General features: G+C 50.2%; 1 protein-coding gene across 9 annotated transcripts; it reads right to left on the reverse strand.

Annotated features, from left to right (window-relative positions):
- Positions 1-1,521: 1,521 nt before the first annotated feature.
- Positions 1,522-56,703, reverse strand: RUSC2 (RUN and SH3 domain containing 2). Of its 9 annotated transcripts, none has more exons than XM_075410951.1 (13): positions 56,399-56,703; positions 40,148-40,253; positions 18,155-20,233; positions 14,941-15,729; positions 14,218-14,418; positions 12,860-13,003; positions 11,683-11,759; positions 8,496-8,670; positions 7,431-7,536; positions 6,316-6,362; positions 3,742-4,720; positions 2,910-3,083; positions 1,522-2,596 (listed from the first exon to the last, which is right to left on the reverse strand). In XM_075410951.1, exons 3-13 carry the CDS (start codon positions 20,124-20,126, stop codon positions 2,416-2,418), a joined length of 4,845 nt encoding a protein of 1,614 aa, XP_075267066.1. In that variant the 5' UTR covers positions 20,127-20,233; positions 40,148-40,253; positions 56,399-56,703; the 3' UTR covers positions 1,522-2,415. The 9 variants fall into 9 exon arrangements, with proteins under 9 accessions (XP_075267066.1, XP_075267065.1, XP_075267064.1 ...); XM_075410950.1 differs by lacking the exon at positions 56,399-56,703 and adding an exon at positions 53,753-54,147; XM_075410949.1 differs by lacking the exon at positions 56,399-56,703 and adding an exon at positions 42,096-42,499.
- Positions 56,704-57,529: the final 826 nt, after the last annotated feature.

The following is a 57,529-nucleotide window of genomic DNA, read 5'->3' on the forward strand; positions in this document are numbered from 1 at the left end:
GGAAACCCCCTCTCCTGCTCGGGGGCTGACGCAGCACCCCGTGGGGCTGTTTGCCTGCACAGGGTCCCCTTCCTCATTTCGGCCACCCGGTGCACGTGGGGAGAACAGCCTGGATCCCTGCAATCTGTAAACAGCCCCAACCACTGCCCCCTCTAAGAGGTTAATTAAAGCAGCCTGTGTGCAAGCCCTGGCTGCTCTGTGCCTTTCCAAGCCAGGACAGGGTCTTACGCTGCTTCATTTCTGGATTTTTTTTGACTCACTCCACCACTGCATAGGGTTTGTCCATGTGGTTGCAGCAAACTCCAGCATTGTGTCCTTGCGGCAAAGGCTGAAGCCTCAGGCAGAGATTTTCCCTTCTCCTGGGAGCTAAGGAGGTGTAAGAGGAAGGGATAGGCTCTTGGGGCTCGTTCCTGCTGGGCCTGGGGGTCCGACGTTTGTGTGAGTCTAAGTTTGAAAGCCACAGACTCCGCCCTCGTGAGTGACTCGAGCCACCAAGCCTCACGGCCAGCTGTTAGGCTCCGAGTCCCAGCCCCACAACCCATCTTTCACTGCCTCCTTCCCATGCTGCTCAGCACTTCCTCCCACTGCCTGCAGGTTAGAAGTCCCAGTTTGGCTGCAGCTGTGGACATCTTACTGACAACACTGGAGCACCCTGGGGAAGCAGATGGCAGACTGGAATGACGTGAGGTCCTGTCTGGAACTTGTTTGGTCCCCCCTCCAGAATGCACAAGGAATAAAGACAAGGAGCCTCAAACTCCACTGCCTGTCGGAGACATACCATCATCTGATGATGTGATCTAGTCACCCCAGCCTGAACTGACAGGTCCAATAGTTGGGGGAAACCTACGTCCTTCTGCAGATCTTGTGGTGGAGGAAGGATGAAGCCTGCAGTGCAGCGTCCAAGCACAGGTACCCATCAGACCCTTCCCAGAGGTGGGCTGAAATCACGAAGCTGGGTAGCAGGGAGCTCAATCAGCACCTTTTTTATTAATATGCATCATAAATAAAGAAATAAATAAAGGCGAGACACCTCATTCTAACAGGGAAATACAAATTAAATACGGTGCAACGTCTGCTAAGCGATGTACAAGCAGGAGGTAACCTGGCAAGACCAGGACCCTCGCCATGTGGAAGCCAGCCCAGGCATGATGCTGTGAGCAGTGTCAACCTGGCCAAGGCACCAAATACTGTCATGGCCTTTCGTTAACACTGTTCCCCACCTCACAGGCAGGTGCAGATCCCCAATCCATCGGGCGGCATGAACATGGCGAGGAAGGGATTGACTGGCGTTGCCTCTACCGTGGGCCCCAGGATCCCCAGCAGCCCCTTGTGCTCGTGCACAACACATGTCCCCCCCACCCCATGGCACTGCTCAGCAAGACCAGAAACCCTATGCTAAGGGGAGCACCATCCCTCCCTCCCCCACTCCCCGACTCCCTCTGGGAGCACCCCCTGTTCTACCTGCCGGGAGCACTGCCCCCATCTCCAAAAACCACCCCTAGCCCAGTCAGGGACCCTGCCCTCACCCCCTCCCCTTCAACCCACCTCCACTGAGCAGCCCAGGGCTTCCCAGGCACTGGCTCCCTGCTCAGCACGGAGGGCACGGGGGCACCCCCCAACGCACCCATCTCCACACAGGGTGGCACTACCCATCCCAGACCTACGTAACACTGAACACCCACGCGCCCTCCTCGCGACCCCACGCACCCCTTTGCTCCTCACGCGCACACGTACCCCGTTCCCCTCCCCTGGCCGTGGCCAGGCACACCCCAAGCCCTGCAGCGTGGCAGTGCCAGGCCACTTGCCCTGCTACCACCCACCAGGCGCTGTCATTACACGTCAGGACAGGCTGTTCCGGCGTGCGGGAGCCTACCTTGCAGCCCCGTATCAAGCCACCACGCAACCCGTCGGACCAGCCTTGCAGAGACCTTGCCAACGCACGGTGCTCCCACCCCGGCGGCTGATGAGGACAGGGGTGCTGGAGGCTGCAGACTGCATTGCCAGCCCCGGTGAGGGGACTGCCAGCATCCCGCACCCTCCAGCGCGGAACTGAGCCGGGTAGTGGGGCAGCTCTACCCTGGCAGGGACTGCTTGGGTTCCTGCTATGTACGAGTCCACAGCTTACAGGTGCTGGAGATGGCGTGGGGTGGAGGGGGCTCAGGTGGTCTCTGGTGTGGCTGCATGCATGGCGGTGCCTGGAAACGTGAGGTGCAGCTTGCAGAACACCCTGGGGCTGAGCTGGCCTTTGGCAGCTGCACGAGGAGGAGCAAGAAGGAACCACCTACGGTTACTGTATTCTGTAATGGCAAGAAAGGTAAGAAACTAGCAAGAAGCTGTGCCTGTTCCTCTGGCAGGGTAGGCTTCCCCAGAGGAGCCTCAGCAGCCCACGGCACTGTGCTTGGCCTCCCAGCCACATCAGTAGTCCTCGTCCTCCGGGTGGGTGACGTACATGATGGGCACCAGTCCCTTCTCGGAGCCGAGGCTGCACTGCAGCCAGTCACCATCCACCTTGGAGATGACCTGCAGGATATCCCCTTTGTTGAAGCTCAGCTGTCCTGCCTCGGTGGCAATGTGATGGCAAAGGGCTTTCACCTCACTGCAGGCAGAGGGAGGGGAGGAAGGGTTAGCTCGCCACAGGACGCTTATCCCACTGAAGCCCAGGGACAACCATTGGCACAGAGGAGAGCAGAAAACACTCCCTGCCTCGCTCCGCAGCCCAGCTCCCAGCTGCCCCTTGCCTGCAGATTGCAGAGTTGGGGTGGATGGATGCACAAGCTGTATCACCTCCCCGAACCGTCCCCTGGACCACAAGTATAAAGGGGGCCAGCCGAAACGCAACAGGAAGAGCTGTGTCAACCCCAGTCCACCACACCCCAGCATGTGCAGGACATCCATGTGGTGCCACTCACCAGGAAGGGTGGGGAGACAGCCCCCGGGCTGGCCGTGCCGCAGGGGGCACTTCAGGTGGCTCTGGCCTGGGGGGCTCCGGCTCGGGAGCTGCTTCTCGCCACATGCTTGCCCCGACTGTCTGGGCCACCAGCTGGAACACAGACTTGTCCAAGCTCAGCCAGCCGGAGGGCAACCTGCAAGAAGGAGACAGAAGCAGGTAGTGGCAAGGAAGCGCACCTCGGGGCAAGGAGCAGCTGCTGTCATGGCAAGGTCATGCCTTAGAGGTCTCGCTCTGTGCACAAAGTGCCCTGTGGTCCCCAGGCTGTCTCCTGGCAGGGAGAGCTCAGCATTCTCCAGACACAACATGGCCTAGACTGGGAAGGACATTTCCAGTGGCCATAGAGGCAAGAAGCGTGCTGATGGAGAGGCAATGTGGGGAGGTCTCAGCTACGTGGGGCAACTTTACCCCTCTTCCTCACCCATGGTGTGCCACAAGAATGGCTCTATGTTCTATTCTTAGCTACTACGCCCTTTTGGGAGGGATGAGGTGATGATGAGGGTAGTGCAGCTGGAGTCCTTCCCCAGAGAGGAGGCTTAAGAGCCAAGGCAGTGGTACAGCTCAGGCAGGAGAAGAAAGTCAGGGAGGTGGACTGAACAAGGGTAGGAGACAAAGAGGGGAACAGTGGTGTGGCAGGAGTTAAGGCCAGCAGGCAGGGCTGGGCAGGGGTGACAGACCTCTGGTGTACCACCTTTGTGTAGCCCAGTGGCTGGCTATTGGCCTGACTTCCATTTGCACTGCCACAGTCCCAGGTTAGCCAGCCCTTTCCAGCCCCACACCACCCCTGTTCCTACCTGTAAGGCTGCCTGGGCTCTTTCTGCACCTTCCTGGACCCAAACAAGTGTCCCCACTTGATAGGCTGGCTGCCCTCTGATGCGCTGGTGCTGGTCTCCTCTTGAGGGGCTGCTGCTGCTGCTTCTGCTCTTTGCTGAGCCCCAGTCTCCTTCTCCTTGCTGCGCTTCAGCTCTGTAAGCACCGAATCTGGGGGGCTGCCCATCCAGAAGGGCCAGCTCCGTTCCTTCACCTCTTCACTGACCAGTACCTGCTGGGGCTTTTCCAAGGGCTCTTCCACAGCTTCAGGACTTGGCTTGCTGGCAGCCTTGGGCTTCTCCTCCAAGGTACCCTCGGCAATGGGGCAAGCCTCTGCACCCTCCACCACCCCTTCGCGGGGGGGTGGTGCCTTGCGGGTCTCCACTGATCTGGGCACAGCATTCAAAGCCTGCTTCTTCTTCTCATAGCGGATGAACTTTGAGCCTTCAGCTGAGCCCTCGATGTAAATCTGAGAGCTCTGCATGAGCTGATACCACCAGCCTGCCTGCTTGTCCTTCTTCCCCTCCCAAGTGCTCTCTCGCATCTTCCTCCGCTCTTCCTCCCTGTTGCCATCTCCACAGGAGGCCCCCACACCCTTGACCCTCTCACTTGCAGCTTGCTGGGAGCTGTAGCCTGGTGAGATGCCACCATCTCTGGCACCCACTTTGCACGTTTCAGGGCCGGTGCTGCAGCCATCGGGATGTTCACTGCTGCCCCGCGTCCGCATCAGCTGCAGGGTGGAGTGTGCGGAAAGCAGCAGGTCCTGCTTCACACGCAGCAGCTCCTTTTGCTGCTGCTGCTCTCTGCCCATCTGCATCAGGTGGTGCTCGAAAAGGAGGTCTAGGTTGAAGGGCAGCAGGGAGAGAGGCTGGAGCAGGAGCAGCAGCTCCTCAAAAAGAGGCTGGCACACGCTGTGAGACAGGCACAAGAAGCCCACCGGCTGGTAGTGTGCCAGGATGATATCTGCAAGGCAAGAGACATTAACTATAGGCAAGGCCCTTACCTCCTTTGTCAAGCCAAGATGAAGCTGCTGAAGCTACAGGGAAAGGAGTTTGAAACTAGCTTTTGGTCACAGCTGTGGCTGCAGCATGAGGCTCAGCACTGGGTCAGGGAGCACCAGATGCTGTGGGCAAACTGGCCCAGGTCCTGCTTCCAGTCACACCTGCAGGCAGGACCTGCCTGTCAGTCTGTCCACCAGGATGACCTCTAACCACAAAACATCATGGAAGTAGGGTGCAAATAAAGAGCATCAAAGGGTTTGGCACATGTTATAATTCTCTTCCCCACCTCCCAGACATGAGCAAGGAGCTGCAGTTCTGGCCAGTACCATTTCCCTGCAGAGAAGTGTCAGGGACAGCTGAATGCAGTCTTTCCAGGGACCTGGCTGGGCTGAACATTGGACTAGATGACCCACAGAGGTCCCTTCCAACCCCGAACATTCTGTGATACTGTGATCCTAACAGAGCGTTTCTACCTGCAGCATTCATCCTTGACTTCATTTGACCACATCTGCAGTGTCCCCCACCCCAGCTTTGCTGTCAGGTCTCACTCCCAGGGACAGTCAGAAACAGGATTTGTGGCCATTTGGCCCCAGTGAGATAACAAACTTACACCGCAGACAGGACTCGCACTGTATCTGCAACCCCTGCGCCTAGCCTTCATTATCCTGACAGCCCTAGCTATTGCTCACACTTCCATTTCTTAATGCAGGCTTGAAACAGTCGTCTTCTGCTTCAGAAAACCAGGGTGTTTTCTCTTGACACTCTGCTCCATACAAAGGCAAGTCTGCTCTCCTGTCTGCTCCAGAGAGAAGTGCTAACCACACATGCAGACCTGGCAAATGTCTGCTGTCAGCCCCCAAACCTGCCAGAAGATCCTGAGCTGGACTTGTTGCAGTGCATGGGGCCCTGGGCTGGGCACAGGCTGAGCCAGCAGCACTCTCAGGGGATCCAGCAGCTCAGTGGTGTCTGCCTCACTGTGCAGTTAGCACTTAGTCATGCTGCTTCCAGGCATCACGCAGCTTGGCTGTGCTGCAGGGTTACCTGCACACTCTAGAGATATTTCTGGTTGAAAAAAACAGATACATCCAGTAAAATCTGCTTTTTGTTTGTCAGAAGTTTTTCCTTTCCATTTCTTGCCATTTCCCATGCCTGAAGGGTTTCAGCTAAGTGTGCACATTTCCAGCCATACGAAGCTCTCAGGCACTGGGCAGGGAAGGCAAAAATTTGGGGAGGGTTAGATCTGGTCTCCTGGGAGCAGACTGAGGGATCTGTATTAGAGTTGATAGCCTTGGGTACTAGCTGCAGCTGGGAAGGGCATGGCTGGCCAGGCGCAGGTGGAGGGAGCTGCAGGGAGATTTGGCTCCTACCTTGCTCTGTTGAGTTGAGCAGCCCTCCAGCAACACGCGTGCTGGGACTGTGTATAGTCTAGTCCTTCAGCTCAGAGCAGAAGGGAGCAGCCTACGCTGAGACCAACAGGAGACACCTGTGCTCCAGAGCTTAGACCTGTGCTCTGCATCGTGTGGAATCTGGTCCCTGCTGCATCCCTCAGGCTCTTACCTTCGTGGTTGTAGAGGTGGTTGAACCAGAATTCCAAGGACCGGATACTGTAGGAAAGGAAAACAAGCAGGGAAAGAAAGAAAAAGTGAGTCAGTTCATCCCCTTCATCCTAGCTGTTCTACAAGATTAAGTGTGGCTGCAAAATGGCATTTACCCAGCCACAGCCCTGTGAACCTCAAGTTCCAGTAAAAGGACAGTGGCTCACTCCCATCAGCATGCATCGACCACAGCCACCCAGCCTCTCATGGAGCCATCTAGTTCGCTTTACATGAGACACTACGCAACCAGAACACCTAACCACCATGTTTCCAGACGCTTCCTCATCGTTTAGTTCCTATGTCTTTGGCAAGGCTTAGCTTTGCTGAGAAGGAGGAGGCAAATCATCTACAAACATGAGACCATTGCTGTAGGCTTGGCCCAAAGTATGCTGACGTCGTGTGCTGGCAGTGGAGAGCTGGGCCACCCTCAGCAGGGAGAGCAGGGCACAGCTTGCTCCTACTTGTAAGGGTCCCTGAAAATCTGGAGATGTTGGGGACTCTCTTGCCGCTGCCAGAGCTCTTGCTGACCACTGGAGAGGAGCAGGGAAATACCATTCTAGCAGCACTCAGCCCTTGACTGGCAAAGAGACATCTCTGCCTTCTTCTGTTCAACACTGAGTCTAGTGTGAACATTCCTTCTCCAGCCTGGAAGGGTCAGCCTTGAGTCCTGGACAGGGGCAATTTCTCCTGCAGAGTCTCATGCATTGGGATTCACTGCAGCTCCAGGAGGCACTGATTTAAGCAGGGATTTTCAGGAGTAATTTACGCAGATGTTGTCTATTCCTGTACGAACCCTGACAGACAGACTCTTCCCACCTAACGCTTTGAGACTAAAACGAGCTGACAATGTTCTTCAGTGAGTTACAGTCAGTGCTTCTCAGTCCTGGCCAGGTAGGGGTAGGTTTTTATCCTTCTGGAGTTTCCTGAGCCTCACAGCTTCTTCCTTCTCTCACCTACAGCAGCTTCCTAGGATTCTTAAGTCTTTTCACTGGCAACTGTGCCTGCCTGCAGTAAAGGACCAGCACCTGCTGCCAGCCCAGGACAGTGACATGGAGCCAGCCCAGGGAGCCTGCTTACTTGAGGAGGCCAAAGATGAATGCGTTGAACCTCATGGTGTGGTTGGTGAGCTCTGTGTACTGGCTGATCTTGCTATAGAGGCTGTGCAGCAACTTGGTAGAGGGGCCTACGAAGAGAAACAAAATGTTAAGATTAGTCATGGTCAGCAAAGCAAAAACTGCACCACGGGAAGGAGCATCAAGGCAAAGACAAACACTGGCTGTGTGCCCATGCCTGTATGTGTGTTGCCCCTCCACCAAACACCAAGAAGAACTCGCTCTGTCCCAACAGTTAGACTCCACAAGGGAGATGAGTTGTGGTCTGCATCAGACTGCCGGTCCAGATCTTTGGGAGAGTTTCAATATCGCAAGGACCTGCCTCCCACACTTCAAAGACTACCACAGCCCTTGGCTCAAAGTCAGCAGGTACAGGATATTGTGGAGGGTGCTTATTACTTGGGGTGTCCGCAGTCACAGAGATAACCCCAGAGTTGGAGATTTGCCACAAACAGGCTAGAAGGATTCCCAGCCCGGGATATAAGCTCTTCACGATGCAGAAATCAGTGGGGCCCTGCCATCTGCAACCTCACAAAGGAGTTCTCCTGGATGGCAGCCACTGCCACAATCCAGGGTGCAGACTGGTACGAGCAGAGGGTGCAGGTGTTGTGGGCATGCTTGAGCCAAGTGAGCTGTGCGTGCAAATTTTCTTACAGACCAGGTGAGAGCACAACTCTGCCTTACAAAGCAGCTGTGCAAGGGCTAAAGACAAAGGTCTAGAAACACCTTGGAAACTTAGAGTGGGGAAGAGGGCATTCTTTTTGTTCGTTTTGTTCTTTTCTTTTATTCATAGCTAGGGCCTGTTACAGGAGAATTTGGAAATTTCAGGGGGAAATGACAATAAATATGTGGGCAGACTAGAACAATGGCTCTCCTGCCTTGCAAGACAAGGTCAAGGTGCACCCTGTTCCATGTGGGAAGCCCAGTATTATTGTGCATCTCCATTCTTATAGTCCACCTTCCCCAGCATCTCCCAGCTACAGCACAGGCATATCACAAAACAATGGGCAGCGGTGCGCACGCTCCGTACCTAGCTGGGTGGATGCTTCTACCACACTCCAGGGGATGTTCCTCCTCTGCCCAATGATCATGTCCAGGACGTAAGCCTTGAGCCCGTCACTCAGGATGTCCCAGACAGCAGGGCACAGGTATTTCAGGATGAGATGTCCCACATTAGGGCTGACGGAGCTGTTCCCAAGTTTGGCCTACAGGAGAACAGACAACAAGGAGAGGGGTGGTAACTGCTGTACATGGTGCAGACGCATGTGAACAGTCTAGCCCTGTTTGCCTGCTACAGACACCCAGCAGGCAATATCCAGGCTACAGTGATGCTCAGCAGCATTTTGAACAGACAGGCTCTTCCCCTTTACCCCTGCTCCCTCATACACCAGTTCTGGGTTGCTGCCTGCAAGGTCTTCCCCAGGCTGGGATGAGGCAACAGCTTGGGAAGAGGATATCCCATCTTGGGAAGAGAATATCCCAGTCAGAAGGGATGCCTAGTTCTGCCTACAGGTATAACAAGGGTGTCCTGCTGGAAGAAGAAAAGAGTAGTGTATTTTTCTGCTGCTATAGATTTTCTTGCTGCTATTTTTGAAGCAGGAAGCAGCAAGTGACATAGGAACTCCCAGCACCGAGGGGTTAAGGAACACTTAACTCAGTGACATGCCGAGCTATAATTCCTGGGGATTACTATAAATAAGCAGGGTGAGGGCAGAATGGATGGACAGAGCTCAGGCTGAGGTGAAGAAGCATGGAAGAGCCCAGCACCAGCAGAGTGGGGACGTATTCTGCTGCATACAGTCCTTGAGTTGCCAAGGGGTCAGTCCAAAGGGGTCAGCCACAGGCCTTGCACATCATGTTGGTGGTCCCAGGCAGTTGTGTTCAGGGCACAGATTTTACCAGCTGAGCTGGAATTACACTGGCCAGTTGGCACAGGTCCACAAAGGCCTTGAACTGAGACTGAACTTCTGGGTCAGGAATAATCCCACCAGATCCATTGAGCGTGGGAGCATCAGGGACGGGTGCTGCCTTTTGACAGGTGAATGCTCAGCCCGTGGCACACTGATGAATAACGAAACCCCGGGTCAAAACCACGGCACTATCTGAAAAGTAAAGTAATGGGGGAATGTTGCAATTATTCCCTAAATCAACATTGCAAGAATAGGAAATTCAAAGTGAAGCTTTCAAAAACTGTGGGAATACAGACAGCTCCGGTTACCTTGCACAGCAATCTCTGCACCACTAAAAATTGTAATTAGGGGCAAATTACCCTCGGCTCTGAGATAAGATTGAATGTGCTTGGAATCTGTCCCAGGAAGTTTTCTCCTTGGGGATGGCACTCCAGGGCCGCTGTCATGTCCAAACAGCGTCACGTTGCTGCCCCAGAGTCCCCTGACTGAAGCAGAACATTTGGCTTTGAGACGAGGCACCACAAACATGCTGGGTGTCACAGGACTGCAAACACTGCCTGGTACAAACAGAATCAAACTTGCTCTGCTTCTGTGCTGTTCCAGAAATGGGAGACGAAGGGAGCACAGGCTGGTAACAAGTGGTGTCCCCCAGGGGTCAGTACTGGGCCCAGCCTTGTTTAACTTCTTCATCAACGACCTGGATGAAGAGTTAGAATGTACCCTCAGCAAGTTTGCTGATGACACCAAACTGGGAGGTGTGGTAGATACACCAGAAGGCTGTGCTGCCATTCAGCGTGACCTGGATAGGCTGGAAAGCTGGGCAGAGAGGAACCTGATGAGGTTCAACAAAGGCAAATGCAGGGTCCTGCACCTGGGGAGGAACAACCTCATGCACCAGTACAGGCTTGAGGTGGACCTGCTGGAGAGCAGCTCTGCGGAGAGGGACCTGGACGTCCTGGTGGACGACAGGTTAACCATGAGCCAGCAGTGTGCCCTGGCTGCCAAGAAAGCCAATGGGATCCTGGGGTGCATCAAGAAGAGTGTGGCCAGCAGGACGAGGGAGGTTCTCCTTCCCCTCTACACTGCCCTAGTGAGGCCTCATCTAGAGTACTGTGTCCAGTTCTGGGCTCCCCAGTTCAAGAAAGATGAAGAGCTACTGGAGAGAGTCCAGCGGAGGGCTACGAGGATGATGAGGGGACTGGAACATCTCCCCTACGAGGAGAGGCTGAGGGAACTGGGCTTGTTCAGCCTGAAGAAGAGAAGGCTGCGAGGGGACCTAATAAATGCTTACAAATATCTGAAGGGTGGGTGTCAGGAGGATGGGGCCAAGCTCTTTTCAGTGGTGCTCAGTGACAGGACAAGGGGCAATGGGCACAAACTGAAGCACAGGAAGTTCCGTCTGAACATGAGGAAGAACTTCTTCCCTCTGAGGGTGACGGAGCCCTGGAACAGGCTGCCCAGGGAGGTTGTGGAGTCTCCTTCTCTGGAGATATTCAAGACCCGCCTGGACAAGGTCCTGTGCAGCTTGCTGTGGGTGACCCTGCTTCGGCAGGGGGGTTGGACTAGATGACCCACAGAGGTCCCTTCCAACCCCTACTATTCTGTGATTCTGTGATTCTGTGAAAGATATCCAGCCCCACAGGAGCTCTGAAGCTAGTGGGTTCATGGTAAGGGCTATAAGGGATGCCCACCTGCCCAGATGGGCAATGACTGATGCACTTTCTTACCATTATGGAGCCCTGTGACACACCGAGGGACTGGGGACACTGCACTGTGTCCTGGCACCAGTGCCAGAAGAGAATCATGGGACATGTAGAGGAGGAAGACACAGCTCTCCACTGTATAATAAAAATGAGCTGGTGTACTGCATCAGACCAGAAGTCCAGCTGGCCTGGTATTCTCTCTGGAGCCGTGAGTAAGTACATAAGAAAGAGTCAAACCAGAGCAAATATGTATAATACCTGTTCTTAATACTCTCGCAGACTACAACTACTTTCAACTCAGTGACTACCTAAGCCGGACATTATTCCTACATGTTTAGTAGACCTCAATGAGTTTCTCTTCCCTTCCATGTGTTTTTGTGATCACGCCTTAAATCCACATACTCTTTCAGCACTCACAGCATCATGCAGCAAGAATTGTCAGTTTTACTATCTGCTGCATGATGTACCATCGCCTTTGTTTTGTTCTTGGTACCACAACCTTCACTGGATACCCCACAGTGTTTGAACTGCAAAATGTTTGAAGGGAGAGATGATCTTTCTTCATCCTCTCTATGTCACTCATGATGTTGAAAGAAAGACTCACCTTCACCCCTGGATCCCTGCTGGTTCCAAAGTGAGCCACAATCAGGTCAACAGCCGTGTTGATTGCCTTCACCAGACCTGGAGGGAAATAACAAGTCAGAGAGCTGCCTGAAGGGCTTCTAGAACAGACCCTAACCAAGCACTTCATGAAGAAATCAAGCAGGGGTTTTTCTAGCCCATGTCAGCACATGTGTCCTCTCTGCCAAAACCACGCAAATCGCCTCCTAACTACTCACCAAATCCATCCCTGCTGGCTCCAACACTCACCTATCAGCCTGACAGCAGGACAACCTTTAGAAGTGGCTGAAGCATAAGACACCCTGTCAATATTCCCAGAGAACACAGACGATCACCTCCATATGCCATCCCTTGAGGGAGCAGAGATGGGATCTGAAGCAATGAGTGTTCTGCTGCTTTGATCCTACAGGGTGGCAGGACAGAAGCCATCCATTTGGCAAGATATGAAATGACTTTCAGTAACAAGACAGTGGTGGGTAATCTGACATCTGCACATCAGTATGATCCAAGAAAAGAAGTGGAATAGAGAGGAAACCTGCCATCTGGTAATCACCAACACATAGTTGGCAAAGGCATGGGAACCTCGCTGCACCTTGCTTGCCTCTGAAACAATATCGAGTCAGCAGTCAACAACCCAGACCCCAACCCTGTCTCTAACATGGGTCTCATCACAGCCATGTTGTGTCCTGCTTCGGTATCCTTTATCCCACCCCTTTACATAAACAATTTACCATGTAGGACCCAACAGATCTTTTACCTAAATTACAAAATCTCAGGCTAGCACATCTGCAATGTCACACAGATTCACTGATCTACCCTTGCATAGAGACAGGGGTGGCAGCATGCCCTGCTTTAGGGTCATACTCCTGTGCCTGTCCACTCTTTCTGCCCTTTCTTGTGGACTTAAGGTCCTTTTTAACCATACTTTCTGGGACAAGCAGCTCAGACACACTCTGGCACGTGTCATGGTGCAGAGAACACAAGAACTTTCTGTGGAAGCACCCATCGGGCCAGGGGGATATGTAGTTATAGTGATACGGTAGAGAAGGGCGGTGGAAGAAACCATTATGTCTACAGCGAAGAGATGATACAGAAAGAGCACTGTTTGCCTTATGCTGTGCTACACCACACTCTCATCCACGAGGGGCACATGGACTCACCCTTCTTCTGCAGCAAGTCGATGGAGATGGACTCAGTGTTGCCATCTGGGGAGAGGCAGAACTCAGCGGGAGGTTTCTCCGCTAGTGAGAAGTAGTCAGGGAAGAAGTCAGTGTAGGTAAGCTGGAGCTGCCTCGTAGACTGTGCTGCAGGGCCAAGAATGGGGGGAAAAGGATCAGTGCTAAGCCCTTATACCAAAGCCTCTCCCACATGCTTTGCTTTACCCAGAAGCCACCTGCACCAGCAGCAGTCTTCACCCTATCCTGTCCAAGAATGGGACAGCAAGGCTACAGGCTTGTTATGCTCCTGGGAATAGTTTATAATGTGAGCCTGTACAGTTCAACCCCACAGCCCACCCAGCATCTAGCTCCAGCTTGCCTGGGGGCCTGTGGGCACTGAAAGGTGGTGTGGGAGGTTCACTTTCACCGGCTGGAGCTAAGGGAAACCTTGCTGCTCCAGGCTTTCAGGGCTGCTGTGCAGATAGCCCCAGCAAGTGGGGTCAAAAGTAGAGCACTCAGAATCCCTACTTGTCACACACAGGTATCCACAGGCAACAAACTGCACATCTTCTACCTGTCCCCAGAAATGGTCTCTATCTTGAAAGGGTGACTTCTGCTCTCGTGCTTGATTTCCATCTGATTGGTTCCTCACCTCGGTTACACTGGGCATCTCCCCATGAAGGAGGGATGGAGCAACATCTTGAGTTGGCAGAGTGAGATGTAGGGCTTTGGGGAATTCCCTCCATGACTTGGGGCTGGCCTGAAGAACACTCTCCCTCCCACAGGAAGACCCCACTGCTCTTCCCAGAGATCTCAAAAGTTCAATCAAAAGCAGTCTTCCCCTCTCAGCCCTTCCTGCACAGGTTTTGGAGGACAGGGAAGACCTTAAGGGCAAAGCATGGAGCAGAAAGAGCCCTGTGGAGCCCTACAGTGTTGCCAGCCGCACCATGAGAGCTACAGCCCACCACCTAGCATGCCGTCAGGGTTGGGGCAGATGGGCTGGCACCATGGGGCACAAACAGGAGACCTTCAAGAACTACAACTCCTGTATGAGACATGAACTACAAGCTAGATGCAGTCTAGAAGTACTTGCTGAAGTCTAAGCCAGCTCTTGGGCCATTCACTTTCTCCTTCAAACCAGCCCAGAGCCAGATCTGACTGCTCTCAGCTTGTGGAGAAGCAGGGGACCTCCACACAGAGCGCACCCATCAGTGAGGCAATTTTCACCTTCCTCTTGTACTCCTTGGCCTCACCGTGAGCAGATACATCACTTGGAGCAGGCAGAGCAATGATGAAGCTAGGCTGAGCCTGAGCCCCAAGGTCACCTCCCAAGACCCCCCGAGCAGAAAGGTGGTGCGCACCATTCAGCTTGCCGTGGAAATGGCTGGTGTTGAGGGTGCCAGGGAGCTCAAAGGTGGGGTTCCCCCGGTTCAGCCGGGGCTCTTGCTGCCTCCTGTCTAGGCTGCCTGCTAAGCTGGGCAGCCCCGAAACGCAGTCCAGACTCAGGGGGTTCCTCCGCCTGTACTCCCGCCACTTCAGCGCTTGAGGGGAGAGGTGGTTCGCTAGGATGCCGCAGGCAGTGAGCACCACACAGGAGGACACGGGTAGATGGGAGGACATGGAGGGGAAACGGGGAGAAAGAGGGTAAGAAAGAGGAAGGACAGAGAAAGAGAGACAGCACATCAGTTAAAAAGTCCAGCAGCGTTTCAGGACATTAGCACACATACATGGAGGAAGGGGGAGGCCACAGCCTAGCAGAGCAGGGCAGGAGCCCATGTGGCCTTGTGACTGTGGGCACAGAAGGAGCAGGTTTAGGGTGCAAGCACCTGGTGTGGGGTGCTGTAAGATCAGCAGCCCCAGTCTGCCCCCTCCAGAGACACAGTGTAGGAGTCAGGACTGGAGGGACATGCGCTTAAGCACAGGACTTTCTTTTGCAGGCAGAGTGATGGTAGGGGCTGTTGGGCACTGCAGCACCCAGACGCAATTTTGCTCCGAGCTGTAGCTATAAGGGAGGGTGGTATTACAGGCAGCAGCCATAGCTGGAGATGTTCCAGACTAGCACGTCCTGGCAGATGGGCACCTACCATTGAGGGGCCGTATTCCTATGCTGCTCAGGGGACCAGAGTTGCTGGTCTCACTCCCACTTCTCCAGTGGGGATCTGCGTGGCCTCCCGCTCTGCTTACGGGCATACCGCCCACCGAGAGGGGCAGGAGCGACCCTCTGTGGAGTCGGTACTCGGAGAGCGGTGGGCTCAGCTCCAGCGGTGCCTCCTTCTTGGGAACTGGCTTGGGGTTCTCCTTCTGCCTCAGGGCATCAGCTTTGGTGGCTTGGGAGGGCTGCACAGCACTGACTGCAGGGGAAGACCTCGTGGGAAGCAAGTTGGCAGAGATGGGGCAGGACCTGCTCCTGGGGGGCTGGGTTTCTCCAGCTCTCTCCGCAGTGGGCGAGGAAGAGGAGTCCATGCTTTGAAAGAAAGGCACGTTACATCGCACAGGAGAGTAACTCCCCAGGGGGGATGGCCGGGTTGTCTCGGGGGCAGGCTTCTTAACGTAGCCATCATTGTGGGAGGCAGCTCCATCCACCGAGCGCTGGGTCAGAAGTGTGCTGTGGGCTTGGCTCCCTGCTGCCGCCGACTGCTCTGCCGAGGTGGCTGAGGCTGAAGACTGGGAATTGGATGAGATATGCTGGCTGGCAGGTCGGTTGCTGGACAAGCTGTAGAGCTGGGAAAGGCTGGAGGCAAAATGGCTGTGCAGGGCACGGGCCTTGGGTGGCTTGCTGAAATGGTGCTGGAAAACAAAGGGCTGGATGGGCAGAGTCGTGGGACGCTGGTCCTTGCTGTAGCGTACCACAGGCTTGCTGTCTGTGCCACCACCTTTGGGGAGAGAAATGGGGACAAAGTGTGAGGACAAGCAGAGGGACAATCATCGTCAGCTCGGCAGATCACAGGCAAAAGGGAATATGCTCTCAGCTGTGGGAGGAAGAGGATGAGATACAGGCCAGTGACATGCAGAGTGGCTCGTCTGGACTGTTACATCACGAGCTGGCAGGGGACATGTTGCTCCAAATGCAGAGTTTCCAGCTGTTGACAGCTCTCTGGAAGAGTAGAGCGCTGCACTAGGAGCTTGTGTCTCCTGGCAGGGTCACCAGCTTCACATCCCTTCCCCAACCCTTGATCCTAGGACAGCACAAAGTCATAGTCGCAGGGGCCTGCCCTTGACCTGCCTTCGTGCAGGCAGCACCACAAAGACATGGCCCAGTGCACTGTGGTACAGCAAGGTTTCTTATCCCAAAGGACTGTCCCCTCCCACATCTGCTGAGAACTCACCCAGCCAAGCACAAGAATTACACGCAATAGCACTGGAGCTCTGCATCCCACATTGCACTCAGTGCTGTCAGAATGGCTACTTGCTTCCCCTTCTCCCTCCCTCTTCTTTTTCCTGTAGCTGTCTTTCCTCTGAACACACAGCTCCCTTCATCCCCTTGCCTGTACCAGACCTATCCACAGCCAAATCAGGACCACTGCAGAGATAGCAGAGCTTCCAACCCTGGAAAGAGTAGGTCTGCTCTGGCAAACGATGGGCGGGGATGTCCTATGGGAGTGTACTGGCCTGATCTCCTACACGTGCATGCCTCCAGCTGCTGGTGGGGCCACAACATCCCAAGGGACACAGCTGAAGTGTGACACACTGTGCACTCAGTGCACAACACACACAACACTGGACGCACACGTGGGGCTACTGGGATCCCTGATCACCAGCCACTGCATCCCAGCACAGTGTGGCACCTTCTCCCTTGCTTCCCCATCACTCCTCCAGCCCACAAAAAATCCTGGGGTGAAGGACTTTCCCAAGCAGAGCCTTGGTCTTACCTGCTACCTGTGGGTTGTGCCAAGCCTTTCTCTCTACAGCTAGCTTTTAGCAGGGCTTTCTTTCCCTCTAGTCCTTTCTCAGACCCTTTATCCCTGCATGCTGCCCTCCTTCAGAGCAAGGCAGCTCTTCCCTATCTCCAGCTGCGGGCAGGAGCTTTCTGCACAGCACTAATGCCTGCCTTGCTATCACAGTGCAGAGGAAGGGACCGCAGCAGGGGGTATGGGAACTGCTGGGATATATTGCCCTGAGAGCTCCTGTTGCCCTCTCCTCCCTGAGCAGCTCTTCTTCCTTCCAAGCACTTTCTCTGAAAACCAAGAGGGCTGCTCCCATCCTGACTTCTCCCAGCAGACACATCCCTTCCCTGCCATCCCACACCGAGCACACGTTCAAGACTCAATAAACAAATGGGATAATACCTAAAAAACTCTTGCTCCAAAGGCCAATATCTCTCCCACACCTGCCACGACAATGAACGACATGTTCTTCCTATCTCCTGCCAGAAGTCTTCAGGGTATTAATGGAGACAGTCTGGTCCTTGGCATGTTAGGGACTATCTACCACAGCAGTTTGGTCAGAGGCATTTTAGACACACTCTTACCTGTGAAGCAGGTACAAGAACTGTCTAGGGCAGAGATTGAGGTCTCCTGCCATGCTGGAGGAATGGCCGTACCTCTGATGGGACTGTCACACATCTACCTCACCAGGACCAGTGACGGCAACATCAAGGTGGAAAGCAACTCATGTATTACAGGCTTTCCTGCAGAGGGAACTGTGCCAATTACCCTCCATACAATACTTTGCTGCAATCCAATGCCCTGTGGAGGACATGACCAGGATATTCCAGCAGACAGACACACAGCTACCCTAATCTCTGCAGGACTCATGCTGTAAGACCTGGCAGCGACTGTGTGAGCTCCCTGATCCTGCGCTAAAAGGAGGCTGTTGGGCACGCCACTTCCCTCTCCACCTCTACCCCACCTAGCTCCACAGAAGAAAGGCTAAAAGCTCCTCAGTGGTTTCCTTCCTTTCGTCTGCTGGGAACACGACTCAGTTGAGCATCTTCACATCTCTGTCTTAGGAGGTAAAGGCAGGTGGTTCTCATGGACTGGGGGAGTACAACGCCTTGGAAGGGAGACAATCCTCCAAGTAGCACAGACCCTAAGTGCTAATGCCACGCCCTCCCTTAGATGATATGAAAGGTTTGCATAAAATCACGTGAGGCTTTAGAAAAAAAAGGACAAGACACTTGCACTGATCTGGGTCTGAAATAAGTACAGCGGGTCTTTGTCCTAGGGAGTGGTAGACCAGGAAACAAACTGCACTGGCACCAGTCTCCCACTGCCATGCAGGTTCCTCTACTGTTCCCCTCAAGTCCCATAGAGCAGCCTTTCTTTCTATTTCTCCATTCTGCCTAGTTTTGCTCCTTACCGTCTGCTCGGGCTCTAACATCTCTTTGTCCGTAGCCACTGCCAGAGCCACCTGAGAAGCTGGCATCTGCCTCCGTCAGCAGGGAGAGAGAGGCTTGCTCACCTGCCCCATGCCCACTGGGGACCTTCTCACTGGAGACTGAGTCTTTGGTGGAACACAAAGCCTGGCTGTCCCCAAAGGTGTGATTCAAACAGAATCCCTCGCAGCTCCGGTTCAGACCATGGACGAAGGGCATGGGTGGAAGACTCTGGCTGCGGCGAGCTCTTTCTTCAAGGAAGGCTGGGCAATCCCGCTGTGTCTCAGGGATAGGGGAGAACTCCAAGGAGGAATCACCACTGGACCGGAGTGGTGGGGAGGTGCCATTCTTTTTCCGGCCTTTAGCCAGTTCAGCAAAAGATGTCACTCGCTTCGGGGGGGAACTCTGGATGGGTATTGCTGGACTTTCACTCAGCTTGACTGGACAGCTCACCATGCGCTCCAAGGAGCCCAGTCTGCTGCTGGGACTCCTGTCCAGGTTCTGATCATAGCTCCTCGAGCGTTGCCGGCTTGTGTTGAGGTTAGGTGGTGACACATTCACATAGACCTGACCCTCAATCGTGTTCTGGGTGGCTTCTCCCTTTGCCTCCTCTTCACTGCAGTCCACATTGTTTTCTTCTTCTCTCAGATCAGGCCTTCTAAACAGATAGTACTCAGTGGCCTGGGCTGGGCTACCTTTGGTATGGTCTTCCGAGCAGCTAGTTATGGAAGATCCTGCCGGGCTGGGGGATGACTGGGAAGACAAGTCACACGTGACTAACTTATAATAATTCTGAGTAGCCACAACGAGCCGTGCTTGGCTCTGGAAGCAGGCAGTGAGGTCTGAGCTCTCTGAAGTGCAAGGCTCACAGTGGAGGTGGTAGGAGTTGCAGTTAGCATCAAGGACAGGTGAGGAGGAGTGTTGACACCCACACACCTTCCCTGAACTCTCTGGGTGATGCGACTCGCAAGACATCTTGGATTCTGTGGGTGATGAATGCAAATCCAGGTAAAAAGCTCCTGTATCTGAGTGGCTGCAGAAGGAAGAGTCACAGGACAGGTTGGCTGAATTCAAGTTTGATCGAGAATGGCCATTCATTTTGTTGTAGAGAGTACTGAAGTTCACCAGCACACCATCGGAGCTGTTGCAGGAAGAGTCACTGATGTAGCCCATCTGTTGGTCAATTGCTTCAGACTGACTTGATGAACTGTAGCAGCGACAGTGCTGGAGCTCCGAGCTGGAACAGCTGCATGTCCGGCTGTGCAGGGCTTCCTGGTTCCTCAGCGGTTCACCTGTGTTCTGGTTCCACTCCTGGTCACCAACATTGAAAGAGAAGCTGGAAGAGCTGCCATGATTGCAGCTGCATTCATCCAACTCCATGCGTTCTGAGGCCTGGTGGCACCTGTTGGCATTGTTCCTCTTCTGGATGTCGTCACTGCTGATTTTGTCCTCTTGACCATCTACCACACCCGACCGGCTGTCCATATTCCAGGATTTCACAATGTGGTTGGAGTCGTGAAGGTGGAAAGGGGGCAAGGTTAGCTCATGCAGATGAAAGGGAGGTTTGCCAGCCACAAGTGAGTTGTGAAGGTGGAAAGATTTTTGACCCAAGTCATCCCCAAAGATGCTGAGGTCTTCACCCTCACTCAGCAGGAAAGGGTTGTGCCGCTTACTGACACTAGGGACAATGAAATTCCTCGCTTTGCCTTCTTTGTTGTCTGGGGCCTCTGCTGAGGTTTCGGAGGTCTGGAGAAAGCTGCTGTACACCAAGGAGTCAGTCTGTGAAAGGTCTCTTTCTGGAAGCGCAGAGGTCCGTGTAATGCTGAGCTCTGGCTGGCAGAAGGGATTGGTCCTTTTGCTGACGGAGCAGCACTGTCTATCAGGAACCTGGCAGTGCACCAGGGGAATGTGATGGACAATCAGCGTTTCACCAGTCAGTTTGGGTGGACTATCCATGGTGAGGAATGCTCTTCAGGACATCAGTTAAGCTGGTGCTACCCATGGACAGGTAGGGCTGCACATGAGAGGCAAGGAGGACACTTCTCATGAAGGAATTCAGATACCTAAAGAGAGATAAAAATGCAAAGGAAGTCATCTCTCAGGAAAGGCAGTGACTATTTAACGCATCCTTGGTTTGACTGAAGACTTCATGTCTTAGACATGGACAAGGATGAATCTGTTTGGTCCTTCTCAGCACAAGTACACAAACACAAGGTCGTGAGCTGTCGTTCTTCAGGAAAAGTACCACAATGTAAGACAAACAAGTTCCCCTCTCTGCAGACTGCTGCGACAACACTTGTGCTTCCAACTGACCCCTCTCAAACTTATCTGAAGTGAGCTACTGATTTCACTCAAGTAGTTAAAGGGCTGCACAGCCTCTGGGGCAAGTGCAGACCTCACTGTGGATGGCACTCTACGCTCACAGAAAAACCTGCAGACAGCACCGTCTCTGAAATGAAGTGCTGCACTCTGATGAGAGCAGTCCGTCTTCCTGCACTGGATTCAATATCCTCGCCTGCCTTTAGGTACCTTGAACTTTCCTTTACCAACCAAACACTGAAGGGCACTGCCTGACCTTGCAATGTTGGAGAGACACAAGTCCGGGCTGAGACTGGAAAGCAGGAACAGACTGGAACAGGAAAACAGCAACAGCTATTCTTCTCCAAAATCCAGGAACCCCCATGAGGTCCTGAGCTCTTTTAATCGTGCCAGGGGAGCATGCCAAAGTATGCAACTACTTATGCATACAAATGCCTCTCATGTGAAAAGGAGCAGGTCAATTCAGTGAGGCCATGGGGAGCCACTGGTGATGGTTAAATAGGTCCCATACAGCACATTGCCTTCCGCTGACCTTTCGATGTTGGTTAAACCTGACATCAAACTGGTTCCTCTTGTGGTCTAGGGTGCACAGTTCACAGTTCTCTAACACTGCCACATCATCTGTGGCACTTATCTGCTTGCCTTACCACCTGCTGCACTTGACAACTGTACAACTGCCACAGCCCACAGTCCCAGGAGACGTACAGGCAGGGCACTAAGAGCCCCACTCCTTCACCGTTCAGTAAACAGCAGGTTCTGAAAAAGCTTGAGGAAAATGTTAACTAGTGTATGATATGGCAGAGAAGAGAACACATTCATTCCTCTTTCCCCATCTAAACCAGAGATCCAACCTGCAAGCACCTCCAGCACAGTCTGGAGAGTGTTTCCCTCTTGTCTTCCCTTATACACGTCAGAGAAGCCTATGAAGACAAGTACACGGCAGGGCAGCTAAGGCAGCAAGGAGAGGGAGAAACCACAAAAGCCAACAGTAATCCAGGATGATCTCGAGGGACTAAAAAAAGACCTAGTGCTCTCATAGATCCACCACTTGTTCTGAAAACCCTGGCCCAAACATCCTTGGTCAACAAACCACCTCCCATATCTTATCCAGGCATCCTCAGTGCTCAAAGCACCCTGACATCCCATACTGTGATCCTACTCTGGACTCCAGGACCCCAGGTCTGCTGCCACCACTGACCTTCACAGTCCAGAAAGTGGTATTCACAGTATCTGTCTTTGCTTACCTTACCCCAGCATTTGTGACCATGGGATCATAATCGCTTTGGAGCAGAACTGCAAAGGCATGTGGGAGCCCAGGAAAGAAATTGAGAAATGACGGGATAAGTGAAGTTAGAACAACAGTGTAAACAATGAGACAGCTCCACAGGAAGATCAAAAACTTCAGTTCTTTCAGCTTCATGGCGTAAGAATAGCAATTAAAAGATACTAAAAAGAAAATGATCAAAAGAAGTACTTTCCTCCCACGCACAGTAGTGCTTCTTACAGCCACAGGAAGATGATGGCAGGAAAAAAAATACAAAGATGGAAATGCACTTCCTGTTTACAGTAAACACCCAATGGTGTAACAGTGAATGCTAACACCAGTGACAGTGAATAGACAAGCCTGCTGGTAGACTCTACCAGAGATCATCATGAGACCTACATGAAGGTCACACTCACCCTCATGTCTGCTTCTGCTGAGTTGTTTCACCCAGAATTAGGCTCTGAAGTAGAGAGGTCACTTGGGCCACTTCCAGCTGGACTACTGTGTGACCTGAAACTCTCCTCCACCTACAGTTCCCTAACACCTGTATCACCCTTCACTCACCTTTCTTTGACTACCCTGTCTTACAAACCTCTACCTCCTTTCCCATAGCCGCTGCTGCAGAGGCTGAAAGGAATGAGTCCGTCTCCAGGCCGGTTCCTGAAGAGAGATGTTTTACAGCAGCGATTCCCAAAATCACGTTGTACAAGAACCACCAAGGGTAACAGCAGCTCCTGACTCTGTGCCTAGCACACACACATGCTGAAAGTGGTGTTCAACAGCTGGGGCAGTGTTCATGCCCCTTGTTGGACCTTGTGCATCATTGATGGTACATGTAGCAGCAGGAGTCCCTGTTTATCCTGTCTCCCTCCCCCACCAAGCATTACGGGAAAAAAGCTGGTGCCCCAGTGCCTGTCTGCTCATGCAGACCTCCCCTGCCCTTGTTACTGCCTTTGTAGCTGATTGTAATGCTTGCATCACATCTCTCCATAAGGCCTCGCTATATTTTGAGTGTTGCCACAATGCAACTACTTGAAAAGCATGATTTTGAGGATACAGACCGTGATGACAGCACACTTCACTGCTGAAGCACCGGATCTCCACTGCCTCTGGGAAATGGCTGCTGGAAGCCCGCTCCCAGTACCAATCTGCTGACAAGCGCTGCTGAGCAACACACACTTCATGTTAGTGCAGCAGCTGCTGTGGGAGGAGAAGGTTTGTGCAGGCACACTTTGACCATTTGACAGCAAAATGTCAAGGGAGCTGACACACAGCCATTTCCCAGCTGTCTCTCTGGAGCTCTGGCTGCAACTTGCGACTCTGCCCAGCTATTTGGTTTCAGCGGCAGCCTGGGCTGCCCAGCTGCACTGTGATTCACTGGCTGCCACAGATGCTGCAGCAGACAAATGCCCACTCTGCCTGCACCCACAGCCTGCTCCCAGCACACGGCTCTGAGGTCCAATATCACTGGAGGCAGGCAGCCGGCTCCTGCCGGGAGCCATTCTAACAGCGTCCCTAGGGATGTGCATGACTTTTTTTGTGCCCTAGATATGCCTTCTCTCTCCCCTGGGACACCTCTCCTGGCTTCCTCCTGTCTTAGGTGCGCAGGGAGGTTGGCAATGGCACTGGCAGTGCAGGGATTATTCAGTTCCCAATACCAGAACATCCTCCCTGGCCATACTATCCCTTGACTCTCCCTCCCTGAGTCTGGAGGACTGTAGAAGGATTGTCCTTTCTAGTCAGGGTGTGGTAGGCTGGGATTGACACTGGGGCATAAAATTCAGCAAGCAGAATAATTTCAGATTCTGCTGGCGTCTATCAGGTCTTTGTGAAGCCCACATAGCCCTTTGCTAGGGGAATTTTCCAGATATTGACAGGCAGTTTGTACCTGTACACTTTCTGCCAGATCAGTTCATTCTTGTTTATCATTTGCAACAGCACAAGACCGCAGTGTGCTGAATCCTGCTCAGTCCTACACATACAACAGCAAATACAGGATCCAGCAACGATCCCTGCCCAGAAAAGCATGTTGCGGCAGTGCAAGGCAGGGAGGCATGCAGGGAGAACCATGAACTCAGGCACATCAGTACAACAGCCATTATATTTGCAAATGTAAAAATTCTTTGCCTTCTCCACACTGACACCATTTGCTGCTGCATAGGAGATATGGGTTGTTTATTCAGCCAGCTGTTCCTTGAGGTGCTAAGGATTACCTGGAGAAGGTGAGGGCCAGACATTTCATTACCTGTGGATGCTTCATTCCAGTCAAGATAATAGAGAGCAGAGAAGGATGACTTTTTGCGAGACATCTATGGCGTGGTGTGGAATTGCTCATGAATGCCTGTGCCCTCATGTATGCACATAAACAAAAACTCCTTTGCTGCAACAGGAGCTGCAGCAAAGCTCTAGGTAAGTAGAAGGAGGTGAGTGCTGAGCCACAAAGGATGGTTCAGTGCTGATCTGAGAGCCGCCTACCAAGCTGCGTCTGCACGTTAGAAACAGGGCTGCATGCTGCAGATAACAGAGGCACGCAGGACCTTGCAGAGCTGAGCCCTCCAGGCTCTGCACTTAGTGCCTTGTAAGTCCTTGCTGAGCACCACACAGAGGCCCCCAAACCCCTCTTCTGCTGTACTCTCAAAGACTGAGGACGTTGTGATAATTTAAGGGTGCTCAGTGCAGCTCCACGTCTTCTGGAGTACAAGCTCCTGGCTCTGCAACACTGCTGTGAAGACGCAGAAGCCGTCAGAGATGGCTCCAAATTGGCCTGCAAGTCTCTGCTTCAGTTAGAGGGGACTGGTGCAAACAGCAGCCTTGCCTACAAGTGCTGATGCGTTAGGTGTGGTGGTCACGTACCTCCAGGCATACCCTCCTATATCTTACCGCTCAGGCCACGCTTTTGGAGTTCCATCGCTGACTGCTCAATACCCAGTTCTGCTCAGCACTGTCAGCTGCACATGTGGGGCGACAAGGGTTCTCAACACAGCGACACAAGATTCCTCATAAAATGTAATGCAATACTGGGGGGAGCATGCAGAGATTTAGGAAATAAATTTGATTTAAAAGCAAAAAAGATAGCACATGTAGCACAGAGCATGAAGAGGCAGGAGCAAGATCATCAGAACTGTCTGCTGGAGGCAATGGTGGCTTTGGGAGGCTGGCTTTTCTGAACAGATTACTGTTTGTACAAACCTCAGTCACTTCATCTATGAAACTGAGAGCCCAATGGAAACCTTTAACTGTGAGGGTTCTTGCTGCCTCTGTTGGAATGGCTATCACTGTCCTCATTATCTTCCTCAGACAGACCAAGATCCATCGTGTTACTCCAGGGTGAAACATGGAAAAATAGGGTTAAAAGCTGACCATTCAGTTTCATAGATGAACCAGTAAAAATCGTTTTGTACTGGAGCTCCTTGTTCTTTGAGGGCTGCTGAATCCCTGACTCCTACAAAGCATTTGCATTAACACGCCTGAAGAAATCACACAGCTCTACAAAACAAGCACAAGCAGAAATGCTGCAAAACGCAGTGGTCTGTGTGAGCTTGCAGACAGGGGCACAATACAGACATCTCTTTGCTCCACGGGGAGAGATATATTCAGTTTACTCCCTGCAAGTTTACCTCCGGGCAAAATGACTGGGAGAGGAATCCAGACTGAAAGCCACTCTTCAGACAGCGTGGGGGATCTCAGGGCTCAGTTCAGGTTCCAGCACCAGTTTCCAGGGCCACAGTAACGCAGTTCTTTCCTGCCCCAGCTCTGCCACTCCAAAAGCTGCCAGAAAGCAATGAATGGTTCTAAAAAACACTGAATAGGAAAATTCCGGCAAGTTGGAGGGCATTCAGGGAGCAGTGTGAGTGAAGATGGTGGGGCGAGGGGCACAGGATTGAGAGGCCTAGGGATGGGTCTGAACCATCAGGGTGAGTAAGAAGAGGGTGGAGGTGAGGAAGCCTGTAAGTTGTTGTAGGGTGGGACTAGCTAGTGGTAGTGTTTTGGACATCCACTTATTTCTCACCAGCTAATACATCTCTGCCAAATTCACACCTTCATAGCTAATCATCCAGCAATTTAATGGAAGAAAAGGTGTAAAAGGAAATACTAGTTGTTTGACTCACCCTATACCTCCAGCTCTCCTTTGCTGCCTTGGGGAACAGGGAGCATGGTGAGGGTGGTCTGCCTGGTCCCAGGGTGAATATTCCAGCACTCAGCATTTAAAGGGGGCTGCATCAAGACAGAAAGACTAAATACTTCCTAAATTTCTGCCTCAGCTCAGGCTGGTTCTTCTTGTGATGCTGAACAGACAGTGATTCCTGACAAGACCACTTCCCTTGTCTTTCCAGAATGAGCTGCTGTCTGGGCCAGGGCTTTTTCCAGCAGTTTCCAGGGCAGGCTGACTAAGGCCATGATTAATGTATCATTACAACCCAGAACTATACAGGATTATGATGTGTTCAAAATGGAAACTGCAGCACATGGTGGTCAATCACAGCCCTTGCGCTCACGGCAGCAAGGAGCTGCGCAGGTCACAGACGAGGGGCTTGCCAGCAGAGATGAGAGGGTGCATGAGACAAAAATAAGCAATAAGTAGTATGTGTATTCCTGCCGATGACACAGCTACTGTGAGGTAGTTTCCTGCCTCCTGGTCAGAGGAAAAGAAGCTCCAGCTGCTCTGGGCATTTTGAGTTACAGGAGACATCAGAAAGAGCTTGAGCAGCAGATCTGACACTGTGACAGTGACCGAACCAGTTTCTCCCATTTCTGTGCTCTCTTGCTCCGTGACTCATCATCTGGCATGTGGCAGGAGCCACTTACAGGCCATGACTCACGAGCATCCACCCAGGTGATCGGGGCTGGAACTTGCTCCTCCTTCTCCCCCCTGGCTGGCCGCTGCCCCAGCCCCCACCACATATGCTCCTAATTACCGTATGCAAATCCACAGAGGAGAAGACGACTGATGTTTCTAGCTGTTAGTATCACACCGAAATTGCTGCTGAATCAAACAGCAGGCACAGTAAATCCCTGCTTATCACAGACACTCCAGCAGCAGCAGCAGGAGGAGGGACACTTCTAAAGCACCTTTCTGCCTGAGCACTCCAAAAGCACACTGAAGATCCTACAAGAGTGGAAATCACAGAATTCCTTTCTGAAACACGGATCTGCCTGGGTGCTGAAGCCTGGCTGCTTCAGGGATCCCAGAGCACTCAAGGGCACGCACAGAAAGAAAAAAATCCTGTAAGCAAATGAAATTGTGGGGCAGAATCAGTAACTGAAGATGCCAAGCTTAACTGCACAGCTTTGGCCAGGGCTTGGTTGCAAGGCAAGGCTGGCAGCTGGCTGCCTCATGAACATGCTCCTGTTACAGACCTGCCTGACTGAGCACCCTGGAACCAGAGGCTGCAGTTGAGTCATGGCTAAAACATGGCCAACAGTTGTGGGTGAACCAGAGTCAAAGCCAGCAGAAGCGCAGACTGAAGGTTTCCAACCAACTTCTATGCCTGGTAGCTGAGAGCTCAAAACTCTCCTCCACAACAGCCACAGCAGAGCAGGGAATAGTGTGTCCTGCTGAGGGAGGCAGGCATCAAACTCATCACAGCTTCATGGATCAAAGCTGGCTTCCCGGCCTCTGCCTGCAGGCATACAAGATGGCAAAGCTGCTCCCAAAGTCTTTTACATGGCTGCATGCAACTGAGAATGGGTATCTGTTCTTGCTCAGGTGTACGCTGCAGGGGGGAAGGCACCTGGGATGACATCAAGAGGGGGAGAGGGCACAGATGCTTCATACCAGTGGAGATATTCTTAAAAGCACTGGAGATTGCAGGGGTTTCTGGGGATCTGAAATGTGTTAGAATCACTGTATTTTGGAAAGAATTACTGTATTTTGGAAAGACCTCTCAATGAGACGTCATGAATCACTTCCATCAGACCCTCATAACTTTCCTCCCTGGCATTTGCTAGAATCTGGCTTCAGACAACTTGGTGTTGCCCAGACCCTGGCAAAGGAGAGGCCCTGTTTATGCAAGGCTTATGGAGGACAGTTTCAGAAGCAAGTTTCATCTGCACAAAGAAAAAGCACACGAGGGCAGCTCCAGCTCAAGTAGTTCTAGATCAGCTATCATCTTTATGACTTGGGGAAAAGACATGAGCTAAGCCCTAAAGGGGACAAAGAAGATCTGTCTTCCCAGTGAATAAGATCTTACTGCAGTAGAGGCCAGCACGTCCATACACATTCCAGCCACTCCACAACTGCATATCTTCACTATTGCTTCCTCTCTGTCCCAGTTAAAACTGGCATTGCATTTCTGTCCAGACAGAATCACTGGGTTGTTGATTGTTGCAGGAATCACAGCTGCAGAACAATCCTGAACCCTCTCTGCAAGGCAAAAGCATCAGTGGTCACTGGAAAAAGGCCGATAAATAAGGATCTCAGTCTTAAGGTAACTCAGCTAAAGAGGCTGCAAAATCATATTTACTGTCTGTTCAGCCCAAAGCTCCACGTATGTAGGTATCACTCACAATAAACGTTTCTGGGATGGCAGATCACAGATGTACAACCCCATGTAGCAACACAGCAAAAGCAGAACAGCCAGCAGAATTGGCTGCGGGAGAGTGAAGTAAAACCACAGCAGGACAAAGTTCTTGAAATAACTGAAGTATGACCCCACAAATCATGATAAATGAAGCAGCTAGAGATGTCAAAAAGCCCCAGCAGGATTATCTTCAGACTTGAGCACAGCGGTGGTGCAATGGTTTGCTACCAGGACTAGGCAGCCATGCCCCAGTGAAAAGGAGAAGCGATGCAGATATGGCATCTGCGTCAGTGCTGCCAGACAGCAAGAATGCTTGCATCTCCAGAGCTATTTTATTTTTAAATGATGCAATGCTACGTGGAATTTAATACACACTGCATGCAACCAGATCAGGAGCTCCAAAATCAAGCACAAACAGAAAACATCCCAGCAGCAGCCTGGTTTTATTAGATGTTCCTCTTCACAGTGCACAGTGTTTTTTCAAACAGCAGCTATGTCCAATAACTGACTCTTGCTAAGACTGCAGGAAGGTTTAACCCTTCCTAGCTCTAGGTAGTTCTGCCAAGACCAGAAGCAATAATTGGATACACAGGAAGAAATTTCTGTCTCTCCAAAGCAGGAATATGCAATGAGCAATTCAATGGTCTGGAGGCTGGCAGCACACTGATTTGGAGATGACTGCATGCTACAAAGCAAAAAGGCGGAGTAACAGACCAATAAAGGCAGCATCAGATTAGAATAGTGCATCAAATTTATCCTGCCCTCTGACGGACATCAGGACCACATATACTTTTGCTGCTGACATCCACCTGCTTTTAGACCATAGGCTGGACTTTGAAATCCCCTGAAAGTAGCTGGAGGAAAAGACCCCGTAGCACATAGGTTTGAACAAGGAATTTGCCTGATTACTGCTAAGATTGTGGATTTCTTGACCCTTTTTTGGCCAGGTCCCTGAACAAACAGGTCCTCTGTAATCAAGTCCAAATGCTGTCCAAATCTCATTTCAGCAGAATTCAGGGCGGGTGAAAAAAAAGGCAGAATGATTCCCAAGATGACGGGACAAGAAGCTTCTGAACTGGGAACAAATCCTTGGACCACAGCAAGACTGTGCAAGATTATAAAACTCTTTGCACTCCACAGCAGGTCTTGATATGACCTCCCTGGCCAAAACAAGTCTATCAAGAACGCTTTTCTCAAGAAAGACAAAATCAAGGGCAACTGTCACCACTAGCTCAGACACAGAGGGAGGAGGAAGACGTAGCAGACAGATGAACATATTTAATCTTCACAGATCAACTGCTACAGGGAAGTTTTGATTTCAGCGCACGAACACAGATGTCTGTGGACTGAATCAAAGTGGTGAAGCCCCATCCTCCACCTTTGCCAGCAGAGTTCAGATGTTCTGCACAAGGTCCAATAGCCCCAAACTGGGCAAATGAGTGACTGGCTGCTCCATTCTCCCCTCAGTTACAAGTAGCCTCCTCCATATGGGAGCAGTTTACACCTAGAAGAAGGTTTCATAACCTGCCCATAGAAAGTTAGGAGCCTACACAATCACAGTGCTATATATTCTTGGCATCCCTTATAGTGTCCGGGTTTTTTTTTTTGAATTCTTGCAAATTCTAGGCTTGTAACTTCCTGAACCAGTGATTTGCACATCAGATTACAAACCATTGTAGTAGTTATCTGTCCGTCCTTTTGAACATAGGGGCATTTAACTTTACTGCTTGTCCTCGGGCTAGGCCAGAGAGAGTATCATATTTTCTACTGCTACAAGAGGATTCCCAGATCCTTGGTCCAGTCACCAGTCTCTTTCCAAGTGTCCTCCTGACATGTGGGTGTGTTTCTATGTTCACATGGCTGGTGGCAAGGCAGAACTCAAGAGGATCTGGAAGAAACCGCAGCATCAATTTACGTAACAGAATATTTTCCATGCAACAGAACTAACAAAAGGCAAGCCAGAACCTTAATAAAATACTTATGAAGCAGACCAGGCACTCCTAATGATTACACATGCTTTTATTCTGAGAGGAGAAACTTATCCCTTGCAGCGGCTGGCAACCCAAGCCAAACTCAGCTTGTAAAGCTCTGTTCAGTACAGTTTATTTTAGGATATCGCTCCACAAGACAGATCATGTGCTAATTAGGCTTGGAATGACTGGGCTCAACAGAGCATTAAGGGTCTAACTAACTAAATCTGATAACCCTGGATTAACCAAGGTCTTCTTCTGAGGAAACTCTTGCTAGGCTGCAGAGGATGCATAGACCTATTCACTAAGAGAAAAAAGGAGGGCATACGGGGATGATCCTTGGTATGTACTAGAAGAACAGGTCAGAGTCCCAGGGGACTCAACAAGTCTACTGCAGGGATGACTGCTCTGCTTTTAACCACTTCAGGGGTGTTAGAGAGGGTTGAGCAGACATCTTAAGACTGTAGGCTCCCAGATCTTCCTGGCTAGGACATGCTCACATTTGGAGGCCTCTTTTCTTGAAGTTGTTATGTCCTTTCTCTACCAGATGTCTCAGAGAAAAGAACAAGTACTTGCAACAAGTGGTGAGGAAGCATTTGCCTCTCCTAAAGCCTTGCACTGAGATGGGCCTCAACTCAACGAGGAGGTTTCAAAACTCTGCAACTTCTGAATACATGCTCTAAATACACTGGGTAGTTTTATTCACACAAATGCCAAGCCATTTGGGAATATTGCTGGGCTCTGAATTTTGACAGCAAGTTTCGTGGACTAATTAATCACAGTAAGTGAAAATTATTCCTATTATCAGTTTCACATAATCCTCCTTAATTTCCTGGAATTCTTCCATGTTACAAGCGGAAATCATTATCATCTTTCTCTAGACTGTTCATTATTTCACACCAGAAACCCTACAGATTCACATTTAACATAAATAATTCCCCTTCCTTCAATCTCTCCTCTTATGTGAGTTTTCCAAGACTTTGTGCAGTTTCCTGGCAAGTTTCTCAATTCCCTACAACTCTGCAGTCATGCTTCTGAGATGGGGTGACTAACTGCACGTGGTTTCCCAACTAACTGTGGGATGCCCACTGCTTTCTGTATCAACATTAGAAGACTCTGTATCGTAATTTTCCATTCCATTTCATACACACCTTAACATTCATATGTAAATGCTCACCAAGTAAAGTCCCTTGTGACCAGGGTGACATCCAGGTACTTTTTGCAGTTTAATGACATCAGTTTTGTGACTTGAAATCAATATGATCAATTTAATCAGTTTAACAATTTGGAAATTGAAAAAGTATACTTTTGTAACTATCTTCTGTTACACACATTTTCATAACTTGGCATCAGGCTCAAAACATCAAGGTGTACAACAAGACTATCCTAGCAGAAACCAGGGGATTTTTCTTTTACATCTGTTCTCTGAGGAAAGGAGTCTCTTTTGCGTGTCTGGGAGTGTGATTTTCATGGGGTTTGCTCCATCAAGTTGCACTAATTCTTGGTGTAGGCTTGTAGAGAGAGGTTTCCCATGTCCCCATGCAAATTCTCTTTGTGGTCACCGAAGAGATAAGAGGGTCCTCAATGTCTGACTAAGGTCTGGGCTGAAGGATATTTTCCCTGGTAAATTTGCCTGACTAAAGCAGTGAGGTCTGGTGGCTTGCCTCCATGAAAGAAGATTCCCCTTCCATTTTGATTGGCAGGCCAAGAGCTTGTTCTGGTTTTTCTTTTCAACCTCAACCCTTGTGCCAAGGGAAAAGCAGGCAACAAGGCAGTAGACCAAAATACTGGCTGTTGAACATGGTCTGATACAGAGGGGAATCCTCCATCGGTTCCTCCAGGACAAATACAAATGCTTTGCTTCAGTTTGGGCTGTTTCTCCACCCTGCAGTACCAACTCGTGTCAGCAGCACAAAGCCTGGGAGTGGTCAGGGTTACAGAGATGAAGAAATTCTTTGCGGTCTCTGAAGCTCGTGCAAATTCACCAGCAGAAGCACAGATAATAGAAACCCAAATGGATCAACAGCTACCATCAGTGTCTCACCAAGATATGGCCAAACATAAACTGAATGAGGTGTGACTACAGCAATGCTACCTTTGTGCATTAATGACCCTCATGCCATTGCTTGTCATCGCTGGAACATACCTGTTTTTGGCACTTCCTCCTCTCCTCCTCTGTTATTTTGTTATGAACAGCCTAGCCCCTATTGCACTAGGGTCTAGAGAACTCTAGGGATGTCTGAGGTCCCTCTGTGCTCCACATAGCCTCACCCTTCCTCTGGCCCAGTCCTCCTCCAAAAACAGCCAGTCTAACAGGAAACAGAGAAGGTAAGCATATGGGAAAAAAAGGCTGTCAGGCTTACTGTAATAAGAAGTAGCCACCACCTTCAGAGTGCTTTATAAATACAGTAATCATAAATAGTAAATGCCTGCAGAAATTAAACTGAGGGATATGACAGGGAGCTGAAAGCAGGAGGAGACATCTGGGCAAGGAAGATGGTCTCCTGAGCAGCTATTTCAAGCACTGTGACCTGCAGCTGGAGGATGAATCTCAGCAGTAGGTGAAGTTAGATACTACTGACTGTGGACAAGAGAGAACAGCTTGTTGCCAGCAGAAAACGGCTAAGTGCAGATCCATGCTGAAATCCTCTTGCTGTTCTTCTGAGAGGTCAAGCTACAATCACTGCTCATGCTAAGCCACATTCAGGCAAGAAATCCCTTACAAGTCACCACAACAACACACATATTAACAAGTGGTGAAGGAGAGGTCAACCAGAGCAAGCCAAACCCCAGGGCAGATGTGTCGCTTCAGGTCTCAATCATCAGAATGAATTAGGCAAAGCCAAGGAAGACATGGTGTATGGGCCAACAATATCTTGGGACCAGAGATATGAACTATTTATACCTCCCACTGGCTATTCGTATATGTGGGCTTAGGACTCTGCCCGCTGAATTACTGGAAAAGATCTGAGGGTGGGACTACTGGGAAAAATGCCATGTAAGCAGACACTGGAACTACCCTCACTACAAAGAACAGAAAATTGCCCTAGCACAATGGTCCAGACAGGTCATTCTCCCCGTGGAGAAGGACATCTGTGAGGACAGCTATGCTATCTGAGCTTACACAGAATCACAGAATCATAGAATGGTAAGGGTTGGAAGGGACCTGAAAGATCATCTGGTTCCAACCCCCCTGCCATGAGCAGGGACATCCTACACTAGACCAGATTGCTCAGAGCTCCATCCAACCTGGCCTTGAACACTTCCAGGGAGGGGGCATCCACAGCTTCTCTGGGCACCCTGTTCCAGTGTTTCACCACCCTCATGGTGAAGAATTTCTTCCTAATATCTAATCTAAATCTGACCTCTTTCAGTTTAAAGCTGTTCCGCCTTGTCCTATCACTACACACCCTTGTGAAAAGTCCCTCTCCATCCTTCCTGTAGGCCCCCTTCAGGTAGTGGAAGGCTGGTCTCAGGTCACCCCAGAGTCTTCTCTTCTCCAGGCTGAACAGCCCCTGCTCCCTGAGCCTGTCCTCATAGGAGAGGTACACCAGCCCTCTGATCATCTTCATGGCCCTTAGAAGACACATGACAATGCAGCATGAAGCACAGGTCCCTGCTCTTCGCCATGGAAACCCCACAGAGGGACCAAAAGAAGGTGGTCTGCGAAACAGCTTAGGTGAATTGGGCCTACTAGGCAAAATGAGGCTAAGTAAGCATGTGGTTGGTTCTGCACCAATGCAGGTAGACCAGAATGGAGAAGAGCCTGCCCACGGAAAGCATTTAGGTCATACTTCTCCAGAAGCAATGGCAGCTGGTGTCTGTTTGGAATGAATAAGGTGCAGTTCTGGACTTAAATTGATGAGATTAGTCTAACTAGGTAGGCAGCAAGGACTCCCTACTCTCTTGAAAAGTAACACCTGAAAAGCCTGTTCCCTGAGGTTGAGAAGGAGCAGAGAGAGATAATCTAATTGTTGCTGAGCTGTGTCTGTGTTAGCCAACACATAGAAGCACAGATTTTCCCTAGGGTTGACTGCATCACAGTTAAGCAGTTCATCAGGTCAAACCTCACATCAAAACTTAAGTTCCCATGAAAAACTTATTTTCCTGCAACTGTATGCAGGGTTTTTTTCTGGCACTGGTACGCAGGATTGCTCCTGAGCTTTTGCCAGAGTCACAGATGCTCAGGTGAGCCTCCTGCACATGTGGGAACCAAGTGGAAGGCAGACTCTCCCAGTCAGGTACCTACCCCTCACCCACGTGTCCCACCCTTCCCCAAGAACAGAGCATAGTCTAGCCTGAGAAAACAGTGGGTCCGAGAGTAGCATCAGGTGAAAATCTGCTGTGTATTTGCCAAGGTCTTCCCTACAGGCTCTAATCTTTTTATTTCATGTAACTCTAAGAGGACAAAATACCCTTTTGCCAGAAGGAAGATATCTCTGAGGTATCTGTGCCACTGGCCCAAGAAACACAACAACAACAGGGCAGTGATGCTTGCTCTCTGCTTCCACAGAGCAGAGAGAGATAGTTTGTTTGTAGTGCCAGTTGCCCATCGCTTGCCAAGTGTCAGTACAAAGCATTGCTACCATCACTCAAATATTTATTGTTTATCACTTCAAGGTATTGCCAGCCCCACGCCCTCAGCACTGCACAAAGACCAACACACGTTCTCTCTCCCAAGAGTTCCAAGTCAGAGGGTGAGCCTGAGCCAGAGGGTGCCATCACCTACATTATGGCCACTCACCTATATTACAGATCTGCCTCCTGCCTCCCTCCCATATACTAGAATTAACAATTGCAGTCCTTTTTTTTTTTTCCCCTGTCTGCTGATACAACCATCAGCAGCCTTGCACAGTAAGAAATATTGGCATGCATCTGATGATAGAAAAAAAACATTGCCTGCATGACCCTGAGGCTGCAACACAACTGCGGTGGGGAAAGCAAGAGCTTGCGGACAAGGCTGCTCTTGCACTCATCTGAACAGGTACGTCCCTGCTTTGACCCACTTCTTTCAGAAAATGAACATTACCATCATTTTCATCGAGAGAGAAAACTGGAGCAGAATCAGGGACCAGAGCCATTTTGACAGCCCGTTTCTTTCTCTTTGGAGAGTAACCAATTTTCAGATGAGCGCTAGGGCGTGCAGGGAACCTGCTCAGCAGATAACATGACAAATCCCTGCTAAGGCTAGTTACCAACACAGCTGCCATTGATCTCTGCTATGGATTTCACCTTCTGCCAGCCAACCTCCCTCCCTCAGCTCCTTCAAGTCTTATTCTGCAGCCTTTCGCATAGCTCTGGAACGGGGTGAACTTCTGGCTCTTCCAGACTTACAGACTGGTCAGCCAGAAGCACTTTATCCAAATCAGAACTCTTGCCATGAAGCAGAACAGGTAGAAGATAAATGAACTTTCCCACTATCGGTTGCATTTCAATGGTTTCCACAAACACGGGGACAAAATCTTCTCATCCAGTACTGTCCTGCGATTCCACTGCTGGCAGAGAGGCACCTCCACCTCTCACCCACCGCTTCTCAACCACCAGGACAGATCTCCACATCTCTGACTTCTGGGTTGCTTTTCTTGGGTTTAACCGTCAGAACCATGCCTACTGAGATGAGTTATCACCCAGCACCTATGATACAGAAGTGGCTTTGGACTGAATATATAAAGATGACCCAGTTTATATTAAACAGAAAGGTAAAACGCAAACAGCTCTGTAATGAAATCTTTTCAATTTTTAAAGACCAGATCACTGGCTTACCAGTGAAAACAGTTATAAAGCCAATGAGAACAAAAAGTTTGGAGAAGTATCACAGAAAAGGCTTTGAATGTACATCCTCAGTAAAAAAGAAAACATCTGGAATGACCAAGCAAGGTGAGGGAATCAGCAGAGCAGGGCTCCTGACCAACCTGAATGAATAACCACACCAAGAAGGATATTAGAGGTAAGTAAAACAGCATCTTTGGTGCTGCTTTGGCAAGAAGAATATGGAAGCAATGGTAACAACAAGTTAGATAATACAGAAGAAAGACGGTGCAGAAAAGGAAATGAGCTTTTGAAGTGGAAACAAATTCAAGAAGAGGAATGCACTCAAGTCAGAGGGACAAGATATTCTTGATTCCAGAACAATGAAAGAATCATTGCATGATCACAGCTGGCAACATGGCTTTTGATAAAAACACCTGTGAGGAAAGAGAGGAAGGAGGGGAAGCTGTGTGGCTGGCGAATAATAAAGGCAAAGTTTGTACCTGTTCTGAAAGAGGAAAGAAAGTGACCCACATTAGATTTATCAGCATGCCCATAAAGCTTTCAGAAAACACTGGAAAAGAATAATAAGACTGGGAAATAAATGAAAAATGGGGCAACCCACAACATGGGGTTGCAATAGGTGGGCAGCTGTCTGGCTATCAGGAATAATACCAGAGTGAGGTCCTGACTCACCAGGAGCATCAGATTGGAAGAAAATGAAAATCTCTGGGACAGAGAATTTGTTTTTCATTTGCTATCACAGCCTCACACATCTGAGAGGCTGTCATGGAGCTGTGGGCAGTCCATTGCTGGGTCCTCAGCATATTCTCCTGGGCCACCTGCACTTTCTGCAATGCAGGTCTGGGTCCATTGGATCTAGAGATCCAGCTCCTCTTTATCTCCAGCATTCTGCATTGATGCAGCGAACAAGACACACAGCAGCAATTATATCTCCTTCCTGCGAATCCTTTTGGTTGGCTCCAGCCGCCAACAGCTCTGGCCCATCTTTTAAGCATCTCAAGGCAGAGATTATCTGTGCATTCTCACTGCTTAACAGATGTTCTTGTAAGAGTGGCACCTACCAGTAAGGCACAGCATGTACGTCCTGGGGAACGTTCCCATCCCACACTGAGAAGGAGAGTGCATTACCTTCTTTTTATTCCTTTGGGCAAGCATTGCACACACAAACTATATGTCATTTTTCTTCCACACCCCAACGCAACAATGTGTATCCTGCACTGATATGTCCTGTCCTCTGGCCCACGATGCACCTACAAACACACATGTGGTGTTGTCACCCCCCCTCCAAGCTCCTGCAGCAGCCCCACAAACAGTGTGTTACACACCTACAGGACCACATCCCGCTACCTGCTCCCAAATGGCCGAACGGGACAGAGACCTGGAAACACAGAGAGGGTTCCCGAGTCCCATGGCGAGACAGCGATGAGAATGAACTGCAGTTCAGGAAGCCCTGTGCTGCTGCCAGGACACTGTCACACAGCTGCAAGAAGAGCTCACTCTGCTCTGTGATTTTGCTGTAAGCCCTCTCCTTCCCACCTGGCACCCTGCACTGAAATGCTGGGTTAATCTTCTTCACCAGATATACAGGGTGGAAAGCTTTGCCACTCCATAGGGATGGAAAGGGAGCAACCGACTGAGAACCTGCAGCAGCAAAATGGTTCCTTCAGAAAACTGCTGCAGGAAAGGCTGTGCTGAGGATTGCTCCCACCTCCACAAACCCCTCAGGGCTGCACACTGCACTGACCATCTCAGGGAACACAGCGAGAGGCCAGAGAATGACAGTAGAAATGACACAATTACATTCCTTGACAATGACATCCTTGAATTTCCTCCCCTGTGTCCTCTGCCACTGGTCTTTGACCCAAACACCCCTGTTCCTCCAACTCTGCAATGCCCCTCACACCTGCCTCTTCTGCTTAAAGGTTCCTCTACAGCTCTGCCAAACATTTACCATTTTATCTACATTTTTCCTACTGTCCTATTGCTCCTGGTAGGCCTAAAGATGCTTTATCTGCATTATTCTTGGGTCGCTAGCAAACTGCAGAAAGTTTTTGTGAATAGGTTAGAACTGCCAAGCTCACTCTTGAGCAACACTGGTATACAAGGCCGTAGGTGTCTGGAGGTAAAAAAGCAGATCTCTACTTCCTCCACACTCCATACACCTTTAGCACACCCATCAATCCAGAACCTGTCTGATCTGTTTCTTGGCACCCAATGTTAATGTAACTCCAGTTAACACCGCATTCCCCTCAAACCTCTGTAATTGCAACTCCACATGCTCAGCACCTTCCATAACCCCAAAAGACTGCATCTGCTATTTGCTTAACCCCTTTGTCACTACATCCTCATGTGCACATTCCCCTACAGCCATGTCGCTGTTGTGGTTTAACCTGTCAGCTGGCAACTCAGCACTAGACAGCCACTTGCTCACCCCTCCCCTTCCACCCCAGCAGGACAGGGAGGGGAAACGGACAAAAGGCAAAATGTGTGGGTTGAGATAAAGACAGTTTAATAAGGCAACAAAGGAAATACCAATACTAACAATAATAATAATGCAGAATAAGCAAAGCAAACTATACACAACACAGTTTTCTCACCACCCAATAACTGATTTGCAGCCAGCCCCTGAGCAGCAGTTGTGGAACTCACAACTCACGGATTTCACAAATTTTGCAAAACTCCTGAAAAAGACGACTCCCAGAAAAATTTGAACTCCTGGACAGGAGAGGATTTGAACTCATGGAAAAAGAGAAAGAAGACTAAAAAAAGGACTCCTGTCCCCTGGCTGACTCCCCTTTATAAACTGAACATGACATCTGTGATATGGAATATTTCCGTTGGCCAGCTTGGGCTATCTGTCTGGCTAAGCTCCTTCCCAGCTCCTGCACACCTGTGCATTAGCTGAATATGGGAGTCTGGAAAAAGCCCTAAATTTCTTAGCAACAACTAAAAACATCAATCTTATCAACATGCTCCTACTAAATTCAGAACACAGCATCTACTGGGAGGAAAATTAACTCTGTCCTAACCAAAACCAGGACAGTCACTTTAGCACGTATACCAAAATCTCATTCTTTTATACCTTTGCCTTATTGTTCTTGCTGACTGTCATCCTGAACATCGCCTCTCCAGCATCTGTATCCCTATCCCACATACACCCTTCTCTTTGTTCAAGCCTTCTCCCTTTGCATTTGCAGAGGGAATATGATGGAAGGATTTGTACAGAGGGTGGGGGAAGGAAGAAGAAGGAAGGCAGGGAGGGAAAACAGGGATTTGGCTATAACAAGACCATGTAATTAAGCTCTAGTAACTGGTACCCAGCCTGGATCCCTCATTTCAGTAATTAAAGGTAGTAATTCCTCCTTTCCTAGATAATGTTTCTCATCTCATCTGTGAAAAGAGGCAGGGAGAAAGCATCCATTTACACAGCCAGCACAGACACACCCTGGGCAACACAAAGGACTCCAGTCTGCACAGAGCCCATGTATCTCTTAGCAGAAGAGCAGGGTTTTAGCTGCCACAATATTTTATCCTAACACCTTTTGAGCAATTATTTACCAGTATTTTTTAAAATAAAAAAAGGGAAAAAATATAAGAAAAAAAAAAGCCAAAAGCCATACTGACAGCAGCCTTTCATCCGTCTGCGTCCTTTGTTTCTGGCTTTTCATGGAAACGCTGTCTGTCAAAACAGCTTTAGAGCTGCACAGCAGCATCACCGCCACGGATGCACAGAGAGCACGGTAGCTGGCAGGACCAAAACAATCCTTGTGGGCTCGGCTGTCATGGCAGGCACAATGGAGAGCTGTGCAACGGCATTGTCGGGGCGAAGCACGGCTCGCCTCTGCACAACCAGCCCCGGGCACGACAACTGCTATTTCACAGCTACAATGGACAAACACACATTCTGCGCAGCAACACCAGCCTCCTCACTTGCTTACATCCTTCATAAACACAGTAGCTCTAAAGCAACTCATCCTCTGTAGAGACAAAGCAATCCTAAATTCTTTAAGCTTCATCGGGTAGCCGGCAATCTCTGAAAAAAAAAAAAAGACCGGCTGCTTTGCAGGACAATGAACGGCCTGAAAACCGTCAGCACAACTAAAGCCCACCCTGATCATTTCTCCATCTCACCTTTCCACAGATCCTCTGCTCCCTGTCTCCTCTCACTGAATACGCTCCGCTCCGGCACTGCTGAGCACTCAGATTCCAGCGGGCTCCGTGCTCTCTCACCAGGATGCTGTGGGAAACACAGAGTCAATTTTTTTAATTTTTTTTTTTTTTTCACGGCTGCATCCCTGGCAATGCAGAGGGTCTGCGCAACCACATCTCCAGTGCTCCTGCTGCTGCTGCTGCTGCTGTGACGTTGCTGCGTGTGAAGGAGCAAGCATGCCCACAGCACTGCCGCGCCGGCTTGCGATCAGCCCCTGCGGGACCTCAGACAAGGCAGGGGATGGGAGGGAGAGGAGAAGGAGAGGAGGGGAGATAAATCGAGCTGGAAGATGGAGGATTGATTCTTACAGGAATTCTGAAGACAGGAAGGTAGCATAAGGACAAATAAAAAGACTAAAGCTTATGCCATAAAATGGAGCTGCAGCATCTTATTCTGTGATGAGCTTGGGTTTCAGATGCTGCGTGGTTGCAAGCCACCTGATTTCTTCTCCTGGCTTTGCAAAGGAAAGCAAAAGGAACTGGAGTGCTGTGTTCCTATGGCTGATAATGGCAGCCAGAGCCCTTGGAGATAAAATGCTAGTCTGCAAAGCAAAGCACAGGAGGAGGAGCATGGGAGCACTTATTACCAAGAGATCAGGAGGAGTACAAGAAGCTTCTTGAAGCTTCTTCTACATTTCTGTAGTGCCTTGTCCTAAAGAGCTTCACCAACAGCATCTACACAACATTCCTGAAACGCAGCTGTCCCTGGAGTGAGACGCAGCCACTAGCACTTCCCCGGTGCCGAACACACCTGGCATGGGCAGGACATCTGCAGTCCCTGCTGCCACAGGGAATCTCAAATCAAGATCCCAGCAACTATTAACTACACCTTGTGACTAAAGCACTGCCCGTAACCTGGGCTAAATACCGGCATCTCTGCAACGTAACACATGGCAGAGCTTCCTTCCTGAAACAAGGGATCACCGCTTGCAAAAGCCCAGGCTCTCTCGCTGTCCTGAAGCCATGTGAAAGGATTTTTCCTTCACCTGCTTTCACCAGAGCCAGGTGCAACCTGCTCCATAGGCAGGTAAGTGCAGTTCCTGACTTTGTAAAGGGACACATGTGGCTACTTTTGTTTTTCTACCACTGTCCGGCCATGACCACACACCTCAGAAACCCAGTGGTGCTCCAGGCTGTGCCAAGTGACATGTTTCCAGCACTGAAGCAGCTGCCCTGAGACCACCACCCTGGAGGAACCACTCACGTTACTGCACTTAGCCACCCAGCCCTGCTCCTACAGCCACCTCCCTGCACTGAGCTAAGCAGGGCTCAGAAAATGCAGCATCCAGACTGGAAAAAGCAAACGCTATGAGCCTGAACCAAACCCCACCTCCTAAAACAAGGCTCCACGGGGAGTGGGTAAGTCAGAGAGGAGGCAAAGATATCACACAAACACAGTTCAGAGAAATGAAGAACCATCACTTGCCTAAGTGCTTTTTGCTCTATGCCATGATGCACCCAAAGCAGCAACCAAACAAAACAAATACAATAACTCAGACAGCACAGAACAACCCAGACAATACAACACTTTGCAGAAGCTTCTGCCTCGGGAGAGGCCAACATGAAAAGCTACGCCAAAAAAACTCTACGCTTCTTACTGCAAGCGGCTGCCAATTGTTTCAGATCCCAGACCACTAGAAACCTTTAAAATATCTCATCAGGTAACATTCAGATCAGATTTCTGACTGAAAACCCAGTGGCTGGTGGGTGGCTCCCACCAAGGGCTCCAGAGGCAGGAGTTTGGGACTCCCCCCAGTGCGGAGAGACCCTTCCAGCGAGAAAACAGAATGGTCCTTGGGCTGGCTGTGGGCCCTGCAGCCCACACGGGATGCACTGGAACCACCATCGCAAAGGTGGCTCTGCTACTCACCTCTGAAACATCGGGAGTGATGCCTCAGCCCATCCCAATGCTGAGGGTCCGCAGGTGCCTCCCAAGAGGCCAACGCACGTGTCACAGCTGTGTTACTTCACGGTCCCCAGCCCACGGCTTGCCTTTGCTTGTACACTCAGAGCCCACACCACCGCCTTGTCCTGTTCAAGCAGCTGGGACAAGTCCCAGGGAGGACACAGGGGCAAGGGACGTACCTCCACGCCTGGCCATTACAGCAAGCAGAAAGCTAGTCCTGCTGGGCTCTGCTCCACCCGAGCCGCAGTAAATGAGACTATTTACTGTATTCCCATTAGTGTGCAGCCCCTGGACCCTCGTACGGCCAGTCCCATTGTATTGTCAGCGTTAATTAAGGCGGGCTCAAGCAGAGTCTCCAGCCCGTTCAGCTGTGACAGTGAGGGAGCAGCAGCAAGGATGGAGGGAGCGAGTCTCAGCTGTGGAGCTCTGTGCAGAACAAGGAACGTTTGTTACCCAGGAGACTCGTTCCCACAGCAGAGAGGAGAATGGAAACTATTTCGGTGCCCTCCCCAGTCCTCCACGAGCATTGCCAATGCTGACGCCAGGAGGGATAAATGCTGGCAGGCTGAGTGCTTGCCTGCATCCCTGTCCCTGCCACAGGACACTGGCATTAACCAATTCACTGACAGCAATGCCTGCCTTGTGCTGCAGATGCACACCAGAGCAGATGGAGTCAGGGGGCTGCTTTGTCAACAGACAGAGCAGTGCAGCAGACAAGAGGCTCCCTGAGAAACACTCCTATTTACACATCTGTTCCCAAGATAAATATTTGTATCCTCCTCCCCAAAACACGTTCATCACGTTCACCCTGCCCCAAGCTCACGTGGCCTTGCACCTCTTCATCAAGCACCCCTTTGCTGCTTCTCCCTCCCAGGATCAGCCCTCTCAGCAACAGCTGTAAAAACTGATGGGCTGTCCCAAAGATTCGTAGGCAGTAAGAGATTACAGGCACTAATGAGGAAGAAGAAAGCTCTTCCTTGAGGACTGTCTTCTAGGAGATGACTTCTCTTTGATCACAGAGATGAGTCGGTGTGAGATGGGGAGCGTGGCTGACTCCACAGTCTCATGCAAGGAGAGCAACAGGAATACTGCAGGCTGGTGACTGAGCTCCTTAGAGAAGCAGGGCAAGGAAGATGGATGTGCCAGAACCCGTCTGCCCCTACAGTAACAGGGGTCCCTGTCCTGCTTGGCCTGGAGACGTAGGGATAGGTGCTTCCTGCACACCCCAGCACTGTGGGGTGCACCTTGGCAGGAGAAAACTGCTTACCAAGCAAAGCTGGCTTCATTACTCACAGGCATCCTGGGTGTAGGGCAGGGTTTTTGCCATCTCGCCTCCTTCCCCCTTGCTCCACGGGTGTGAGAACGCAATGCACAACATTTTTTCCCACCTGTGAATTCCAGTAAGGAGGCGCATCCCAATCCCAGAGCTGGGCTGCAGCAGAGCTCACCACTTCATGGGAGCCCCATGTGCTGCACTCGCACTGGGCACGAGCCGCGTGCGTACCTGGAGCGCTTGCTGACAACAACCAGGACACAAACAGACCATCTAGGCGCAAAAAAGCCCAACACATTTCTGTTTTGGCCTTGGGCTCCTTCCCTCACCTGCCTTCACTCACCATTCAGGAACAGGTATTTAATGACCCCTCATGGTCAGGTGTGATGCACAACCTACCCACCCTTGCAACAGTCAGACAGCCCCCGGGGCTGCCGCCTCTCCACTGCAGCTCACAGCTAGAACCCAGGGAGATGCTGGCTGCCTCCTCCTAAAGGATGGGTATTTTGGTCTAGCCCTCACTACCTTCAGAGTGTCTACGCCTTTTAAGCAAACAGAAAGCAGTACGAGCAACAGCAAGCTCGTCACCACAGTGGACAATCTATGCCTTTCTATCTGTGTGTGAAACAGCATGAACGTGCCTAGTCTGCAGCTTCTGGCTCATCTTTACCCCATCTGTAACATGACCACAGCAGGGATGGACATCATCACTCTTTCCCACATGCTGGACCACTCAGGAGCAAGGTGGGAGCCACTCAGTGCCTCTCACCTCACTCACTGACCGCTCACAGCAGAAATCTGAATCCTCAAGACAAGGCGACCCCATCCAGCACCACTGAGGCTGTTTCAGGAATGCCAGAGAGCGGGATGTCGGTCAGAGCTGACCATGGTCTTGCTCAACTGGAGCAAGGAGGACCAGAACACAGAGGCCATCAGGAACGCAGGAGGTGCTGAAAACTGGGCAAATATTCTCGGAAACAAAAACCAAAATCATTCCACATCACTGCCAACCCTGCCTTTCAAGGTCAAACAACATCGCTCTTTCAAACACACAGAGATCAATACAGGCTGATCATTACCCACAGGCACTTGACAACTTTTCTGTTTGGTGGGAACAAGAGTTTCTGAATGAGGGGTCAGAATCGAAGAAGACTGGGAAAAACACATATTAGCTTAGTGGCAATGCCTGCCCTCAGTCCTCCCATTTCCCTGGGGGTCACTAACTGCTGTCCCCCACTGAGTGGGCCTTAGGAGAGGATCCGAGGACAGAGGAACAGGAGTCTGTGGGATTACACCAGTCACAGACATGTTCGCAACAGCAGGATTCACCAATCCCCCATGATCCTGATTTCTTCAGGGCTAGCAATCCAAGGCAGGAATCGTGCCTCCAAATAAGAAAATGGCTTTAGAAGAGAAAGTTGTTGCTGTTTTCTCAAAAAAACTTGGGCTTTTCTCTTTGTCTGCTAACCATTTTCTAACAGAATTAATTCCCCAAATGAATTCCTCTGATGTTTAAGAACATTCTCTGAATTTCCAGCTTATCTTTATCCTTGCACAGCTCACCCATATTCACTCATGTTCCAAAAATGAGCTTTAACGTCAGCTTTATCCCGTCTGTGTTTAGTCATATCATCTGAGTTCTTTAATCACTTCACATTAGGCAGGTTCCTCATTTCTTTGATCATACCAATATCCCTTCTCTGGACCTGACCCAGTTTGCGTACAGCCTTCAGAGAGTGACTGGAAATGTACACAGTCTTCTGAGCAAGTCTCACCATGCCTTAATACACAAATTTCCCCATCACTGGTACAAATATTTTTTCCACTGTGAAATGTAGGATGACATTTATCTTTTTTGTAGCTGCATCACACTAGCTGCTCACAGTTGTCCTTCACGTCACTGACAGACCCTGGGTTTTCCCCCTTCACTCTCATTGTCCCCCGTGAGCTCCCAGCTGGAGCTGAACTTTTTGTTAGTTTCTCATGCACATAGCCATGCAATTTTGAACTATCCAGTTCCCATTTTTGTTATTCCTTAACGACATCCACGCTCTTCCTGTTGAATAACCCGAACTGCCTCTGATGATTCTTCCTAGTTTTGTGTCTTTAAGAAACATCAGTAGAAAAATTCTACTTTTTAATGCTCAGAGTACTACTTGATGTATTGAATAGCTTCCATTTTCAGACTACTTTCTACTAACACCTTCCCTTCAGACCAGTAGTTCCTCTTTCAACATTGCTGCTACCTTCCTCTAGCCTGTTCGCTGCTCCTTACTTCTTAGCAAAGGACATTATGGATGGAAGAAGCCCACAGGGGTTCAAGAGGAGGCAGGATAAGTAGCTGAGAGATCCATTTCAGGTTACTGAACAGGTGAAATAAAACAGACTTAGTAAATCCCCTGGGAAAAAAATAATAAACATGTGGTATCTGCTTGCCCTGCTCCCACTATTCCCTTGCTGACCACCTGCAACCACTTTTGGAAAAATAATACTGGGTCCGGTGGATCCTTCATCCCAATCACAATAGTGGTTTCCACCTTCTTGTATTAAGGTCAAACCCTTCCTACTGCTAGCAGCTGATGCCTCACTGCTCAGGACAGAGGCTTTCACAAGCTCCATAAAAAGTCACAACTAACAGACAGGACTAGTGCTGGCAAGGCTCCCCATGCGGCTGGGCTCAGCTCCACATACCTCTACAATACTGAGATGTCTGCGGGAAAACCAAACCCAGCCCACAGCCAGCTGTGTGTCTCCAGTCCCTTCAAGTCCTGAAATCCCTTACGTTTGTACTCTTATTTCTAGGAAAGTGCTGCTATCAACGTTTCACACACAGGAGACTTGGGGCAACAAGAAGTGAGTCACTTGGAAAGCTGTGGGAAAGGGAGAACCGATCCTACAACCCCAGTGCCCATCTTTTAGCCCTAACGCTTACTGCTGCCGAAGTCAGAGTGCAAAGAAATAGCTGAACACTTTCAGGCAGAGGCAAGTGAGGACAGAAACAACAGAGCCGATCCCGAGTTATGCCTGAAGTCTCAGCTTCAATCCCATAAGTCAAGCTCCTAAAGCTGTACAGAAAACCTTGAAATAAATCAAAGCCTGGACATAACTGATCCAGCTTGAAATTTCAGAGTGTTTGAAGCAGGAGCTCAGCTCTAAGAGCAACTCTGTTTCTTCAAGCGCTGCTGTATTCACTGGTTTGTATTCTGATCTCAAATAAAAATTATGTATTTCCAACTCAGCCGCTGAAAAGCTGCTGGGCTGAGCTGAATCCGCAGCCCTGAAATGGTTCACTGTCTACATGCCAAGTACAAGCCCAAATCGCTGTGTACTCAGCACGCACTGCTCAAGCAAGGTGACTGCTTATGGTTCCCATGATGTACACCAAAGTGACATTCCCTTCCCACTCCAGTGGCATCACCCGGCTGACTCAAAGCAAGGGTGACTGCACTGCCAGCAAGCCTCAGCTCACAGAGACTGCAATGGAAGGGATGCAGCAGGAAAGGGGCAATCAGGGGAGAAGAAAAACATCACTGCTGGACACATGAGAGGCCACAACCAAGAATGGAAAAAGCCTCCTGCCCTTCTGCTTCTGTACTGACTCACAAATATTCCGGTTTTCCAAGGCAACAGCAAGTATGCAAACTGCTCTGGATTCCATGCAGGAAACACACAGTCAACCCCCTCTGCGCATGCCGAAGCACTTCCCTGCCAGTGCTGCTCAGAGCAACAGCAAAAGGCAAGCAGTGAGATCTGCAAACTCACCGCAAAGTGAGTTCCCAGCAGACCTCCCTGTTCTCAAACACTCCCACCTTTGCAAGGAAGCCCAGGGAGCACATAACCACCAGCTGATTTTATTAGAGACATGTGATTTTAATAATGCTTGGTTATACTGATCTTTTTCCTAAGTTTCTCCATTTACAACCCAAGCTGGACATGCAGTGTTGCTCTGCAGTGTTACCTGCCCCAGCTGGCTATGTTATACTGGCAAATCAAGCAATGTCTAGACAGCTTGCGCTTCTGCAAAGCACTCTGTGATTAAAAGAGATTATTGAAGGCACACTCAAAAACCACCCACTGGCAGCAATGCTACAGCACAATATTGGCAGGCAGGAGTGCCACCCAAGAGGCTGCCTGTGCTCCTGAGCACCCACCTCCCTGCAGACACCTGGAAAAGCTGCAAAGGGGAAAGGAAACAGGGCCACTGAAATCTCCTGCTAAAAAGCCTCTGTAATGCAGGCCTGTAACTCACAGAATCACAGAATCACAGAATCACAGAATAGTAGGGGTTGGAAGGGACCTCTGTGGGTCATGTAGTCCAACCCCCCTGCCGAAGCAGGGTCACCTACAGCAGGCTGCACAGGACCTTGTCCAGGCGGGTCTTGAATATCTCCAGAGAAGGAGACTCCACAACTCAATCCCAGAGACCCCATCCACCACGTGTGCATTTAACGTGGTGGCTCTCAGATGGAGCGGTTGTTTTTTACTCTTCATCTGTGTCGTCTACAGCACCGATACTTTTAGCTGAAGGGATAATGTCTATATATAAACAGCAAATTGACATAAATTATAACTATTGCCATGACACCTCACACAGCACAGATTGCACATCCCCACCCATAATCTTCATGCATGACCTGCTCATTCAGAAGGGATTTGTGGTTGCCGTAGATCACAGGCTGAACTTGAGTAATGGTGGCATTTTGCTTTGAAGCAGACAAATAGTATGTGGGGCTGTATGAATAGGCATGTCATACACAAGGCATGGAGTAAACCTTCCTCTCTGCCCAACCCTGCCTGGCACATGCCTCATGGACATGTCCTATATGGACAAATTGGTAAGAGTTCAAATAGAGCAAGGAAAACCAGAAAGGAGTAAATTGCAAAGCAAGTGGGTTAGTTCTCTGTAGAAAACTAGAGGATACATGCAATCGGTTCTGAAATGTATAGCAGACTGCTGCCAAGCTGTTCTCCATATCCTCAACAACAGGAACAGGCTGCCTGAAGGGCAGCCGGGGAAGTTTCGGTTAGAAATCAGGTATAACAGACAAAATTAGCCATTCATTATTTCACCAAAAAAACAAATCAGGCAGTACGTAAGACTGATTTTCTTAATATTTTGTATGGTCTTGTGTGTCTCAGAAGCAATTTGCTTTACTTATTTGGAGGCATGCACTCCTGCTAATTTTCACAGGCCCTTAGTGTCAAAAATTCTCAGCACTGGTGAGGCTGCACCTGGAGTACTGTATTCAGTTTTGGGCCCCTCACTACAAGAAGGACACTGAGGTGCTGGATGGTGTCCAAAAAAGAGCAATGAGACTGGTGAGGGGTCTGGAGAACAAGTTTTACGAGGACTGGCTGAGGGACCTGGGGCTGTTTAGCCTGGATAAGAGGAGGACAACGGGGGCCTTATCGCTCCCTACAACTACCTGAAAGGAGATTGTAGGGAGGTGGGTGTTGGTCTCTTCTCCCGAGTAACTTAGCGATAGGAGGAGGGGCAATGACCTCAAGCTGCATCAGGGGAGGTTTAGATTGGATATTAGGAAAAATTTCCATAGTGAAAGAGTGGCCAGGCATTGGAACAGGCTGCCCAGGGAGGTGGTGGAGTCACCATCCCTGAAAGTGTTGAAAAAGCATGTAGAGGTAGCACTTTGGGATACGGTGTAGTAGGCATGGTGATGTTGGGTGGATGGTTGAACGTGATGATCTTAGAGGTGTTTTCCAACCTGTGATGCTATGATTCTATGATTCTATGAAATTGGAAAAAATTTCTTTTTCTAGGTTCTCCTTCAACCTGAACAATTCTAGGATTCTATGATCTTTGGGTCTTGGCCAATCCACTGTGCCATAGCATCAGGAGATACTGATAGAGGGAAGGGACTGGACTGTTAAGGAGTGGGATGCAGCAGATTATCTCCCAGTCATCAGGAGCTTCTAGAGAGAGATGAAACGAAGAAACACAAGGAATGGCATAGCCTGAGTCCACTATGCCTGGGCCAGGCAAATGTAATTACATGAGTTCTGGGGATCTTATTATTATGTAATTTCTTTTCAGCGCAGAGGAACAGGAAGTCTGTAATGCAGGATTAAAAACCCGGAAGAGTTTATTCTGTGAGAATACCTGGAGAAAAGGAGACATGCTTTTGGAAAGACACAGCAAAGCTACAGGTCAAGACAGAGTGGAAAATCATCCCATGCCAGCTGGTCCAGTAGGTAATCCACCTGGCCATTAAAAACATACTCGAGGGTATTTTTTTTCTAAATGGAATATGTTTAGTACCAGCTCTCAGCCAGTGGTTTTACCCTCCTTTCATCCATCACAGTGAAGAGATTTTTTCTCATTAATTCACTGTTCTTGAAGATGATGCATAGCTGAGAACCCTCCTGTTTCTCGCTGTGGATTACAGCCCACCTAATACAGCAGGCTGTACTGGATCATCAGTCAGCTGTACTCGAGGTCTCCATGCCTGGTCAGCCCATAATTAAACAACTTTTTGGCTGTGTGTACTTACTGTTGTATGCTTAATCGGCACAGAGTCTAAACTGCAGAACCTAACTGCCATGCGGCCAGTTGCATGAGGTCTACCTCCTCCAAAAGCCGTGCTGAGGCAACAGGCAGCCATCCCATATGCAGGCAGACACAGACAGCCAGAACCAAGAACTACGCGTCTGTCCACAGCTTACAACAATTTTTCTCAGGCTGGAGAAAGACCACAGCAAAGGAAATGCTGTAGGGATGCAAGGGATCCGTGCATGAGAAGAAATCCTGCCATGTTCTTTAAAATAGAAAATCAAAGCTGGTAGAGGCAAAGCGCAGGCTCACAGAGTGCCCATGACCTGGCACCGGCAACGAGGCAGGCGATGAAGGCAAAGCAGGTCACAGGAGACGCCTCATAAACACACCAACATTAGATTGCGCTGGACAGACTGAAACAGGGCTCAACATCCTGTGAAGCAGATGAAAGAGCTGGGGCACACTGCTCCACAGGGTTCCGCAAGGAGATATCTCAGCACTTCAGGGACCTCTGGAAACTGTGGTGTGGGGCTCTGGCACCACACAGAAGACTATTTAGAAACATCCAGCAAAGAGGTGCTTAGAGATGACAAACAAGGTCCTGTCTCCCCATGCATGCCAGACACATTCCAGGCAGGGGAACAAGAGCATGCCAGGGTGGAAACAGCCATGAAAGAGCCCTTAGGAGCTCTGTAAAGTACAATGATACACAGAGCCTTTGCTCAGGCCTAGTAACAAGCAGCAACAATGATGACTCAGAGAGCTCCTTCGTTGGCTGGACATGGGAAAGGAGCAGGAAGGAGCAGCAGAATGGAGAAGCAGGAAGCCCCTGATGAAGGACAGATTGCCCAGAGCATATTCGTGGAAAAACAGACACTGGCTTTTCATCTCCACGACGTATTTCCATCTCTGGAAAATTCTGAAGTCTGTGCTTTCAGTACAGACTTCAGAAAGCACTCCATCCTGTGCACAAACCCAGCTTGTGCCACTCAACACACAGCAAGTAAAAGTGAAGACCAGCTAAATGGTGAGATGGGAAGCAGGCCTGGCAATGGCTGACCATGAGAGACACAGCAGAAGACAAATGGCTGCTCTGCTTTCACTCATTCTCTGTGGAACGGCCAGAGAAAACTCTCAGTCATGGTGTTTTAATGGGACCTGCTCTTCATCCCTGGGAACATCTGCCACAATTAGCAATACCATATCAGAGGAGGTGAAGCATGAAGTGCCAAACAGCTCTTGTGACGTTTCTAGAAACTTTTGCATGCCTGCTGTTTTCACAGCAACTTTCTGTATCAGCTTAAAATAAATCCAGCCCTTCTGAAAGTAAGTACTTAGACACTGCAAAAGCATCTGGCCCTTCCTCTACAAAGCCAGAAAGTAGCACAGATGTATATGGGGATGCAACTGCGGAAGTCAAGGAGCTACAGAGGTCGATTAATGCCATAGTCCTGAACCCCAGCATCTGAAAGAGAACTGTGGACTCCCCTCTCCGTGATACTGCTGCTTTCAATTCAAGAGCAAACTGCTAAGCCCAAGCACTGCCCCCAGGTTTGCAGCCAGGAGACATCTTGGCTCTTTTCCTCTGCTTCTGTGTGCAAGGCTCTATCTATTAAGCCACGTAACAGCAATGGGCAATCCACTCGCATAGTGGGTAACTTCTTCTACACCCCATGCTAGACCAGGCAAGAGTGGAGCCACATCATCTGTCTACAAGAGGGAGCATCTCTGTCTTCAGATGGAGCTTCTCTGAGCATGCGCCCTCCAAGAAGCATTTCTGTGAGCTCTAAACTCCATACGCTGAACGCAAGGACTCAGTGGGGTCTGCTGCTTTCCAGTGGGCTCTCCTGTTATCCAGCACAGAGCAGAGGCTGATGCTGTAGCAGCGTGACAGCAGCTGAATTGCACACCTAGCATTGGACTTGACCAACATCAGGCAAAACAGCCTGGGGGAAACAAACTGCAGCTTCCAGCTCCTCAGTGGGACAGCGCATCCTGCATTGGCTGCATAGCCCAAGGAGCATGGGTCCCCAGAAATCTCTGTAGCGGGGTCTGGTTTTCAGTTATAGGCACTGATCATGCCATGAAAAGGGCAGAATTTTGGGATAACTTTTGTGTTTATATGAACAGCAAGGATGTCCAGAGCTATAGGTGTTAATTCAACACACAGATATAATATGCCTTCCACAGTTTAACTAATCTCCAACTGCTAGTCCTCAGGATAAACCTAATGCAGGTCCAGAATCCCTACATATGCCATTGCTACAGCCCAAGACTTTTTAGAGAAGCAACTAGCTCTGGTCACCAGCAAGGACCCAGCATCAGGCTAGATTAAAGCTCAGGTTAACCCCTCCTGGAATTTCCTGTACCTCTTATTAGAGCTAGTGATAATACTCAGAATACACAGGGAAAGCTCTGTAGCAAATAACCTAATTAGAAGTGAAAGCCTCACATCCTCTCAGTGACCAGCACATCTGCAGAACATGAGGGTCAGCGTCCTCTGCAGTCAGCAGGGCAGCAAGAAGAGGAAAACACGGGGAGCCCTGCTGGACCGCCTCCTGCTGCCCCCTCCCAAGGGTCCTAGGCTGCTCTCTATGGAAGATCCCCAACACTTTGGCTGAAACAATGCCAGGATTTGGGCAGGGCTTGGTGTTATTTTTAACACTTGCTCACATAACTCTGGATGAATCCTGGGAAGAGCTTGTCACCAAAATAGTATGCTGTGGGCACTATTTATACACCCACTGGCAGCACAGTAGGATATGCTAAGGAGGGAGAGCTAGAGGACCCCCTTCCCTCCTCACAGCTGAGAAGCTAGGGATATAGGCTGGCCCCAAAATATGGTTTATTGTTTGGGCTAGTTCTCAGAAGTAAACCGTCACCTACAGAAGGCCTGATATCCTCGTCCATCCTGCTTAGGAGGCTCTTGTCCACATGGGAGGGAAGCCCAGGTACAGCAAGATCAGGGAAGATGGGTGGCTGTGTGTACCGGGGCAGGCACATCCCAGCTGCTGTGGACTAAAAAGCGAACAGTTGTGCCTAAACACCAGCTAGGTCAGAAGAAAATGCTGTTGCCCTCCTATTTTACCTGTCCTTGGCTACTGCAGGGAAAACCAGCAGACGTGGGGTTTCTTGGTCATCAGCTCTTTTCCCTGTACAGCCCCAGTAAAGGTGTGCAGTGATGGGGGAAGGGGAAGCATTAAATGCCAGTGAGGTTTGCTGGACGACTGACTCTCCTTCATCCCTAGGGACAACAGCAGCCTCAGGCCTTTCTTTATGAAAACAACTTGCCCTAAGAAACTGAAGGCACAAAAAAAAAATATATATATACCCTTTTGAGACTATCTAGAGAAAGGAGGCTCTTCCTCTGTCTAATTTTCTGGGGTAAAAATAACTTCTCTAAAGCTATTTCTGTGCCTATTGAACTTCCTTGATGTTTGTCTTCCGTGAGTTTCTTCTCCCTTCGCCTTTCTCCCAAGACACATTCAGACTGCTCTCTTGTGTCTCCTGGAGAAGCAGGTGACATGACCTGCAGCACATGCACAGAATGCTGCAAGAGAACAGACAAGACAGACAGGCTCTGGAGCAGCCACCTGGAGTAGAAAGGGAGCCAGAGTTTGAGTTTCCACAGTGTAGGTGAAAAGAAAATGGATATATGCATTTTCTTTCCAAGTAATAGAGGCTACAGCCTGAGCAGCGTACTGACTGTTCATCAGAGCTACAGAACAATGCAAAATAAAACCACATACACACTACTAATTGAAGCATGCTCTCCAGGCAGGGGCAGGACTTGCCACATTACTTGTGGCAGAACAAATGGAAGCGATCAGCTCCTACCTTGTCAGATACGATCTCCCCAGACAGTGGGCTCAGCTCACTGCAGCTGGAAGCCGGGTGCAGCAGCAACGGCATGAGAGCAGCAGGAAGAACACAGCATGCAGAGCCGGCGATAATCCGAAGCAAAACCCGCTTGTCCCCGTGTCAGCTCAGGGATCAGCGAGCTGTGCTGCGGGGAGCGTCCGCAGGCAGCTCGCCCGTTTCTGCAGGATGGCGGGCGAGAGGCAACATGACAAGGCACTTCTTCCAGATGGGAGCTGGCACAGGGATTCCTCCCGCTGCCAGTCACCTGCCTCTCCCAGGGCACAGCGGTGCCAGGGTGCTGGTCTCACTCACAGACCATGTGGGCAGGAGGGAAAAGCGAGGGCTGCGGGCTGCTGGCAGCGCAAGGGCCAGATTGCTAATGAAAGCCCCAGTGTAAATACAGATGCACTCTGGAGAGGGCTATGGCAGAAATGCAGCTCACATTACAGAGAGCCATTTACAGCAAGCTCAGAAAGAAGGGAGAGTGATGGAGCTGTGCGGGCTGACTCCATGCCTGCCTGCTCAGGCAGGGGGGTGGGCGGGCAGCTGCCTGCAAGGAGAAGCAGGGGTGAAGTGACCACCAGCAAGGGGAGACTCCCCAGTTCCACAGTCTCCAGCAGCCCCTACAACTCCACACACAGCGCCTGCTAGCAGTAATGCAAACCTATGCAATTTTCCATCCTACACCCCGCTTGGGACAGCCCCAGCACCACACCTTCTCTGGTGTGCAGTGCTGCAGCAGCCCACCACGCCTGCGAGAAAGGCTGATCAGAGCATTTCTCCGTCTGTGTGTGTGACCACCTCATGGTGTAGAAGCCTGTTCCCGCTGTCCAAGCCCTCTCCCTATGCTCAGGAGCTGCAAGTCTTTGGGACTTACCCTCTCTCTCCAGTTCACTGCCTTTGGCACCTCCTGCTAGCGTTCTTCTTTCCCTGCCATTTCAGGATAACTTACAAGCTGTATTGCAACTGGATTTACACCAAATAAGGAAGATGGGGGACAGGGCAAAGCAGCAGTACGTCAAAGGGTTTGGGGGCTTTACCTCCTTTGTGCCCACAGATAGAACCAGCAGTAGAGGCATTTTGCAGGATTCAGTCACTGCCAATTAAACGAGCACTGAAAACCTCAGCAAGAGGCAGAGCAGGAGCTGTTTCAGGATGCACATCATAGCGGGCATAGCGTATTTTCAGTAAGTGTGGTGCCAGTCAGGCATATAGCTCATGCCAGTGACCTCTTGGTGCAGGTGGTGACAAAAAACAGGGAGTTCACGTAGGAGTGAAGCAACTGAGGTCTCTTGTGTAGAAGCTTTGAAAAAAATATTACCTAGCCTCTAAAGAAGAAGTATGAAAACTGTTGACTTGGGCCAATTGCATCAGTGAGTGCTGTTAAAAACCTGATGTCAAGGAGAGCACAGGACCCCAAAGTAGTAAGTGTATGTCCTGGTGATACCTACCAGAGGGGTGAGAGTTAATGAGAGTTGCCAGGTTGTATTATCTACTGTCTCCACTCACCAGCAAACTGCTGGTACAGCCACTACCCCTCCACAACTGGGAAAGCAAGGCTATCGGAGTTAAATCTCTCTGTTCCTGCACATGCTGATATCCTTTCCCTGGGCTGACAGTTCCTGCAATGAGGAAGGTGCTTTAGGCTTTCCCTGTCTATGGTGCAGAGATTCTCCACCGCAGCCCAGCCCAGCTGACCTTAGGATGAGGTAGTTCTCCTGGCATTGAGCTACCCCGGCACAAAAAAAATGGAAAACTTCCCAATGTAACAACAGTGAATCTGGCACTGGGTGCAGCTCCCTAGGTCTGTCTGAGACAAAATACAGCCACAACTTCATTGCCAAGTATCCATCAACACGGGCAAGAGGGCTCCAGACAGGGGCTGATTCTCCAAAGATTATGAGCCTTCATGACATTCCCGTGTAGTGACAAACTGGGACAGGTCTCTCTCGGGGTGAAGCGCCTACACTAACAGGGTGGTTTGCTGCTTAGCAAGACAACACTGAAGCAGTATCTTCTACCAAGCTGCTTCTGCAGCCAGACTGGTCTCAGCCAGGGAATGGCTAACCACCAGATGATCCCAAAGTGTTTAAAAACCATTCACAACAACCCAGGCTCAAACGAGACAGTTGAGAGTGTTTAGATCAAGGCTGCAATAAGACTCACCACGTCTCGGGCAACAGCAATCCTGTCAGGGCACAAGTGACAGCCCTGCAGCATCCACAGCCTCCTAGGAGCATGAACACTGACCTCGGCTACGGAAGTAGCCAAGACTAACTTGGTCTACAAGCTCTCCCCTGTGCCTTCTGACCATACCTAGAGAGATGGAGGAATGCGATATCCACAGAAAATGGGGTTTAGCAATCTGTACTGCCTGGCCTCGACTCAGTTTGGGAGCTGCTCTTCCCTACAAGCACTGCTCCACCTCAGTCTCGCCCACTGCCCACGTTCATCGCTCACTGGAGGAATCCAGCTACCACAGGGGAGGACAGGCACAGTCAGCACCGCTTCACAGCAGTTTACTGTTCCAGCTCAGCTGCATAAAACCTGAAGCAGACCACCTCCCAGTTCGGTGCCTCTGTTCCCTCCTGCTCCCCATGGATTAAGGATCATAACACTTACCAAGTTGCTGCGGATGTTGTAAAGTTAACTTCATTAAGGGATGCTGACACTCTGTAAATAGTAACAAGCATTCTGCGAGACTCTTTTTCCACCCATTAAGCAGAGATTCCTTGTGGCTTTCCCAGGCATACAAGCGACTGCACGAGGCTTTCTTCACCCTCACCATGGCAGGTACGCTGGAAAGTCAGGGATCCCCATCACCCCCAAAAGCAGGAGCTTTTGTCGGTCCACCAGCTGCGTCCAGGCCATCTGCCAGCCAGGAACGCAACGCAGCAGCCCAGCCTCAGCCGAGCTGTCAAGGCAGCGGAAGGGCTGGGTCTGCACCGCTCTGGAATTCCAGCAACGCACAAACACCCCGTCAGCCTGCACCAGAAATGACTCCTCCCTGCCCCGGACCGGGCTGAATCGCTGGAAATACCAAAACAACGATGAGGTCACGTTCCCAGAGCAAGGAACTGGAGCCAGATATAGCTGCGCACAGAAGGGTGCTAAAAAGGGACTCAGTGTACAGGCTGGAGGCTCTGGCAGACAGGCACCCTGGCATTTGTCTCATATTAAAAACAGCTCGAGGCTGCCAGGAGACTTCTTATTTCTCTGAAGGGAGCAGCGAAGTGGGCAGCACAACAGGGGCTTTAAACTCTTTATGCATCCCAGTGAAAGAGGCACAAATGTTAGAGCTCATGAGTGTACAGATTTGGGTTCAAGGAACGAGGCACGGGTAAAATTGTGACTGGATTCTGAGTCCAGTGTTCCCAAAATCTCACTGTGATACCAGGTTTAGGCTTAAGCAGTTAAGATTCCTCTGCAGCAAGCTGAATGGCAGACAAAAATCATAGCCCCATTACTGTCTCATTGGTTTTGCTACAGTTTAAGCCAGCTTCCATGAAAAAAAAAAGCATTGGTTTGGTAAGTTTTCAGTGGGGTGAGCAGCAAATAACAGTGGCTCCTGCTGTAGCTCTTGAAACAAGAATTCAAGGCACTCTATTAGCAGCAAACAGACTTTTCAAGGCAGTGCAGTTTCAGCCTTTCCCAGTTCTCAGTGGAGGGAGACTGGAGACATTTTGCTGTTTAGACTGTGAAGGAAATTGCAACATAGGACTTGGAAAAGATTGAGGAATTCGCAACTGAATT

This window comes from Opisthocomus hoazin, chromosome Z (genome assembly GCF_030867145.1).
Source record: "Opisthocomus hoazin isolate bOpiHoa1 chromosome Z, bOpiHoa1.hap1, whole genome shotgun sequence".
NCBI classification, from domain to species: domain Eukaryota; kingdom Metazoa; phylum Chordata; class Aves; order Opisthocomiformes; family Opisthocomidae; genus Opisthocomus; species Opisthocomus hoazin.

Coding starts and splice junctions, on each gene's coding strand:
- RUSC2 (XM_075410951.1), bottom strand. CDS start 20,126: ATGGATAGTCCACCCAAACTGACTGGTGAAACGCTGATTGTCCATCAC. Junction 11,760..12,859: donor CGACTTGCTGCAGAAGAAGG/GTGAGTCCATGT, acceptor ATTTCCCTCCAG/GTCTGGTGAAGGCAATCAAC. Junction 7,537..8,495: donor AGAAGCATCCACCCAGCTAG/GTACGGAGCGTG, acceptor TTCTCTTCGTAG/GCCCCTCTACCAAGTTGCTG.